Source organism: Pituophis catenifer, unplaced genomic scaffold (assembly GCF_029215685.1).
Source record: "Pituophis catenifer annectens isolate HBS135680 unplaced genomic scaffold, rPitCat1.0.hap2 SCAF_3, whole genome shotgun sequence".
Taxonomy (NCBI): Eukaryota; Metazoa; Chordata; class Lepidosauria; order Squamata; family Colubridae; genus Pituophis; species Pituophis catenifer.
This window is the reverse complement of record NW_027256883.1, coordinates 47,827,581-47,899,669: the sequence shown is the minus strand read 5'-3', so window position 1 is coordinate 47,899,669 and position 72,089 is coordinate 47,827,581. Positions and strand designations below refer to the sequence as shown.

The following is a 72,089-nucleotide window of genomic DNA, read 5'->3' as shown; positions in this document are numbered from 1 at the left end:
CCCCTTGGACATATTCTTGCTGTCGCTGATGTGACTCCTTTCTTATTAAACCCTCCTGGTGTAATCCTATATAACACTATTGATGAAAATGCTCGTGGCAATGGAGTCATGCATCAGAACAATAGAATTCAACATTTTGTGCTACATGAGCAGAAGTACGTTTAGGCATACTGTACGTGTACTTTGCATATTTATAAGATGCCTAGGAAATACAGCAATTGCAAGTTAGTGATTTCATTAGTTGTATAGGGATGTACAAGTCACTTCAGATAGTAAAATGGCAAATCAGAGTTTGCTAGAGTAGGCTCTAAACAAAGAACAACAATGAGAGCAGCAATGAGCTATACCTGCAAACTTGTATCTATTGCACAAAGGGTTCAGGTTTTTAGATGTGTGACTAAGCAGCCTTGCTTCTCACTTTTGGTCATACAGAGAAGCCATGTGTGTTTTATGAATGAAAACAGGATTTTTTTTCCTCAAATGTAAAGTTGACAAATAAGCTTTGAGGGAGAAAAAAAATTATATTGTGTCTTGTGGGTGAGGGGATTAATAATAGGTTTGCCAATCATTTCTCTGAAGATTCTTTTTAGAAACAAAAGTGGGGAGGGTGGATCAGTGGTATGATTTTCTATGGAATCCACTTTAGCTTCAGATCTAGAGGTCCTAAATAGCCAATGGCTTGTATCCTATGCAGTTGCCACCAATATTCATAAAAGTCCCTTGAAATGCTGGAAGTTTGTTTTATGTATTTTATACCACTCTTTCTCACCATAAGATACTGCAGTTTATAGCATTCATTGCTTGCCAGGAGTGTATTTGAACTGTTCCACAAAAGTATTCATATTCAGACATATTTAAAAGTGATGTTGGTATGTTGGAAATGAATATAAGGATAAGTACAGACAAGTGTAACTAAGAATATTTCATAATTATCAGGTAATTTGGAAATCTTGAAGCAGAATGCTTGCATTGCAGGCGTAACAAGGAAGACAAAACATCCTGATATGTAAACAATATTTGGTCTGTTCAGCAAAGAAAGGAGGGCCTTGAAGTAGAATATGGCTCGAGGGTCTATACGCACTAATTGGATATTTTCAGAAAAGTTGGCTAACTTAAATATGTAGAACTGAATAACTTGAATGCAAGGATGCATTTTCTAAAGCAGATAAATGTCAGGAATAAATTAGTTTCACACACATGTCCCAACTCTAGTTACTGATCTTATCAATAGAGAATAAGGCAGTGCTAATTTCCCCCAAATTATTCTTTGAATTTTAGCATATATAGTTCAGAGGCATCCCAGTGGGTCCATGCAGCAACTCTCTTAAATAGCTCATTGGACTTGAGTGGAAGATGTCATTTCTTCCTTAGCCAGTATACCTCAGACCTGTAAAAAGGTTTGGACGTGAGCCAAAAAAATAATAATCAAAAGATAAAAATGTTTCCTTCTCCAGCAGGACTGGTGTAAGGGTTCTTCAACTTCAAGGAAACATTAAGTTATATACTAAGAATGAAGAAACTCTGAAGCTTTATATAATAAATCACTAGCTTACTTTGACTAGCTTAAATGTAGCAGTTTATAGGGCTTTTGCACATTCCCAAACCCACTCATGCAAATTAGTGCAACTGAATTAATGCAAATTTGGGAATTCATGATTAGGACATTGTAAAAACTTGTGTTTTAAAGAAGCGTTATCCTTATTACATCTCCCATAAATGCCATTTCCTATACAAATGCAATGGTGTCCAATAAATTTTAAGTATTATTTTTGTTATTTAGTTTAAGATCTGTTGGCATTCTTGCTATGGAAGTTAAGGCACTCTTCCACTGTCTGGGAAATATAGGCACCTCTAATTTTGTATTCCACTTCTCAGCATCTGGATATCAAAATGATTTATTGATAACAAATATCTGTAAAAACAAATAGTAGATTTTTAATTTTAAAGGATTTAACCAGTTGTTCTAGTATCTCTGGCGTCTTAGAAGCTGAAAATACTGCTAATCCAAACAAGTATTGTACTGTAAATATTGCTATTGAATTACATCTGCTAGATGATATTTATCACTTAGCACAGCATATGTTAAAAATTCATCTAGATATTTCATGGATGTGTATGTATGTATGCATACATTTGATTATTTATTTTCAATTGGCCTGGGAATCAGATGGGGAAGTTCCATTCTGGAGATAACTGCTAGATTGATGGCAGACTCCATCTCACCCCCTCATGCTCTCTACTCTTCACCCATCCATCTTTTTGCTTATCATACCAATGTATTATTCTCATTGTTTTCCTTTATTGTTGTTTATTTATTGTTCTATTATCTTCTCTTTACACTTTTTTTCATTTTTCTTATTTTTCATTATTGTAAACTGCCTTCAGTAACATGGCAAGATAGATGGTAAATAAATTTAATAAATAAATTTAATTAGCCAAATCCCTGTATATATAGGTAGGTTGGTAATAATGTGGATATAAATTTTGTATTTCCAAAACCAGTGCAATCCTCCCTCAAGTTTTTTTTGAAACTTCAGGAGTTCTCATTTCAGGAGGCAACCTGAATCTTGCATCTTTTAATCTTTCCTTTTGTCTTTTCTCCTTGTCCAGCATACTGGAGAGTGCATATTTTTAGACTACTATAATGATCCTATTTCTGTATTTCTGAAAATGATTATAATGCATGAGAATTTGCCCTTTTAAAAGTAGTTTATCCTGTCACCTATTTTTCAAAAGTGATGAAATTTGGACTTTAGCATTGGTTTCCGTTAATAGTGCAGTTCATGGAAAATCATAAAACACCATGGTGGTTATTGGCATTTCATATTCAATGATCTCATTTGAGCCTCCAATAGCTGTCAAAATCAGCCTTGATCAGGAGTGCTTTATTGAAGGATGATAATACTGCAACATTCTGACATGCATATTTATTGACAAATTATATTGGTTAGTCCGGATGAAAATATGTCAGCATGATGAACTAGAAAGAAGTTTTTCTTTTTTGTGGCTCTGATTTTTTTATATAAAGTTGAGGAGGAAAGGATAGATCATCATCTACTGGCAGTTGTATTTGTTGATCTTGCACAAGGTGTTTGATTTCTAGTAGGTTAGCAAATTTCAGGTTTAAAAAGTTTCAGTTGACCTTATATTAATTGCTTTTCCCTCTTTTACTTTGTTTTTATTTTTTATCTGTAAAATAAGCCTACATGCCTTGGTGCCACTTTACTATTGGATTTTCATTTTTTTAAAAAAAACAACAACCCTGGTCTACCAATAACTCAGATGATAGCCCAACTCACCTCACAGGGTTATTGTTGTAGGGAAAATAGGACAAGGAAGAAACATTAGGTATGTTTGCCAACTTGCGTAATTTATAAAAAATAATAAAGTTGGTATAATGATAAATTAATTAACTAATTTTAAAAGTTATTTTGCATGACCCTTGTGGGAAACCTGGTCTTATTTTTTAAAAAACTAAAAACAAAAATAAATCTATAAAGCCTGAAATCTACTCAGTTATAGTCTAGTTATTCTGAAAGAATACACAGATTAGCTGTTGCAGAAAATCTGTTTCTCTGGGGAGCAAGAAGCATGTTAACATGCGAATCATTTCAATTAACTATGAAATTCCCCTTTGTGTTAGATGCATCTTGAGTCTCATACACATCATTCATGTCTAATTGAGATGCATTTCATTAAAGTTGCTAGAAAACAAATATAATAGTTAAATGTAATTGGAAGAACTAATGTAGTTTTTATTGGAGGCAAGTGGAATTCAGAAGGTGCTAAACTTTGCAGCAGTTTTGGGTTTAGGCTACCTTTGTTGACATAAAAGCTATGCCTGTGTAGTAAATAGATCTATTCCAGGCTGCAATTCATAGGTTTGAGCATTGTAACTCACTAGCAGAATATTCCTGCTATTCAGAAATGGAGCTTAATTATTTTGTGTGAAAGATCTCTGCAATTTAAATGACTAATTGTATTGTAGCTTTGGGCTAAACATATTGATAACATAAATGTTGATGGCATCTGCAAGGTCAAGAGACTGATAATTTTGATTATAGTGCTTAAATGATTTGGCAAAAAGTCAAAATACTTCAGTTTAATAATTGTCTATTAAGGCAACATGACATATTTTGTACAGTATTTGTTACCCCCAGGTACAGATTAAAGATCTGATGTAGCCACAGAAAGTGACGTGCATATATGAATCTTAGGCATAGTGGAGAATAAACTGTCATCATATTTGCAGTAATTTGTCTCAATATGTAAAACATTCTGCTGGTTACAGTTGAACCAATTTGTAGAAATGTCACAGAGGAAATGGGGCAGAATGTTGTACAGCTGAATATTAATACCACTTTTTTTCATTTAAATCTGAGAGTTTTAACTCAGTTCCAAATGGATTGAAGATAAAAGTTCCTTAATGTACACATTTATTCCTTAATTGTTTAATGTATTTCAGTATTCAAATACTTTTCAGATTGTAGCATGATTTGTCCCCCTAAATGTTATTCTTTTATTTTTAAATTTCACTGTCCTTTATTAGATATGCAAGCAACACTATAAAGAAAATAGTTTCTTATGAAGTTTAATGGTATAATATGTAGTAGCTATAGATTATTGTTGTAATGTTGTATGCACTCAAACTGAAAGCAAAGGATTTTCTTTTTTGTAATAATTTTATTAGAGTTTATAAGTACAAAGATAAATAACTTATAAAAAACTAAGGAAATAAAAATTAAAAAAGAAGAAAAGAAAACAGAAAAGAAATTCCATTTCAAGTGTCTTTAACATCAAAACGTCTTCCCAAAAGAAAAAGTTTCATTCTACTCTAGGATCCTGGATTCAGAAAATCATCCTGAACTCAGGCTTAAGTAAAGCAATAATTGAATGATGTTATGCATAGTTGCCAAATGAACAACTCAATATAGGAGTGCATGATGAAAATATCTAGATAGCATCCGTTCCCCCCACCTTATTTGGTATCTCTGTGATGTTGTAAAGAAGAACCTATCTACATGACATAGTCTTCAATTTGATTAATCTTTGATTGTTTATGTTACTTGAATTCATGGAATTTTTAGTTCAAGGAATTGTAGTGCTTTATATTCAAAATTTGATGTATGCACGTATTGAAGATCCACCAAACTTGATAACGTTTTTAATCTGAGCAATAAAAAAATTTAATCCAAAAAATATTACTCTGAAAAAAATAGGAGTAAATAGTTATCTATTATAGCAATAGTAATAAAATTTTGTGACAGTAAAGATACAGTGTACCAATTTTAATCAAATAAGTCTTGAACATGCTACCATTAGGATGTGTTTGATTACAGCTCCTATAAACCCTAGTTAGCTTGCTGGGAATAAAAGGAATAGGCTTCTATACCATCTGGCAGTCCCCAGATTGGGAAGAGCTGACAAAATATTTCAAGGATTGCAGTTATTTGAAAAATTCTTCCTCAAGAAAGAGATTTCTTCCTGGAATTGTAGTCCTTATATACTATTAATCACAATGAAATGGGTGAATTTCTGTATGAATGCTCAAAAAGACATCTCAGAGCAAACTAAATCTTTCTACTTCTTTATATGTCTTTGACTTCTGAAGGACATTACTTGGAGGGTTGAGAAACCTCAGGGATTCGTTTCTCTTTTTCTTTTTCTCACCCTATTCTTCTTTGAAATATTGCCTTATGTTGAGGTCCGACTCTATGGTATCATACAAAGAGGAGTGTCCCTCACCCAATGGCACTAATCTCCCTTCCATGCCTAGTCCAAATTCCTGAAGAAATAGGAAGTTTCAACCAAGAGTATTTTTATTTTAGATTAAATCAGTCAGTTGTGTTTCCTGATATTAGCAGGGAAAATATACTTTCCCAAAAAGTAGATTATATCAATTGTTCAGAGTGGCTCAATTAAATTGCTGACAGTACACTTTTTTATACCACTTTTATATTTTATTTAAATTGCTGCATGCTTTTTACATTACTTATCAAACTTCAAAGTGCTTGGACTTAAATTGTTTCAGCCATGCTTCTAAAGCAGAGGTTGAAGTTAATTTAAGTTCCATATCATTAAAACGTCTCAGATAAAAATGTTTTTTTACTCCACTTCCTATCCAAAACATTTTCCCTTGAAGCAATTTGCAGTATAATGTTAAAAGTGCTATGTTTACTTTTGACATGGGGTACAGACTATGTGAAGACTAGTATTATGTTCATTATATTCTTTAAAAAAAGAGCCGACAAACTCAGATTTTCTAGAACAGGGATAAGAACCGTGGTCAAGTAACCTTCCCAGGACAGAAGTGAAAAGCTAGCAACTACTAATATATTACTGAAACATAGACATTTGTAGATCATGTCCAGATCATCAGTATGATACTGTGAAAAGAATTCAAATCCAAGAGTTGGAAGGGGCCATTTAGGCACGGAGTTCAACTCCCTTACTCACTGCAGAAATCCAAACAAATACCTCAAAAGATAGCAGTCCATACTAAAGTATGGACACATTCAAAACACATTCAATGAAAGGGAGCCATCAACTCTCCTAGTTCAGGGGTCTCTAGAAGAGGGTCACAGTTGGAGCAGGCATCAAGAGATATTGTACAGAACAAATATTAGATAGTGATGCTTAAGTGGCCTCTTTCAACTCATTGAAGATCTGATTGCACTTGCCATCTATGGGCAGATTGCCTACAGATGTATGGACAAGAATAATGAAATATGGGTGTTTTTTTACAATGAATAGGTGAAAAAGTAGTGTATAACTCTATCCAAAATACACTGTATATGTCCTGAATATTGCATTAGACTAATATATATAGAATTGTAACTTCATGATTATAAAAGACACATATTACTTTTATTATTATTACTTGGGAGTTGTCAGATTTTTTCCACTTTTTTGTTATAGCACTTTTTATGCTTTTTTCTTTGATTATGTATCACTATCACTTTTTTGTGTGTTGTTCTCTTTTTTTTTTTTGTTATTAATTTAAAAAGCAATATATATAAATATAGTGATTCTTGGGTGTCAAACTTAGCAAATGTCTATTTTGGCTCAATAAAGCCCATTTATACATGCTTTTCTTCTTTTTCTCCCATCCAGGGCTTCAACAGAACGTCTAGTCTTACGAAACCATACCTTTGGTCAAGAATAACCCGAATTTGTCTCAGGGATTTGATTTTTTGTCTGGAACAAGAGAAAGAGACAAAGCATTCTCTAATCTTATATCAAGCTCTTCTGAAATAGTGGCTAATCTAATTCTGCATTTCAGCTTATCATACCTTGCCAAAGAACAATTTGTTTGCACTATCCTGAAGTCATATATTACACATATGTTTGTAAGGTCGTCGTTGAATGTAGGCAATGCTGCCTGGACATGTGGAAGGGAAAAGGCTTCAGGTGCCTGCTAAGATACTGTATTAGTATATAAATCCGCAATATTATTCCATGAAGCGTGTGCCTTCTAACATTGCAGTTAGTGAAGAATGACGTGATGAATGTATTTAATGACAAACTAGCAGTTTGCTAGTGCATAGCCTGCAGGATTCAGCCTTTCTGTGTGTCCTAGAGAAACCACCTGGGAGCCAACTAAAAAGTGTCAAAATGCAGGCTATAATTTCCTGTTCAAAAAAAAGATGGAGAAGAAAGAATCCCTACTGGCATTTTTTGTGTTACTAGTCCTACCAGACAGATCTGCAAGCAAACTACAGTTGTAAAAGTTGGAGAAAGCAATACTTGAAAAGTCAAAGTAATTTTGTGGGACAGTTCATAAGACAGTGGCCTATCCATTTTCAGCATAAAATGACTTCATTTGCATATGTATTTGCTTTTGTATGTGTTTTTAAAGTGTCCTACACAGTTCAAGATGCCCCATTGCTTTCATTGGAATACAAAGTGATTTCCTCTCCATTATGAGAAAGGAGAGAATATATGTATATATATATACTGACTATCAGGGATCTGCTCTATCTTGCACTGATAACTTCAAAATAATTCTAAAACCTGGAAAAACCAGAAGAAAAATTTTGCAAGGGCATTTGCAGAACAGCACAAAACTCTCCAGGGTGCCATAATGTTGAATATAACTATTAATCCCTCCTGAATAGGTGATGAAAATTATTGTGATGATAGAGCTACCTGCTATCATTTTTTGCACTTGCCTATGAACATTACTTTATTGTGGACAATAATGTCACAATACAATACCACATATGACATGGATGTATATAATGGAACCTGTGAGAAAGAAAGCAACTGAAAGCCTTTGAAATTGAAGTCTTTATTATAAATAAGAATAATCTTTATAGTTTCTCTACATATTACAAAATGGAGAATACATGGATGTGGGGAAACCCTTGATAAGAAGTACTACTGAAGTTATATTGAGTTTCAAGTCATGGTTTCCTTGTTAGAAAAATGGTGAACTGGGGTAGTTAAACCAATGTAGTAAATTATTTGTGTCTTTACGCATATTTATAAAGTGGGCAGTCTTGGATAAGAAAGAATAGCACTTTGATTGTTGAAGGCAAATATATTTTGTATTGTAAATGCTTAACTTTTTATTTAAAATGTAGCATATTTTTCCTATTTTGCGTATTTAGCTTAAGTGACAAATGTTTCAAATTTATTTTAAATACTCTATTAAAGTGAATATTTTATTAATTCTAAGAGTAATTTCTACACAAACTGTAAATATGGCATTGCTTCACAGAACAATCTAGTCATAAAATCCTAACAATTGGGACATTACAGCTAATATTCTCAGCAACACTTACAATTATGGCATAACTGAACATCATTTTGTACCTTAAAAATAGCCTTTTTGTCTTGGGGCAAATATCTGGGACAGCTACATACAACTTAAGCATATATTTGCTCTTCTCACATATCAAGTCAGGATGAGCAAAGGCTTAAGTCAGAGTGTTAAATTAGCCTTCCCTAATTAAATATACATTGGTGCCACACATTTAGTTCTCAAATTCTTGCTTTTCCAGACCTGGACAAGCACAGCTCTATAATTTATACCTGTCACTTCAATACTACCACATTCTCAGCTGACTTGCACTTAGGTGGAAGCTGACCTGATTGTATCATCTTATCATAAAAATAAGAAAATTCCCCAAACCTTATTCTAGGAAGAAGAAAAAGACAATTTCATGCAGTTGTCCCCCCAGGAGTCTAGAGATGCCTGTGGCTTCTGTTCTGACCTTTAAAATTAGCCCTGGAAGACACACATTTTTTATGCAGGAAATGGAAGAAGGGGAACATAAGCAAAGAAGAATGTACAGTATGGTAGTCTTCAGAAACTAAAGGACTCTTGTCAGAAAGACTAGAGCTCAAAATGATCTGAGGTTTGCAAGGAAAACTGAAAACAACCAAGAAAGTTATTTGGGTATGTCAGAACAAAAAAAAAAAAAAGGCCAAAGAGATTGGATTTGGAGATCTGCTGTAAAGAGAAAATGGCGAAGTGGTAATGAGTAATGCTGAGCAAGCAGAAATACTCTTGTTTTGTGCCTGTCTTTCCCTCAAGCAGGAAATGGAACCCTAGCTAGTGATCACTATGCCACTGGGGAAACAGGAGCTTAGGGTAGACAAGGATAGGCTAACCGAGAAATTAACTAAGATGAGTTCAGCTCTCCAGATCACAAAATGGGCCTTATAGGCTAATTGAGTTTCAGTCTATTACAGCAGCTTAGGTCAAAATCCAAAAGTTTCCACCCTAACTTAATGGCTATCTAGAAAACCTGTGCCCCGGTGGGGGTGTCATCATTTCAAGATCTATATCTAAACAAACAATGACTGCATGTGGCCAAAAGAGCAGTGGGAGCCAAAGCAACTTCCTACTGGCTTCCTCATTGAGTTTCCTTGTAGAAAATAATCTTTCTCTTCCTTCCTTTCTTCCATCCCTCCCTTGAATTCTTGCCAGGTTTCCCATTTTCTTTGCTTGTGGAAAGTTTGCAGAGAGAAACTGAGGATCCCAGCAGGAAATTGCAAGTCCAAAGCCTGCAGACAGACAAGTGACTGCTGCTGTGGGAGGGAGGGGGAGAATATACAGAGATGCAGGTCAGCAATGAGTGTAAGATGCTGTGTGGATTGGTGAGGAAGTGTGGGCCAGGAAGGATGCATGTAGATATGGTGAAGTGCCATGTGGGTTGTGTAAGGTGCATGCATGAAGAGCTGTGGTGGCTGTCAGAGTTTGATTCTCACCAGCTCAAGGTTGAACCAGCCTTCCATCCTGTGGTCAGTAAAATGAGGACCTAGATTGTTGGAGGCAATATGCTGACTACTTAGGGAAGGCTGTAAAGCACCATGAAGCAGTATACAAGTCTAAGTGCTATTGCTAAATGCTATGTGGGGGATGGCATGAGTTGAGAAAGGTGAGGGGGTTGGGTGTGTGAAGGTTGTGGGGTAAAGCATGCATGGGGTGGCATGAATCAAAAAGGGTGCCAGAGTATGCTTGGGAGTGCACAAGAGATGCCGCATGGGTCAGGAATGGTACATGGAAGGTGATGTGGGTTGGAAAGAATGTAGGAGTGCACAAAAGGTACCACAGGGCAGGGAATAGGGGGTGGCACTGGTTAGGGTTAGAAAGGGTGTGTGTGCGCGTGTGTGCATACGCCAAGAGAAGCCTTGGGAGTTGGGGAACGTGTCGAGGAGATTACAGGTTAGGGATGGTGTGGGCAGCATGGCCTGGGAAAAATATGCAAAAATTCCTTCTGCTTGTCCTCCTTCCTTTCCTCTCTTTCTTCTTTCTTTCTCTCTTCCCTCTTTCCTAGCAGGCAAGTAAATAGCTGCTGCTGGGTGGGTTAGGACCCAGGGATTGAGAGAGTGACTGGGAAACTGTCCTGGAATGTTGAATATGAGCACATCAGCAGAAGCATTGCACTGAGCAGCCACAATTTCCTCAAATTTCCTTCCCTCAGGAGTAACGAATCTTGGATTTTAGATATGTTCAAAATCCAAGATCTTGGATTTTAGATCAAATGGTTTAAATTAATCCATTTGAGCTACCTTGGTTCAAAAATGGTTGGCCATGCAGCACTGTTTTGCCCAGTTACAGGTTATGACAGTTTCAGTAGCATATAGTTAGCTTCCATTGGACCAGTGAATGCCTATTTTATTCTTAATATTGTCTTCAGATGAGAAAGAGTGAGTTTTAGATGATGATGAAGAAAATTATTCCAGTATGGATATTTCTGAGAGCAGATTACTGAATCTGCCCCTACAACCAGTATAACCATGACGCACTTCAATCAATGATGCTCTGATTTGCAGAACAATCCTAAATGAGCCTGTAAGGCATTACTGTGTTCTATTTGTTTATGCATCCCAAAGTGGTTTTTTAAACATAGCTTCCTAGCATAAAAGTTGCTGAGCCCCTGCCATTGCCACTGATCATTGGGAGCCGATGACAGATGATATGCCTATCCTAATCTCATGACATACAAATCTGAAATCCCATTTATCAGGTAGCATTTAACTCATAACATTCCAGGTTTTCTTAATCACCAGAGTAATTTTTTTTGTTACAAGGAAGACAGACTGGAGGCATTTTAACTCGTAATAGAAAAGAAATGCACACCTTTTTAGCCTGTAAGAGGTGCAGGTTGCTTGAAATGAGATGGTTGAGAAATGGTAAACTGGCTAGAATTAGAAGAGAGGATGTGGGCCATCTGATGCAGGCAACCGCTCATCTCTCGTGATTTTGTATCAAAAAGGGAAGATCCCTGGGTCTGGGAATTAGGCTTCCTCCAGGTTGCCTATTGCCAGAAGACGTTAGGATTTAAGTGCCTATAAAGTGACTAGTTGCAGCCATTAATACAAATAGGGCATCTGTGTGGGGCAGGATAGATTAAAGGGTTTAAAGCAGGGGTGTTTAACTTTGGCAACTTTTAATACCTGTGGATTTCAGCAAGTCTACAGCAAGTCCAACTCTTGAAGTTGGCAAGGTTAGACACCCCTGGTTTAAATGCATAGGTTAGTAAGGATTTGGAGGATGAAATGCTTGATTGACTATCTCAAGGGTCAGCAACCTGCAGCTCTGCAGCCACATGTGGCTCTTTTATCCCTCTGCTGCGGGTCCCTGTCGCTGGTCGGCATCACAATTTTGAGAGGAGCTTCAGGCTGGGGGGAAGTATGGCGTGCCAGGGGGAGACTCTATGGCAAGGGGTGGGTTTCCAGTCAGCTCCACAATTTTTTTTTTTAATTGAAAAAGTTTTCAAATACAAATTTTTTTCCCGCATCTTTCTCCCCCCCTCCTCCCCAACCCCCCCTCACCACCCATCCCCCCCGTGACTTCTTCACAACAAAAACCTAATTCATAACAGATTATATAATATTTTACCATCCCCTTACTCCCTCCTCTAAATACTGACCCTTACTTACTAATAATATTATTAATATTATTACTTCCCCCTTTTACCATACATTTCAAAATATCATTCTACTATAATATTGCATAACTTCTAATTTAGCATAATATTATTATAACTCCCAATTTAACAGTAATCTGCCCTTTTTCTCCTCCCCCGTACTTATATCTGTATATTAATACAACATTTCATAACAACCTTCCACTTTAAAACTATATAATAAGTCCTGCTTTAACATTTAATCTTTTGTGTATATTAATATAACATTTCAAAGCAGCCTTCCCCATAAATCCTAATTTAGCATTTATTCAGCTCCATCCATTTGCTCCACTCCCATAAATATATCACTTAAGCATCCCTTTTCTTAAACTAAACAAGCAGTAAACTAACCTATCTCCACCCACTTTCCTACAAAATTGCCATACACAACAATTCTTAATATCTTTAATCTACTACCCGCCCTACTAAAAAAAAAAATTCTATTATATAGAAAAAATCAATAACTTTAAATTTATAATCCATATATCTTCTTTGATGTCTTTCCACTAGATTGTTGGGTACATCATCCATATTAGGGTAACATAGCATCCTAGTTGCAACAGATTGTTCAAAATCCTCAGTTATCATCTGCCCCCATCAGTAATAAATCTCATATATATATAAAAAAGGAAAACAACCACCCGAGTGACATTATAATTATATTCCATATAATATTTGTAATTGTGGTTTTCTTCAGGATTATTAATTCCCATCATCATAATGGGTAACAACCAGATCTTCTGCGTGCCCCAGCGTAGCTCTCTTGCCTTATAGCTCAACATAAATATAATACATTTATCAATAAAAAGAAATCTAAAAGGGATAATTCCAATCCAACCAATTTAAGGCTCTTTTCACATCCCAAAATTACGGCATTGCAGAGGTCTGTCACTCTCCTCAGGATAATGTTAACCAATACTTCGCCTCAACTGTCTTTTCATATATTCATTCATTTTTTTTAAAAAAAAAAAAAAACCTGGCTTCACTGTTGCTTAATTTAGAAATTTTTATTTTTGTGAGACCTATTCCTTTTTTTTTTCCCTTTTGTGGGTTTGATCTCCATCCTAATTTCATTTCTACAAGTTGTATATCGACTGATCGATTTTCATTCTGCTTTATAACTTGATCTTGTTGGTTTTGCTTTTGTAACTCGTATTTCTTTTCTATCAATTGTATATCAGCTAATTGATTTCCATGCTTGTCTGTGACTTGATGAATCATCATCACGTTAGAATCCGATGCCACTTCTCTTTTATTTGTAAATAATCCAGCTGAGGTGTCTAAAGAATCCGAAGGCAATTTGTCTACAGAAGCCTCTATAATTCGATGTTTTCCCTTTATTTCCAATTCCTTCTGCTTATCCTGTATTGTGCATAAAGATGTTGAATTCATTTTCAAAATTTTTTGATAAAATTCTTCCGCTTTTTCAACAGTATTTAATTGATATCTTTCTCCTTGATATCTCAATATAATACCAACTGGAGCATCCCACCTGAATAGAATATTTCTTTTTTTAAGTTCAGTCACCAGAAAACCAAATTTCTTTCTTTCCAATAACATCTTGGGCGGGAGCTCTTTGTATATCCAAATCTTTCTTCCAAACCATTGCAAAGTAGAGTTGTAAGAATTTTGCACAATATTATTTCTTATATCCTTATCTGTAAAATAAATCACCACATCTCTAGGCAATTGCCTTTACTTTGCAGTCCAGGAATTTATTCTATAAACTCTATCGATCCTACAAAATACTTCCTCAGGTTGAACTTTTAAAATCCCAGCCAGAATTTCAGAAGATATTTTCCTTAAATCATCTCTGTTATTTTCCTGCAGTCTTCTCAGTCTAATCACATATTCAGTGAAATTATATTACATCATTAAAACTTCTCTTTCAATCCGTTGTTGTATATTTTCTGCATTACAAGTCTTTTGATCAGCCTCCATTTTAGGTTTTTCTTCTAAGCTATTATCTTGAGTATTTGTCAAGTCATTTTCAATTTTTTGTATTCTATTGTCCAAATTGTCCTCAATTTCTTCCATTTTAGACTCTAATAAATTAGTATTTGCATCCAACTGGATCATAAATTCTGTAAAACCATTAGCCATTTTTATAATCTTTCGTTCCAAAATATCAAACTTTAATTGCACCAATTCTTTAATTTCCTGCTTAAATTTTTCAAAGTTCTGATTCACAATCTCATCCCTTCTTACAATCTCCTCCAAGAGAAATTCAATTATGTTAAAATCAGGTTTCTGAGACTGGAAATTTAGAACTTGTTCATGTAGTTTGTTAATGGGGGAATCCCCCCCACTGCTTGTTTGTCCAGCTTTGTAAGTCTTAATGCCATGTTTCCGCCCAGACAAACTTTTTTAGAAAAGAAAAGAAAAGCAGAGAAAAAAAAAAAGCTTCTTTCCAACCAAGATCAATATCAAATCTCCAGGAGAAAGAAAACACAAAAGTGGAGTTTTCTCTTCAATTGTAGCCAGGAGTATTTATTCCGCTACTTTGTAGTAATAGAAAACGGAAGGACTTTCCCTTTCAGCCCCTTCTCAAGCCTCGGCAGTCGCCATTTTTAAAAATTCTTTTTTCCTTCTTCCCTTCTTGAATAACTTTTATAAAATAAATGAAATACTTGCAATTCAGGATCACAGGTCCAACTCATGTCCTCTTTAATTAATCTGTTAAATTTGTAGGCTTGTTCTTGTCGCCTAGCTCTGCATAGGCAGAGGTCTCCCAAAGCCTGGAGCGGCGGCTAGGGAAATGGGGAGTCTCATCTGCTTCGTCCCCAAAAGTAAAAAAAAAAACTTTTGGGGCTACACAGAGAGCTCTACCTGCCCTCGCTGGCTCTATCTCCATTTCCTCGTGGAAACTGAGTTTTTTCGAGCCGCCATTCCGTTGTGAAGGCGGCTCTTTACAGGCAATGGGGCTGGCGGTCCCGAGGGATCGTCTGGCGGCGACAAGCAGCAAACCAGAAGTCAGTCAGCTCCACAATTGATAGGGCTTTTGGCTAGGACAGGTAGAGGAAAAAGGACACCGCACTAGGAAAAGACTCTATGGTGGGGGAAAAGGACTTCTGGTCGGCTCCAAAATTGAATGGGGGGCTTACAGTTAAGACCTTTGTGGCTCTTTGAGGGTTTAAGGTTGCCGACCCCTGGACTACCTTATCCCTCAAGCATTCATGGTAAGCTTTGCTCTTGGCTTGCAATCTGATACATTAGGCCATCCTCTTTACCCCCAAAATGCTTGAAGTGCAACCAAAATTTCAGTACCATCCTGCATGCTATCATTCCTTCTGCTCTGATCATTAGTTTGTCTTTCCTTCCACTTCTCCAGTAAACATTATTTTTTATCCAATTAAATATAGATCTAGATAAAAGAGCAAATGTATTTTGTATATAATATAAAATATAATCAAAATTTAAAGCTACTGCTACCTTGACTTCGTATCACTTGTACACAAAATATGTGTGAGCTGGCCTGGAGCCTTCAAGATAAATGTAGTAAGTGAAGATCTTCTGATAAAAGGTACTATATATGCAAAGCACTTTTTACACATTCATTAACTACTGCTGGAAACTTCGCCCCTGGCCAATTTCTTTTTCTTTCTCCCTCAGGTCACCAACAACACTAAGTTAATGATTATTCTGTGAAAACATTTTCTAATTGGTGCATTGTGGGTTCTTTAGAAGCAAAGAAAGCTTTGAGGGGTTCTACCTCAAAAATTTAAATTTAACTGGAATTACATTGCTCAGCTGTTGTATCTGGATAGATAACTGACATTCATCAATAGTTTTGGAAGCCAGTGGTGAGTGTCATTTTACAGATCTACTCATTTGTAAAATGGGCTATACTCTGGCCTATGATAGTAAGCAATCAAGAAAAGGCTACCTGCTTATTTGGAGATGTAAAAGGCATACAGAAGTAAATACATGTACACACAAATATCCAGTTGCTGGTAAGCAAGTTGAAAAAAACTGAGTAAAATTTTACTCATAATAATTTCTTCCATAATTTCAGTGTACCACCTGGTATTCACGTCTAGATGTTCTGATGGGCTAGAAAGAGGTATGTGATGGAGAGAAACCAGGTATAAATTAGAGGCCACATATTACTCAATGAATCTGAATGAATTTGTGAATGAAATGGGATTCAGGTTTCTCAAAATTGTAATCACCTGCCAGAGTTATCTGGAGTTGGGTAGTCCATGCACTTATTATTTAATTATTCAATTAATTCAATTAATAAATTCAATTGTTTAATTTAAAATTTATGAATTTTAATTACTGTTAATGAATTAACTTAATATAAAAATAATCAACTTTAAATTTAGCTTTAAATTAACTTTAACATGATTTAATTATTTAATTTAAATTTAATTAATTTAAAATTAATTTTAAAATATTTCATTATTTAAAGTTTATTATTTTTCAACAGAGTGGGGTGAAATTTTCAAGTATGGTAGATTTTTTTCTAATTTGGTGGAAATGGCATTTGCCCTGTTTCAGAGAAGTAGATGAACCTGTTTGTGGGTATTTTTCAAAACCCAGAAAGGCAGAGGTATTTGCTAAGGGGGATCAAATGACTAAAGTGGTGTTGCACCATTACAACACATTGTTGTAATATACCAAAGTACCAAAGTACTACCAAATATACCAAAGTACTACAACTTGTTTCACAATGCCATACATTTTTTTTTAGTTTGACAAAAGTCTCTGATCCTGCAGATCTATGTAGGGAAGAATTGCAGTTTTGTCAATATTCATGTATAATTGGATTATATTTGTGACTTCTGTATCCTAGCTATAGTCAGGGAGGAATTTGTGATTTATGCTGGATATGAACTATGGTATGAGTTAACTTAATATACTATATTCAATTCAACTTCAGAAACTTCAGAAACATTCATTAATGCAGGGCCATAATATGGTGCCCGTGACATCATTATATAACAATGGTTGACTAAATCAGATTATTTTTGTAATTAAAAAGCCACTGAATTCTGCAAGCACTTTCTACAACCTGTAAAAGCCAAGATGATTGTTACTCTACTTATCAGTCATTTTTATTATTTTTTAAAAAATTAGTATTTCTCATAAGGAGAGACATTAAATATTTTACAAGTTTTATTTGTGTTTGGTGAGCTCATGCTGAGGAATTTGCTGAGGAAGACAATGCTATTCATATTATAAGTATGGTGTCTTGATAATAGACATATATAAGGACATATAAGGGATGTCATCCTAATAGGATGATTTGAGGCTTGGAGTGGAGTTTCATAAAACCAGTTCCAGCCACAGCTGTATTTAGCCTGTATATATATTATTTCCTCTGTTAAATAAAGATACCCTCAAGTTGATCTCAGTTTGTGGAAGCTCCAGTTTCCTGTGCATGTTAAAAAGCTGTTTGTTGTTATCTTCTGAAATGTTTTTTCAACCTTTCAGTCTAGCCTTCTAGCTAGCTTTGGAATTTTCAAACATTCAATAGTTGAAGTTTCCATTCAACTATTAACCAGGACTAGTCATGCTAGGTTCTGAGATAAACCAAGCTTGATTAGGTGCTGCCAACTGTTGATGATTAGGAGAGTGCTTCCCTTCTAAAATAGAGAGTACAGCTATGTGTCCCATTTGTGATGGAATGGAATTTGCTAAAGCACACCAACACTCAGTAATCCAAGCCATTGTAGTCAAACTGAAGGATGCTACATGGTCTTCCTCTCTTCCCCTCAACATAACATATATACATAACATAATGAAATACATTAGCATTAACCTAGTTTCTATGAAGAGGATAATGTCATTTCTAGAATTACAGCTACTAAACAAAGTTCAAAGATGTTTTCAAAAAGAATTCAGTCTTCTTCTGTAGAAGCCATCCATGTCTTCCCAGAAATATTTTACTATCTAAACTTCCTTCTTCTCCACTGTACAGAAAGGGTCCTGATGGATAATTGAATCATACTAATACTAGCAACAAGAGAGTATCCTCCACTTCATACTGCTATAAATTTTATTCATTCAATTATTACGGTGCATAGCAAATATTTTCACATGTGAAATGAATGATGTAAGGGCCCCACATAAGTAGGTTTATGGGTACAGTTCTCATTATCTGCAGTAAAGGATAGATTTACCAGTAAATGTAAAAGTAGATTTTTGTATATGGTTCTGTCTAAAGGACTTTTGATAAAAGGATATATTTAATTCATGCATGTGCAAAATAGTGGATGGACTTTTGTGTCAGTGTTTGTTTTTTGTAAAGGCTATGGTTTTATTTTTTTCACAGGAAGCAGTTCTGAGGCCTGGACAGCTCAGTTAAACTCCTAATAACATATGATATAATGCATAGGGCCAACATATGGCCAGAAAACATTAAGTTAGTAACTGTTAAAATCAACAAATATACACAAAAGTATGAAAAGTTTTAAAAATTTTAAAATATACTATCCCATCAGTCCAGGCTGGAGAACATAAATAGCCAGGTTTTCAATTCACAGCGGAAGGTGCAAAGGTCAGAGGCCCACCGGAGCCCCAAGGGAAGTTGATGCCAAAGGGTGGGGGCGCTCACAGAGAAAGCTCTACTCCTGGGGGTCGCCAGCTGACATTGTCTAGCCGACGGCACCCTGAGTAGGCCCTCTCTGTGAGTGCACCGGGCGATCGGAAGTTGACGCTGGTTGCAGGTGGTCCGACAAATAGCCTGGGCCTAAGCCACGAAGGGCTTTATAGGTTAACATCAGCACCTTGAATCTCACCCGGAGGGCAACCAGCAACCAATGCAAGCCGCACAGGAGAGGTGTAATATGGGAGTATCGGGTCCCTCCCACAACAACCTGCGCGGCCGCATTCTGTACCAACTGAAGCCTCTGGGTGGTCTTCACGGGCAGCCCCAGGTAGAGAGCATTGCAGTAGTCGATCCGGGAGGTGACTAGCGCATGAGTGACTGTGTGTAGGGCATCTCGGTCCAAGTATAGGCGCAATTGGCGCACCAGACGAACCTGGGCAAACGCCCCCCTGGTCATGTCCGTGATATTACTCTCCAAACTCAGCTGTGAATCCAAGAGGACACCCAAGTTGCATGCCCTGTCTATGGGGGGCAACACCTTGCCCCCAATAGACAGCGTTGGAACTTCTCGCTTGGCCCGAGATGCCGGTATCCACAGCCATTCAGTCTTGGCTGGGTTGAGTCGAAGCCTGTTACTCCCCATCCAGATCCGTACCGCTTCCAGGCACTGGGATATCACGTCGAGGGCATCACTGGGCTGATTCAGGGTGGATATCAAAAGCTGGGTATCATCAACGTACTGATGATACCCCACCCCAAAACCAGATGATTTTTCCCAGCGGCTTCATGTAAATGTTGAACAGAAGGGGCAAGAGGACCGACCCCTGGGGCACCCCACAAGCGAGGAGCCTCATGGCCGACCTCTCCCCCCCTCCCAACACCACTTGCATACGACCCGAAAGGTAGGAGGCAAACCACTGTAAAACGGTGCCACCCACTCCCAACCCCTCGAGGTGTCGCAGCATGATACCATGGTCAATGGTATCAAAAGCCGCTGAGAGATCTAATAGGACCAGGACCGAGGAATGACCCCTGTCCCGAGCCCTCCAGAGAGCATCCACCAGCGCGACCAATGCCATCTCCATGCTGTAACCGGGCCTGTAACCCAATTGGCACGGGTCTAGGTAATCTACTTCATCCAGGGCCACCGGAAACTGACGTGCCACCACGCTCTCAACAACCTTCGCCAAAAAGCGAAAGTTGGAGACCGGATGAAAGTTGCCCAGAATGGTTGGATCCAAGGCAGGTTTCTTAAGGAGGGGCCTAACCACCACCTCCTTCAAGGCGGCGGGAAAACTCCCTCCATCCAAAGATGCTGTTATCACTGCCTGGATCCAACTGGTGTCATCTCCCGAGCTGCATAACCCAGCTAGGAGGGACACGGGTCCAGTATGCAAGTGGTCACACTCAGTTTCCTCATGATCCTGTCCACTTCCTCCGGGGTAACAGGATCAAACTCTTCCCAGATAACAAGACCTGCCGCCTTCCCACTGTCCAACCCTGCCCAGTCAGAGTCCAAGCCGTCCCAAATCTGAGTGATCTTGTCCTGCAATGTTGACTAAACTTAAAAGTTTAGCTTTTTAAGGCTTTCTTTGCCTCCCTTTTAATAAAGAACAAGTGCATGGGGGATTATTTTGGCATTCCTCATTCAAACAAAAGTATACTCTGACTTCTTTATGGAACAGCCTAACATTTTTACCTCAGCCAAACCGGGTAAAGCAACAGTAGTATGCAACCTGCTTTGTGAGGTCTGGTTAATGAGACATGACTTTGAGGCCAGGTTAAAGGGTCCACATGGCTTGCTAACAGTTGAAAGAGTTAGCAAGGTTAGCCCAGAAATGCCCCTGCTACATTCACTGGGTGCCATCAATGTGGCTTTCCTGGCAGGTTTATGGAAATGTTTTGCCACTCTGGTGGTTTTGCCTCCCCGGTTTTGCCAACAGCCCTCTCCTTCCCAAGTGCTAACAGGGGCTGACCCTGCTGTTTCAGAGATCAGCCAAGCTGGGTGAGGTGCTGTAACCTGCTGAAGCAGGCAGTGCTTCTGAAAAATGCTGCAAATTAACTACAGCTTCTTTCAGTGCGTCTCTGAGCCAAGACATCAAATACCTTCATTTCTTTGTAATATTGTACAAAGAGAGGCACAAGGGGGTAAACAGCCTGAAAGCAGAGTGCTTTTCTCTCTTGCGCTGCCACGCTGCAGGCAAATGCCAACTTTTTGTCTCATAAAAAGCAATCTAAGGAGTGATGGAAAGAAAGCAAATTCCACCCTGTCCTCTGGCAAGTCAGGAAAACAAGACTTGGGCATTTTTAATTGAGGCTTGCAGAACACAAAGAACTGAAGCTGGCATAAAGTGCTCAGCATTATCTCCCTTCATAGCAAGCACCTTTTAAAAAATATCTGGCTTACTCAAGCATACCACCAAAGGGCATCTGAGAGTCAGCAGTCCTGTGGCGTTTGTCCTTGGGCAACTGCCAGCGAAACCGGTTTCAGCCGGCAGATGTGTGTGCAAGCAGCTGAAATTCAGCTTTTCTGCCCCAGATTCCTTATGTCTGGCTGATTCTTTCTTTCTTTTTCTTCTCCCAGATCCTCTTATTTTCAAGCTGCTGGTTTGCTTTAATTGTGACTGTCCTATTAGAGGAAGACAAAGTGGCATGCTGGACCTTTGAAACAAAATTGGGGTTCTGAATTATTTCAAATGTACTGTGAAGAATTTTAAAAGCTGAAACGGAAAGTTTCCGTCTCCTGCACCTTCAAGAAGAACAGATAGCATTTGAAATAGCTAAAGCTTGTTAAACAGCCTAGCCTGAAGCAGCTGCTGCAATAATTGGTGTGGAAACCAAATCCTGACCAATGGCACATCAAACAGCACCCAGACGTTTTTTTTTAAAGTCTGCCTTCTTAAAAAATCAGAAGTTGCTAATTTATCTTATATGGTTGTGCTGTTATACTGGTATATGCATCTATTCCTGAACAGTTCATCTATGTGCTCCAGAGTGGTTCCATATTTTTATCCTATTTTTAGTGGGTAAGGTAAAAATATGAAATTAAGGGGATGCATATATATGTATTGCTACATCCATTTTCATCCACCTTCCTTTAAGTTTCTGTGCTGCTTTGATCAGTTGTTTCTTCTATTTCAGGTTCTGTTAGGCATTTTATTAGGTACTTTATTTAAAGAAAAAATTGAAAGTAAAAATTTTTTAGTGATGTGGTAAATGATAAACTATTCTCAAAAGATTCATAGTACACAAAGAAAGAATACAAAGGGGCAGGTATATTCTTCTGCTCAACAAGAAAGCACAGATATGGAATCAAATAGAATTTGAATATTTTGGACTAGATCTGCTTGCATGAAATAATCTATAGCTAAACCACAAGAAAGCAAGCAAGAAAACCTAAAGTGAAATGTCAAAATATTTTTTCAGTAGATCTTCATTGTATAGAAACATTTAGGCAACCCTATAGATCAGTGGTTCCCAATGTGGACCCATGCCCCACAAGGGGAAAATTTTATTTTTAATGGGGGCATTAAACCTTGTTTAAACCAAGTTAATGGCCTTTTAGGTTTCCTCCTTGTGAGTAGGAGTTCACTTTTTGAATAGTAAGATATATATGTCGGGGGGGGGGGGGGGATTAGGATTTTAGAGATGCTTAGGTAGGGCATGGCCAAAAAAAGTTGGAAACCACTGCTATAGATCTTTCTTAACTTTGTGTTCCAGGTTGATAATTTGCCCAATCCTTGTATTACCATGTTTCCCCGAAAATAAGACCCTGTCTTATATTTTTTTGAACCCTGAAATAAGTGTTTGGCCTTATTGCCATGCGCTCAAAAGCCTGATTGGGCTTATTATCAGGGGATGTCTTATTTTGGGGAAAACAGGGTATTACCAAGGATAGTTTTGTTGAGACCATTGATTTTTCATCCATATTTCTCCCAAAAAGAGTGCCTACCCAACCAAGATAATTTTAGCAGAATATCTAAAGCCTGTCTCTTTCTATATCAATTTTCTTGTAATATATCTCATACATACAAAATACAATATTGGATTGTGATATTCTAAATATGCAAATCTTGTTGAAGATTCACTCCTTCTTGGCTCCCTTCAGTGGGCTGTAGATTGTTTTGTAAGTAATTTTAATACTGATCTGTTTCTACCTAATTGCTATGATGTTCTCAGTTATAAATAGTATGTTTTTTTTGTTTTTTGTGGAGAACCATAGAGATGGTCTTGAGGAAAATATTCAGAAGCCATTAGAAAAGAAAAGAAAAAGCCCAGAAGCACTCCTTAAGGTAGGATTAGGGACAGACTCGAGCTGCTCTTCTCTCATTCACTGAGGTATAAGAGCAAGGAGTGGGGGTGGAAGAAAAATACAACCGGATCTGCAAGATTCTTTTAATATAGCCATTCTCAATCAATCTTAGTTGTAGTATTCTTGTGGAGCCTGGTTTCTGATCTGGGAATCTGAAAGGACTGACAATTTTGGTCTTATAACACTGAAAACTTGGTCTGGTACCTGGTACCTGCATTGCCAAATGACTTACCTTTTTTAAAAGAAAATGTGTACTCTCCACTAATAACAATAATCGAGCCATAAGAAAAACTGAATGGCACAAATGAGTAGGGAGGAGAAGCACTGAGCATTTGCTGCTGCTGCTCCTCTTTCTCATTTCCTATGAGAAATGTGAAGAAAAAAAGATGGCCATCTTATTCTCAGGCCGAGATACTCCCATGTTAAAGATAAATGGCCTTGGGCTTCACTATTAATTATTGTTCACAGAGGGAAAAAAGCCAAGGCAGAGAAGTACATTATCTTTTGTCAGCTTTGTAAGTATGCAACTCTTAGAATAGGAAACTCAGAATGTATCTCAACTTCACTTATTTGAGCGATGGGTCAGTGGTAGAACAGCTGCCCATATACTCATGGTAATGGAAATCTTGCCTATACCAGTGCTTAATTTGTCTATAGCAGTGAAGACTAACCTTTTTGTCGTCATGTGCTGAAAGTGCACGCGCTTGCCTGCACCCATAATGCAATGGGTGTGACCCCCTATGTTCCCCCCATTCCCCCGCATGAATACGTGACCCCCCGCCTGTTTTGGGCCTAGCAGATCTCCCTGCAGCGTCCTGGGACCACCAGGAGGCTGCAGGGAGGCCTGCTAGGCCCAAAACGGGGCAGGGAGGAGTGCTGAGTCCCCCGTGCTCCCCCACGCCCCCCGTATGCACATGCGACTTCACGAGAGACCCAAAAATCAGATGGCCAGCGGGAAGCACATGCAGGCTAGAGCTGAGCTGGACGACGGCTCGCATACCCACAGAAAGGGCTCTGCGTGACACCTGTGGCACGCATGCCATAGGTTCGGCATCATGGGTCTATAGAGTGCCAAAGAATGGCTCAAAGAAATTAGTGAATCTATGATATCTTTTTGCTTCATTCCTGCCTATGAAGCAGGAATCTACAAACTCTTTTGAAGGGCTTCAGATGAAAAGTGAATTCAAGTATTCTGCCTTCTATTTTATATAATAAGCAAAAATTATTTAAACAAGGAAGTTGTTGTAAAATCTATGCTCCTCTACAGAAGCAAACCTAGGGAGAGAAAAAAAAAGGCTGGGAGAGATGCCTTAAGAGAGATTTAGGAAGGGAAGCTTTGTAGAGCAGAACAGCAGGTCCTTCCACGCACAGGGAGCGGTGTGGGAAAAAGAGCTGAAGGCAAGAGTGGGAAGGAAGCATTGCAGCAATGAAGGAGTGGGTGGAGCAGAGACTTATGGAGTGTCTTGGAGATGCGCATAAGGCAAAGATGAAAATGTGTCCAGAAGCATGTTGACTTTCCTATGGAAATCCAGAAACTTTGAAGGAAGGAAACATTTGGTGGAATGAATCATTTTAAACTTTACTATCCTCAAAGACTCTATATGGAACTTTCTTTAAGAATATACATATGCACATACAAACATACATCCTTTGATATATTTGCAAATGACAACGATGTTCTCCTTTTGGAAGATGAAGCTAACTGGCAAAAATTGGTTTTTTCCCACCTTTTTTATAACTTGGGATACTTGGGTGATGGAAATAACACAATTCACTGGGAGCACAGATACAAATTTTGATTCAAAAGGTTGAAGATTTGATCCCCAGCAGTTAATATAAACAATTTTTTCCTGAGATTCCAGAAAACCAGTCAGAGTTTTGTTTTTAAATTATATAGAGAAAACCTGATTCTGGTATAAAGTATCTTTTCATGTCAGTATTAGTCTTGAGAAAACTTGGAGAATTCTGCTGAAACAAGTGGAAGAAACATACAGTAATTCCACTCCAACAGGCATTTTAGTTAGCATTCCACTCCTGCTTTCTTCTCCAAGTTTCACGAATTAAAATGTTATTGAAACTTTTAGTTGATGCTAACATTAGACAGTTTCCATTTGGTTAATACTTCTATTAGAGCAAGAGACATAAAAAGACACACAATTTCTTGTCCCCCTTAAAACACAGCAAAGGGTATGGATTAGATCCTTTGGTAAAGACTGACAAAAAATTAGCAGCACATTTTGGCTTGATCTCTCATCTTTAGTTTAACATCTATTTGTTTACTGCCCTAAACCTGTATTCTCTCCTTAAAAAGAAAAAACAAACAAACCCCAGAATGGAAATCCATAGATGAGAGAAAGCACTGTCACTGTTTGCCTGGGGAAGGCTTCAAGAATGATGAACTAACTAATGGAAACTCATTAATGCTGTGTTGAGGCGGCCATTATTTTTAGAAAAATGGATTAATACTGAAATTGTAAATGACAGATGTTAATGGAAAGGGGAAAATGGAAATGAAATCTCTTTCCTTCGCCAAACGGAAACGGATGCTATACTTCCTATATTCCTCAGTTGAAAATACTATACACTAAAAAGTGTAAGTATAAAGAGCAGCATTCAGGAAAGTAAAATAATGGTTGCTTTTTATTTCTCCTAAATACACAACTACAAGCAAAGTAATAATGTTCCTTTTTCCCCCATCCCTCTTCATTTATCCCCAGTATCTCAACTTATTTAACAAGTTTAATCTTTGCTCTATTCTCCAATCAAAACCTTCTTAAGAAAATCTATACAGGTAATCCTCAACATACAACAGTTTGTTTAATGACCGTCCAAAGTTACAATGGCACTAGAAAGGGACTTATGACTATTTTCACATTTGAAAATAGTCATAAGTGCAGCATCCATGGTCATGTGATCAAAATTCAGACACTTGGCAACTGACTCGTATTTATGACAGTTGCAGTATCTCAGGGTCATGTAATCTTAACAACTGTCATAACTCAGGGTCACAACTTAACAACTATCTTGACAACTGCAATGATACACTTAATAACTGTGGCAAGAAAAGCCTCAAAATGGGACAAAATTCACTTAACAAATATCTCACAACAAAAATTTTGGGCTCAACTGAGGACTTTACAAATTTATAAAAGTATTTACTGAAACATATTCTCAATGGTACAGCACTCTTCCTTTAATAAAATTATAAAATTTCTTTAAGTTGAGCTTTATGTCCATATTATTTGGCAATAATATGGTAATGGCTTGTCACTGCATTCCTTTATTTAACTTTTAACCTACAGGATTCTAAAATGTTCATCCCTCTCTTTCTCTCAAACATATGGCCAATTTATTAATCAAGAGAAGACACAATCTAACCATATGCCTTTTAGTTGCTGAAGCAAATGGAGGTTGCTTGGGAATGTTATATAACACTAGTCATTCTACCCAAACGCACCACACAATCTATTGTTGTGGTGAGGGTGACATTCATTTACACACTAACACTAGAGTAAATCATCTCTAGGAAAGTATGCCTATTTAGCAGAAAGTTGAGCATGATGGGCACTATAGTTGAATACATCTAATTTATGACTGAGAAAACATTCTTCTTTATAGATCTAACCTAGAAAGTAAAGACAGATTCTGAGCATTAACAGATTTAGTGGAAAATTTTACTGAATTTATACTTCAGTATTTATACTAGAAAAGTATGAGTAGTTTCGATAATATTCTTGTATAATTACTTATACCAGATTCAGGCAACTTATTGTTCTTGTGTAAGAGAATAGTCTTGGTTAAATTGAGATAGTAAAGGCTGTGAAGTTTCCAATTAGGGCAACTTTCGGATTTGTTGATTTGTTGATTTATTATTAGGAAAATTATAATTAGATATAATTAGATATAAATAATTTTTAAAAATTAGAAAAGAGCTAAACAGCATGAAAAGAAAAACAAATGATGTGAAACAGTTATTCCAAAGGTGAATTGTTATAAACCAGAATACAATATCTTGTTAGACATCCACACTCTTTCAGACATAGCTACATATTTGGCAATTATTTTATATTAAAAAGAAATACGCAGAATCATAAAATCGGAAGCAGAGCAAACAGAGTCTAACAGTCTAAGGTCAAGAGCTTCCTGCTCCTACGCCCTATCAAGACTATATCAATGGAGCAAGTTCTGGTGGGAAATGGACTATTCTTCCCTCCCTCCCCTCACATTTTATGTTGTGGGATTTTTTTTAAAATAAACAGTTTCCACCTGATTGATCCAAGTAGAACCCAGCTCCAGAGGTGGAATAATTTTTTCTTTTGATTACATATTGGGAGAATAGGACAGCTTCGCACTTTATGGGTACATAACCGTTCCAAACACATTCCCAATGTGCAACATAATCTCCTTCCTCTCTAATATCACAAAAGCACCCATAATGTCTTTTTCTCACATTCTCAAGGAAAAGTTTTAGAAGTTGGAATTGTCTCACTAGCTGCCATTTGAAGGTACTGACAACTTCTAATGGTTGGTATTCTGTTATTCCACAATTTAATCAAGACTATTCTATAATTTCATTATGCAAAAACAGCAAACATTATTTTTAATAGTGAACACAATTTGAAAGGGCTGTTTTAGTAGTGGCCATACTAAGTTTACTCACAAATCTGTGATACAAAAATGATAGTGAAAAGATGGTGATTTTGATACCATATGTAATAATATTTCTGTCCCCTGTAACCATTCCTTAAGAGCAACAATGATATCCCAATACAAGCTTTTTTCTCTTCCTAAGCCTAAATTTCCATGATATAGTTATTGCATTTCCATCTACCGTATACATCATTTTGAAATATAATTTCAATTATGAAATCATGTAGAATAGATTAATATAAAATTAATCCAGATTACACAAAACATGTTGACCTTGTTCTTTATAGTGCACGAAAGGTATTCATCTTAAATACTTTTCTACCGATTTACCTACAAAATACTGAGAATCCACTATTCATGCATAGCTTCAGGCAAATACATGGCAGGAAAAATAGATGCTGAAGTCTTGAATCACAAGTACCCTCAACACCCATACTTTCCCAGTTGAAAGTATGTCAGCAATACAATCTGAATTATATGTTCACTTTCAACCCTCCCCTCTCATACTTACCTTAGGACAAAATTATACTCTTCCAATTACAGGGGCAGTTCAAATCGATACAAAGGTGGGAGAAAACAGATCATTTTTCTTATGGAACTGTTTTCATTAATTTTTCATTAGACCTGCTTCGGTTTTACTATCCATCACTAGCAGAGCTGCTGTGCAGTAGATTACATTTCAGTTATCTTCCATGCTTCCAGGATTTAGTAGATATTGCTTGATAATGCTGCAAGCATTGTGGCTTTAACTTTTAATGATCAATAATGTACCAGGAAAAGTTACAGTACTATTTTTCTAGTAGTACCAGTTGGAATTGTCTTACCTCTGTAAGTCGAAACGGTTTGTCATTTGAGTAGTTCTGGAATAGCCTTTGAACATGGATGATATACTGCATGAAAATTAACTGAGAACTACTGTTAGTTAAGCTTGTTGCTGTATAAACCAATGACAGAAGTAGGTTTCTTAAGTCAACAAAGCAAGAATGATTGTTTTAAAAAAGGATTAAGATAGTTATTAAACTATATGGATTCTATTACCACAACAAAAGCATTATGCTTTGAACATCTGTAGTACACATAACATTAAGTCAGATAGTTACTACATTGTAACTATGGGGCTTAATAGTTAAATTAGCCAAATTTAACAAGAAAGTTTAATGCAATTGTACATCACATAATTCCATTTAATAAAAAATAATTTCAACCATAACTAAGAATATGTGTATGAAATATATAGGATAAAAGAATTACTTGCTTCGTTTTTATCGATAATATCCAATGAAAATGCAAAATATTTATTGCAACTAATCTTTGCAAACTACTACCAGATGTCCATTCTCATCAAATAAACTAACTAGCCTCACAAACAAATCTTCCTAAAAGATATGGCTCACTCCTGAAGGTACCAATAAGTAGAATAGCTATATCAATAAACAAGGTGGGAAAAACTACCAGGTCAAGTTAGTTTAATGCTAATGCTAAAATACTAAACATATGTGAAGTGTGTTACAGAATTAAATTAACGAAGTGTATAGCTATAAATCATAGGCTACTGGAACCAACAACTAGGCCAAGCCAGGGATCTCATAATGAACATTTTCCCCCGGAAAGGCAACGCTGACAATATAAAACCTCATTATGTTTGCATTATGAAGGGATTCATTTGCTGTCATCAACTGCAGCTCAAACTAGAGACAGCAGTACCCTGACTCCCATTCCACTCTCCACCCATGATAAAATCTTAATTGTAGTTATTGATTGGTTGATATTTCCAGCCAATATGGTAATTGGCATTAATAAAACGTCAAGATTAAATTTTTATTATTCTACGATTCCCTCACTGGAAACAAATATTATCTCGGTAATTTAGTAATAATTCAGAGATCCTAAACCCACTGAGATTCTTTCGGGATCTGTTGATACAGTTTGTAATCAGACATTGATTTATGATTTTCCCTTTTGAGGGATGCGATGATGGTCAAATGTCATACAGGATAAATAACTGTATGGAAACCTCAGGAAAACATATAGTAGAATGCAAATTAAAATTATAATCTATATAGTTTTAGTTACTTGTTTCACATTTCTGAACTACCCATGTCTCTCAAGAGAGGGACTCTGTTGCTCTTACCCTTTGTACTTATTTATAACAAAAATTACTGCAGATATAATAATTTTTATATTGAATGTCCATTGTTAAATTGGAAAGTATGATATAAAAGAAAGGGATCAACAGATTTTTAGGGGGGGGAAATTCAATTTTTTTCTTGAAGAAATAAATTGGTAAATAAAACAAAAATATCCAACTTTGCAATATAATTTTGAATTAAAAATACAAGATTGCGAGTCTTGAAGGGAGCAATAGCCTCAGATGGAGAATATGTGATCTAACATGTCATTTTTTTCTTAGGTGTAGGTAATCAAATCAGTGAGGAAATAGCCAAAGATGACAAGAAACTTTAATGTAAAGTATTGATCTTACTCTTGGTGATCTCTTACTCTCACAAGAAATAATAAAGCACTCACATTGAAGTCTGAAATATTTAAGTGGCCCGAGGGGCTTGGAGCTTTCTTGGTTTCATTTCCACTGTAAATAAACCTCAGGCTGCAGGAATGTCTGTATTCAAATGCCACTTGTCCAATGGAAGTAATTCCTAATAGAGAATTTTGAAGGACAGGAATGACAGAATAATTGGTTTTTAGTTTCTAAAGAAATAATAAAAAAGAACAATGGTAAATATTATTGCAGAGTTTAAAAAAATCTATTTCCCTCCCAAATATCAGTTTAGTTTACCCTCTTTGGCAAGCTGGTGATCAAAGTAAGACAAACATGTTGATAAAAAAAAATACAGAATTTAGGTAAGCATGCGCCTTAATATTTAGTCTCCTTGCAAAGTTCAAAATCAGATTCCATAACTTAAAGAAGAGCTGTAATTAGAATCCCTTGAATAGACAGCCGCATTTGCTCTATTTGATACTTCAATCATGCTCAACAGGAAGTTGCAGTATGTATAAAACAAATACACTTACTCCTAATTGCCATTTGTCCTATCCACTGCACAAAGATCAGTGAGGTCTAGCTTACTTCTAGAGCTTTAAAATTAATATTAAAAATTACATCCTTCTCATCTGTCTACTTTCAACTTGAATTCTTTTCTGTTTCTGCATCAAGCACTTGGAGCATTTCTGTGACTGGTCTATGCTATAAGACCGTGATGGCGAACCGATGGCACACAGAGACCTCTCTGCTGGTATGTGCACTGTCGCCCCAGGTCAGATCTCAGTGGCGTTCCTTTCATGAGCTTCTGTTTCCCTGCAAACGACAAAACAGAAGCTCAAGAAAGAAAAAGATTTTACCTCTTGCCATGCTGCCTATGTTAGGATGCCCCGCCTCCTGCCAGCCAGCTGGTCTTCAGGTCTGTGCTGCGTATGTCCGCGTATGTGCACAGATCTTTCAGTTTGGGCATGCACGCACGCAGTTTGGCCACTCGGTGTCGAAAAGGTTCGCCATCACTACTATAAGAGCCCTGGTGGCGCAGCAGACTAAAGCACTGTTATTAACATCAGCTGCCTGCAATTATTGCAAGTTCAAATCTCACCAGGCTCAAGGTTGACTCAGCCTTCCATCTTTTTTAAGGTAGGTAAAATGAGGACCCAGATTGTGGGGGCAATAAGCTGACTTTGTATAAAGTATACAAAAGTATGAAGGCTATTGCTTAACGCATTGTAAGCCGCCCTGAGTCTTCGGAGAAGGGCGGCATATAAATAAATAAATAAAAAAAAAGCTGTTCTCCCTGGAGGCTGCAGCTATTTTGTATCTCTGATATCATGTGTTCTCTTGCTTTGTATACCAGTTTTAGAAACAGTCTGTTCACCATTGCAGTTATCAAATAAGCAAATCTCTACAAATTTTATTGATTGGACTCATTTTTGAGACATGTCAAAATGTCTATATTAGACAATGAGTGGTCTAAGTATGTTTTAAAGAAATAAGCAGATTAAACATCAGAAAACTAGAAAGATGCATTTGCACTGGTTAAAATGCATTCAAAACCAATATAAGCAACAACTATCAATTTGCCTTCAGAAATTTGTTTCATTCGCAACTCCAGCCACATTATTCTGAGGAAGTCATATTGTTTGCTCTTTCCAGTACGTGTACCCAGTAGACCGTTTGGTATCACTTAAATCATGTTGAAAGAATACATAATCTTGGCAGCTGATGTTCCATTTTTTATGAGTTACAGCAACATATAGCATCCATTGGTGAAATAAAATGTAGGGTTTTTTTTTTTTCCAAAAAAGCTGAATTATAATTACCATGTGTTTCAGAAATTATTACCTGGTAAAAAGAGAGCTGCTCATTTTTTTTATTTAATATATTTATTGCTCGTATCTACCAATCTGATTTAACAAATGACATTTAACAGACTGTTCAAGATTCTGCTCCCTTTGTATATAGCTAATCAGACTTACCAAGAAGTCTACATTTTGTTACCCCTGCATCATGTTTATTCAGCTCATAACCTCGGATTCTGTGACTGACCTAGAGTACAATGTCATTGACATTCCAGTCCTCCACAATCTGTAATTCAATTCATAACATTCAGTGAAGAAATGTTTATCTGATAAAAGAATTAGAAAGGAACGTGATACAATGTCTATTTCAGACAACTGAACAAGAACAAATTGCCATCATAGATTCCATATCGCATTGAACACAAAAATCACAGTAATTTGAGTTGCAGCATTTGTAAGTGGGAAGAACAACTTTCAACAACACATATGTGCTGTCTTTTTCTATCAAAATATCCTACCTAGAGTTTTAACCAGATAAAGCCTATTGGTTCTTATGAACAACAGTGTGCTACATATAGAACAAAATAACATTTCCCCATCATCTCATTCTTAAAATTCAGTGTCTAGACCATCTACTTTAAAAATGGAAGGAATGTGTATATTAAATGTACGGTAAGTAGAGATAGTTTTATTTTTCTATACATTTGTAGATTTTTCTGATTAAAAAGGAATATTTTTCCAACTTTTCTGTTCCTTCTGTTTTACCATAGTGCAAAATAAGATAAAAATGCACATCCATTAAAACTAATTCCCATTAAAAAATAAGTATATAACAATAATCCAAATACAGCAATGAAGTATTACTGCTATTGTCCAAATTCACAGATTTGGGAACACAAATTCAGTATACCTTCTCAAAGAAACTGTGTTAATATTATTGTCATCCGTCATTTTTACCTTAACTGCTAAGGATACATATGACATTGGATAAATGAGATTATATTAATTTTACAAACTTTCACTTCTGGAATATCACAAGATTACTCTTGTCCATCAACATATTTTAGGGATTTATTCTTTCAATTGTGGTATGTAATTAGATTATTTCACATTTTAAAAAAACCACTCACTGGTAATGCTTTTAGCTTTTATTGATTAGAGCTATCTTGAATGGATGTTAGATTGTATATAGAAAGATTTTTTGTGGGAAAGGACAATGTAATAGCGGGGAGTATGCAAGGAAAGCATCATTTTCTGAACAGTTTGGGGCTTCTGTAGTATAATTTGCAATCTTTTCCAAACCTACTTAGTTAATATTACTTGGACAAAAAAGGGGGAACTATGTTGGTCCTTGAGAAGAGGATCTTTAAAACATATAACATAAAAGTCTTATTAAGACCAACTTAAGCAATGCACTATTCTTTTATTTTTACAGATTTACTCATGCTCCTTTTTCATTTTTTTTTTAAAAAAAGACATTCAATTCTTTTTCCAAACTTCACATTAAAAAAAATAGGTAAAGAAAAAAAAGATAATAAAATAAGAGAAACCCCAACTGCAATATATTCCATTATATGGCAGTACATATTTGGCCTACTAATAAAAGTTTTCTCAGTAATTTTTCAATTCATATTGGGAAAAAAGAACCAACAGCCAATAATTATTCTTATGAGTCCTGACAATTTGGCATTTCTTATTTTAATAAAAATGTAGATTAAACATGGATGACTTCAGATATCGAAGTAACAAAGTAATGCATTTTTCCTTTGAGTTAACTCCCAGTAACTTCATGAATGTGTCCACATAATTTTCTTGGCAATAGTATGGAAGTGGTTTATTAATGGCTTCCTTTATTACTGAATTAGTACCAAATGAATGAAGTCCCAGTAACCTTGGGATCCCTGATGGTGGTGGTGGTAGGAACTATCTTTCCTGTTTTGAGAAAGGCAAAACAATGCAGAATGGAAGCATACTTTGTAAAAAAATTGATTATAAGATTTAAGAAGACAAATCTAGTAACACTGATGAAGCTATACCAAGCAGAGGTATTAGGTGTAATTGAAGTAATTCTGTAAATCTCCAATTAATTGCTGTACCAAGTCTTTAAAAAAATCTATAAAATTCTAGGACTAGGATTTTACCATACAGCCACCTTTTCAAACAATGCTTAAATCAATGAAGAAGAAAAAGTAGCACTATAAAGTGTAACCGATTTTCTTTTGCTACAATGGATTAGAGGATACCATTTTTTTTACTGACTTATTCATGCCTTCATATTTTTTCCAAATAGAATTCATCTTTGTTTACAGTGCAATTCTATACGTATCTCCTGAGACCAGTAAGACTGATTCTCAGATAAGCGTGTATGGCATTGCAGCCTGTAAATGCATAAAATGCATAATAGTTAGTTAAAAGCTGTTTTAAAAAAATTATCTTGTTGTTTAATGCTGATTTTAATAGTTCCTTTTAAATGAATTTATTGTACTTCATATATTATCAAGTTTAAAAAAACCACTTCTGAAATCATTAGATTTAAACCAGGGCCACTCTACTATATAATAATAAATTCTAGATCCTTTTTAGAAAGAAAGAAAAATGTTCACATCTGTCAAGTGGGCAGAAGTGTATGACTTCTGTACAAGCTACATGTTAAATCCTTGTTTATGACCTTTTCGTTTGCAATGGATGAAGAAAACTCTTCTGGAGTTCTGTTCAGTCACTTCCAAAGCAGGCATCTGTAAACTTGATTCAAGGTGTATACACTGAAAAGCAGACTGCCATTTAATAATGGAAAACAGAAAAGAGATGTTAGCTTCCAGTAATGGCAATGGCTTCTTCACAGTCAATCAGGCCTTACTAAGGCCTAAGAGACTTAATGGCCATCACAGCACCAACCTCACTTACCCATTTTTATTTTCTTTTGCAAACGTAATGTTTCACATATACATATTTTACACCTTGAAGTTATTATTACTATTTCAAATGCTCTCATCTGAATACAGGCATGGTCTCTATATTTGATATAAACATATCTTTATTCAACTTTTCATTCTAAAGCTGTTTGATGTCCCAACTGCACCTGAAAAAGGTTCCCCTTGTGTTGCATAAGAAAAAGTGTCCTTAGTCCAGAGGTTCTTGTTTTATTCGAATGACTGAAGAAGAACGAGATGTCCTTCTGAGTTCTCGCTTAAGTACGTATTCACTGAATTGGGAAGAGTCCACTCCTCCCCCACATGAGCCAACAATTTCAAATCCTCTTTGTTGCAATCTCTCAAGTACCTACAAAACATAAAAAGTACAAGCAGCTGCCTAAGTGCAAAAATGTCATTCAGAAATCATAAATTAATCCATTCCATTATTATTAAAATGTATCTCTGAAATGCTTCTCTGCAGCTGGTATTCAAAGCATGATACAATAATTATTCATGATTGCATGATAATTCTGAACGAGTCTTCTGAATTTTAACAGAAAATAAGAAACACAAAAGTGATTATGCCATAGCCTTATTTTTAATCAAAGTATCCACACATCCCTTTTAATTTTTTTAAAACTAAAAAATAGTTTTTTTATCAAAGTAACAGAACAAAGTAACAAAGTAACAGTAAAATTCTATTTTAGAGATAAATGCAATATACCTTAGAAGAAAGGCTACTCAAATGTACAATATTGAGAATACACGGGCTTGGTAACGTTTCTGTAAAAACATTTTGTTTGATCAGGCACTACCTTGTACAGTGCTCATTTCTGGGCAACTCACTTTAAGAAAATTCATGACTAAACCAAGTTAAGAGAAAGATGGTAAGGAAATTAGAAAGAAAGGCCTATGAAGAAAGGTTGAAGGTACAGGGTACTTATAGCCTTAAAAAAGGCAACTGGGTATGAATACTTGAAAGAATGCCACACAGCAATCCAGGACTTGTTTTCTCTTGTTCCCGAATGCAAGACATGAAATAATGTATTTAAGTTACATGATTCTGATTTATAGCTAAAAAAACAAGAAAGGCCCTTTAACATGAAATTACTCAGATGATAAGCTCTCCTTCATTGTGTATGTTTGAGAGGAACATATATATATCTATGTTTATATATATCTGTTTGCAGTTTTTCTATTCTAACTCCTGTATTGAGCAGGAGGTTGCATTTCATGGTATAAATGGCCCTTCACAACTTCATTAAATTGTTTCACCCATTTATTTATTTATAAACTAATGCATTTTAATTATACTGCATAAGATTAATGAGTGCAAAAGAATAAAAAATAAATAAAAAGACAAAAGACAAGATGAAAGTCAAAACTATATGAAGGGAAATTTTAGTAATACATCTGTACTTCTGATTATCTTTGTCTACCACTACCTATATATTTATGCTATGTTTTTAATATTTAATGTTAAACATAGAATATTTTGGCTTCTCTCTGTTCAAGTCTTTTCATCTACTGTCTTAAAGTCTCAACTCTTTTCATACAAATGGTATTCCAAATGTCTAAATTTGCCTTGCTCTGTAGCATGTGATATAGAAGGGAACTATTCCTGCTTCAATCTAGTTAAACATTATTATAAATATAGATTAAAAGGGAAAAAAGCAAAAAAGCAAATACACTGATTACATACCTGAACTGAATTGAGGTGACAATATCCATTTAATGGAAATCTGATGACATGCGTTGAGTCATGATTCCAACCTGCATTGACTGAATTGCACATCACGTCACCAATTTCTGGGAAAACCTCTTCTATTAAAGATTTATCTCCGCTCAAAGTAATTCTTTCTCCAAGATCCGGAGCAACACGTACAACCAAGCACTCACAAGATTTCGAAAACCGGCCTGTCTCTCGGTCCTGTTTCCATCTTTCCATTTCTCCTAGCATGGGCTGAAGCTGAAAATACTTTGCTTCTTCATATAACAAACTGTAATCCTGAAAGATACATGATGTTTAGAACCACACTTAAAAAAAAATCTCATTATATAGTATCTGAGTAGTTATTACTTCAGTATAGTACGTTAAAGGCTAATAGCAACTTATGGAGAACTCTACATTAACAGAAATCTCCCTTTTTTTCAACTAAGAGCTTACGGATATTTTCACATTAAAAGGGACAGGTAGGCTGCTGTACTGTTTTGCATTTTTATTCTCTTCTGTGTGTAAGACACTTACTATGTTATTACTCACAATATTGTGTTACATTATACACACATACACATATATATATATATACATATTTTATTGTGATTTATCACATGGAGATATATTTTAGCTTTACATTTTATGATATGAAGAGAAAGAAAATATTGGCGATATTAAGATTGAAGGGTCCAACAGTAGGATGATGCCATTAATTACTATTGGGTTATTTTTACATGACTTCCATACAGTTCTGTTCATAATGCATACATGCAAAAGAGAATCAAGTGTGAGAAAATACATATAATAAATACTATTAAAAATATTAATAAATGTTGACATACAATTATTCTCCAGTTTATATCATTAAGAAATATGTGAAACCTTAGAAATAGATTGTGAGACTTATTTTGAAAGTATTAAAATGAAGTATATTAATTGCTAATAGCTGCCATAAATTGTTTAAAAATAAGACTATGGTTGGAGAGAATTCCCTTGATGGGGTTTTTTTTTTTGGGGGGGGGGGGGCGGGGGCGCTTGGTAAATATTTTTCTGTAACGGGTACATAATGTGATGTGAAATTCTAAGCAAGCTAATCACAAACAAACTTATTCAAGCCTACCTGGAAATAAAGTTCAGTGAGTTCAATGAAACCCACAAATAAAAATAAATAGGACTGCATTATCAAATAATTACAAAATATTTTCACACATTTAATGTATCTTTAAAAAAAGGCTCCCAATACTAATCATTCAACTTGTTTAATGTTTATGGAGGTTCTCAGTCATCCAGGTCTTGGTTGTCCCAAAGGTACTTTTTCAAAAGGCAACTAGACTTTGTTTTTCCTTGAAGACGTTTCGCTTCTTATCCAAGCTGAACACGTTCAACTTGTTCTATTTCTACTATTAGACTTTTATTATAATAAATCTTTATTTTTGTAATAAAGAAAAATTTACACATTTATGGTTTCAAATTTTAAGTTTTAATTTTAAGTTTTAGTTTGGCAATAGTCCTGTATTGGTGTGCATATAAATATGCACATTAAACTTTATACATTTAATATGATGAGCTTTTGTATGTCACATCTGGAAAACTAAAAACTTAAGTACAATAGGAAGTGCTCTTCTGAGGCAGACTCATAGTGTGATCTGAGCAATAATTATTGCTCAAGAAAGGTATGCATTGTCTCTATTTAACCAATATACTATCTATTATCTCTTTTTAACAACATATCTCTACATTTCTGATTTCTAAGAATCTGTCAGTATTATTCATAGTAGATACTTAAATTCACAAAAAGATTAAGAATTGACAAATTTCACTAAGCCATATTTTGTAAATGCAAAATCACTTTTTTCACCACAGTCCAAGAATCTAAAATTCTACACACAAAGATTCTAGATACTTGGAATAAAATTTAACTGAAATCATTTCTTAGAAATGAATTAAACTTATTCCCACTTAAATATCATTGTTTTTAAATAATATAAATTATGATTCAATCAAGTAATTTTTATTTTACTTATCAAAATTTGAGATACTTAAAAGTCCTAACTAGAAATAAAGCTGTTATTTTTTTAAAAAAATATGATAAATGGAGATTAACAGTAAATTACTAATTGAGTAGAACCAGTTTGGTGTAGCAGTTAAGGCACCAGGCTAGAAAACAGGAGAATTTGAGTTGTAGTTCCATCCTAGACCCAAAGCCACCTGGGTGATCTTCAGCCAATCATGCTCTCTGAATCCTAGGAAGGGAATTATCTACTTCTGAAAATCTTGCCAAGAAAACTGCAGGGACTAGTCCAGGCTAAAGCCAGGAATCATTTTTTTCCACCTCTGTGTTTAAGAAGATGCTGGATAGTTCAATTTAATTTAAATTAATTAAATGAAATATTGAGTTTAGAATTGGATTTGATAGCCTAAACAGTCCCTTTTACCACTAGTATTTTTTAAGTCTAAATTTGTGATTTGGACAGTAACAATTTTTTTCTATCTTTGGAAGGACTTGAATTTAGTATGCACTCCGTCATGTAGTACCTTCAGATTACATTCAAAATCAGAAGAGCCTTCAGATCAGATCATAAGATGGTTGTGACAATAAACTATGGAAGGGAAATGAATCTCATATGCCAATTTCATTATCTGAAGAAAAGTTGGGTAAAAATACATACATTTATGATTTCCTGAATATATTATAATATTAATTCAAATACAATAAGTCACATTAATAAACAAGCCACATATATGGTTTAAATAAAGCATATCTATTAAAATTGGATTACATGAAATATAAATTGCATAAAAGGTCCACTGATTCATATCAAGGATTCGTTTTACTCTGCATTTTGTTTCCAATAATAACCCCAAGAAGATTGCAAGGTGATAAATATAAAAAACAGCAGGGTTTTTTCCATTATTGTCCACCAGAAGTTGGTTTTCAGAAGCAAGCTGGTGATAAAATGGTGACTAAGCTTCCAAAGCAAACATGGTTTAGCAAAAGATAATCCAGGCTGCATCTTCTTCAGCCTTTCCTCCTCCGCTGTCAATGTTCCAGTGCTGCAGCACCCGTGCCCCTCAATGCTGTTAGCACCTTGCCTTCCTTTGCTTTTCCTTTCCTCCCCTTAGGTGCCAATATCCTGGATTTTTCTCTACCACCTTCAAGTCAATTTGCCCCCAAAAAACCAATCCCATCTTGTTCTACGTATAAAGAAAAACAGCCCTGTTTCATTAAGGACAGACCAAGATGTCTGAAACAGTGTGGGTTGAGACACAGCTACCCAAAGGCATTATACATTTGGCACAACTATACTTTTAAAATTAGAAGTTGAATATTGCTTTGCTAATTTCAAATATCCATTTTAATTAACTATATTTTGCCAAAACCAATCAAAGCAATTATTCCCCAAGTGTTTTACAATTGTTAACTAGTGTTACTCAAACAATTGTTTCATAATCCTTCTGTTATTATGAAGATGACAATAAATACAATTCACCTTGAAATCATCCGGTATGAGTAGTTTTGAAGTTCGTAGAAAATTCAAAATATATCTGAACATTTGGCCATCTCTGTCAATGAAATAGTGCTGCTTCAGACTATCCAAAACAATGGGCTCTGTGCCATCAAATAGCCTCCCAATTCTGAAAATAAAAGAGAAATCAAGACCAGCATAAATTTGCCATCAGCTCACATAGCCATTAGTAAGAAATAGTAAATCCTAACGGCTTGATTTCATAGTGTTTCAATGTCTAATCAGCTAGTTACAATGAAAACAGAGCAACAAGGGTATTTATCTCTTTCTATAGTTTCTTAAAGCTGATCTGGGAATAAACCAATTCAGCTAAGTGAAGGTTTTGTTTGGGGAAATATACATAGGATTGTACAATAAAACATTTGCTATTACTCGATGAAGACCTATCAATTTTAAGGACCTTTAATCATTTCCTTTAGTTAAAGTATCTTACAACACAAATATCCAGGACAGAGATTACAATAGTCTTCTCTGCATCTAAATAATCCAAGAATTTAACACCTGATTTTTGTTACACTCAAAATATTTACTTGTTCACTCATAAAATTTGACAGAAAACTTCAAGTTAATCAAAGGCTCTTAAGTAAACATAAGATGCCATATGACATAAGTTGCCATAACATAAGAAGATGGTTCCTTTTATGGGTCACTAACCTCTAACAAAGAACAGGAATAAATAAGGAGAAAATCTACCTATAAGGTTGCTAGGAGCAGCCATGAGCTGTGGTGGTGCAGTGGTCAGAATGCAATACTACAGGCTAACTCTGCTCACATTGCTAGGAATTTGATTCCTTCGATTCTGATCAGCTCAAGGTTGATTCAGCCTTCCATCCTTCCGAGGTGGGTAAAATGAGGACCCAGATTGTTGGGGGCAAGAGGCTGACTCTGTAAACCGCTTAAGAGAGGGCTGTAAAGCACTGTGAAGCGGTATATAAGTTAAGTGCTATTGCTATGAAGCGTGGCATATAATCAAGCAATCAAATCTCAGTGGAAAGAAATAAAAAGTTGAGTCCCCCAATTTATAGCAAATTTAACTTGTTATAAATGTCCTTGACTTGGGGATTAGTCAATTTGGTCAACTTTGTGTGATCTGACACTAATATTCGGGATGCTAAAATACAAAAGCAATTATGAAGGACATCAATATACTGGTGAACGATTTAGCAAATGATAAATATAGTTCAATTTAAGTAAATATAAAGTGATATATCCTGAGGCGAAAGAACTTAATTTCACATATAAACTGCCAAGCTCTGATGTAACTGTAATTAACAAATAGATATTTTGGCTTAGTTTATGATAGCTGGGAAAAAGGCAAAATATCATAATTAGGAAAATTAAATATTTTAATATTTTAAATATAATAAATTAAATATTAAATTTTTTTTTAAAAAAAAATCAGCATTAGGAAAGGGTTTAAAATTTAAATGTCCTCATAGATAGCTATGGCACGTCTGCAATCTTAATACTGTGTACCCTTCTGATTGCCAGATTTGAGAAAGCATGTAACAGAACTGGTAAAAGTAAAGGCTTTCTGGGTTCCATTTTCTATTATGTCTAGCTAATCAGGTATAAAAACATAACTAGTAACTTATAAAGGGGACACATTTTCCTGCACTAAAGGGTTTTTATCCTCCCATGCCCAGAACCACCAATGACATCTGCTTCATAAGAAAATATTTAAAAATACACTAGAACAATTTAGTCTAATATATAATTTTAAGTTTCATTTAAACTTAAATGAAACTTTTTAGTCAGCAAATTTGCTATTTAAAAGAATGTGATATTATTCAAAGAAACTGGCTGCCATGAATTATTGCTTATTTACAAAATTAATCAAAAACCCAAACTGTTGATGTATAAACACAAACAATCCTCCATCATTTTTCCCCTCCAATAATGGCTAGGATGCCTATGTGAAACCTAGGAGAATTCTTGGAAATAAAGATGATTCTCAATCTGTTTTTTTGCAGCATGTCATTGTCACATTTTATTTTTTTAATTAAATATTTGAAAAAAGAGTGAAATGTGAAAATGTACAGGCATCTCAAAAAGTATCAGTTCAGTAGCATCCTTTTTTGAAGTCAGAATATAACATTTTGGGGAAAGTAAAATGTATGACTCTATTTGTTTTCCATAAATATAGAACAGTTTTTTGGTTTTTTTTAAAAAAGGATCATAAACCATGCCTCTGTTGCTGCTGCTTCTCTTATTAACCAGTGCCCCACCTTCAGAATATAACATGATCCAATGTTCTGACCCGTGTATGTGCTTCTTCAGGCAATTTCTATGTATACTTTTCATTTAGGTCATTTTCAGTAGTAATCAACTAAAGTAAGGAGAAGTAGCGGAAAATGTAAAGTGAGTGACTGTATTTTCAAACCATCTGTCTTTACTTTGTGGAATCACTGACCTTCTATTGAACTTCCTCGACATCTATTTTGATTTTCATGCTAGAAAGGGTGCAACCAGAAAGTACTAAATGGTAAGTAGAATGGATTTTATTTAAAAGGTTCAATTTAATTATTTAAAATACAATATAAAAATTTAGGAACATTTTAATAACCACCGTACTACTAATCTTAGTAAAAGTGCTTTTTTGGTTTGATTATCAAAAATCAATTTTATTTCATTTTGTTTCATTTTAGAAGGCAGTTTACTATACACATAAGAACTCTATGACCATGATAAAGTAATTTTTTATATAATATAGGAAAATGTATTATAGTTTTTAAAATGAATTTGAAGTCAACATTTGATTGATATTGCTGCGTCATCTGCAAAAGATAAAAGAGAGATGTGTCTTTCAGCAAGTTTTGGGGGATAAAAGTTTGTGTTGAGGAAAAACCAACTGTACTCACTTCTGGATTGGGAGGCCCTAATCGCAGTCAATTTTCTGGCTTACCTCTGCTTCAATTTTAACAATGTACTCAATGTGGACTGTCCTTGAAGATATTCAACAACTGCAGTTGGTCCACAAAGTGTCAGGATGAGTAGCTACATATGGATATACCTTGTTAAGCCCTTGAAACACTACTGCATAAACTACAGAGGCTTCTAATAATTTTTGAGGTAGAATTCAAAGTTTTGGTTGTCTCCTCTAAATTTGTCTTTCATATTACAAAATTAGTAGTAACAACCTTGGGGTTGTTGGGGCTGCCCTTGAGGACCACTCGGTGGCTTCAGCTGGTACAAAATGCAGCCGCACGGGTTGTGATGGGAGAATCCCGATACTCCCATGTAACACCTCTCCTGCGTGACTTGCATTGGTTGCTGGTTGCCCTCCGGGTGAAATTCAAGGTGCTGGTGATGATCTATAAAGCCCTACATGGCTTAGGCCCAGGATATTTGGCGGACCACACGCAGTCAGCAACAACTTCCCATCACCCGGTTCACACCCATAGGGAGGGCCTGCTCAGGGTGCCATCGGCTAGACAATGTCGGCTAGGGCCCCAGGGGTAGAGCCTTCTCTGTGGGCGCGCCCACCTTCTGGAATCAACTCCCCTTGGGGCTCCGGCTGGCCCCTGACCTTCACACTTTCCGTCGCGAATTAAAAACTTGGTTATTCAAGTCCCCCGGCCTGGACTGATAGGGTTTTATATGGGTTTTTAACTTTTATCTGGTTTAATTAGGTATTTTAACTTTGTACTGTGGTTATTTTGGGTTTTATTGTTGTGAGCCGCCCTGAGTCCATTGGAGATAGGGCAGTATATAAATTAAATAAAATAAATAAAAAAATAAAACCTTACAATTTTTAAAATAATGCAATTTCACTGGAAATAAAACACCAAATTCCAATGTTGTTTAAATTCAAATTTTAAAAGGGGAGATATGAATTTGCTCAATTTTATATGGGTTTCAGCTTGAAAATAGCCATTACTATTAGAGCTCATCTTCTTATTTCTTTCCACTTTGGTGATTGTAATCAATTCAATCCCAAATTCTTAAAATGTTTTTTTTTTTCAAATCCTTCTTCCTAGCCATTTTACAATTCCCACTACAGAATGTCAGATGAAAATAGAGCTGCGCCTTTAGACTTCCTTTAGATTGCCTTATGCAAATGTAGTGTAAAAAAAATAAAAAGAACATACAGGTTTCATACAATGCTCTGGAACCATCATGCTGGTATGTATCTAGCATACTTTTATTTACTTTTATTAGTAAAAGTAAATAAAAAAATCCTGCTAAAAAATCCTGCTTTGATTCAACAGGATCCCGGGACTATCCCAGAGTCTCTCCCACCACTGACGAACCTGTGATCCTTATGTGGATCGCTTAACATCCCATGCAATTGCTTAATGACCACAATCAGGTGTGCCAGGATTGTGATAATTGAATGAAGATATAGTGATGTTAAGCCCTGATCAATTTTCTTATATATTTTCAGTGCAAGAAGAGGCAGTCCAAATCTATTGTTTTGATAACGTCTGCTTACCAAGTTATTCTCACATTAATATTCTTTTATTTTTGTAATGAATTATTTAGCATTTCCCAATAAAGCAACACTCTGCCCTCTTTCTATAGAGCACAACTTTTGATGTAAGGGCCTTACATTTGGATTTTCATCTACCATTCACAGAATTCAGTTTAAAGTCCTCATGATCAAGCTTACCATGCTTTAGCCAAATCCATTTTTCTTAGTCCTGAAGAAGTACAACCAACCTGATGCTGGTAATTGATCACTTAGATAATTCACACCATAATTTCAAAAACTAATCTCCCACTGACACCATTTGCACAATCAGCAATTCATTTGTGCCCCCCCTCACTTTGGAGTATTGAAGAATAATAGTTTTCACTATCCATCAGCTTCTTAAGACTTGTTCCTAAACATTGGGAGTCTAAGATGATTTGTCCTCATATATACAGTATTAGCAGGAAGAAATAATTCTTAGTGGGCTTGCTAAATATTGGAGGTTTTGTCACATCCACAATACCTGCTCTGGCAGAGAACATAGTACTGACAGAAGAGAACATTTGTCACTCAGGGTTGAACTTGGTTGTGCTTTCCGAGCTTGGTTGTTTTGTTGCAGACATTTCATTACCGGTCAAGGTAATATCATCAGAACTACTAAGGAGTGGGATTTGCTGTCCTTTTATATAGTGGTGGTTTGCCCTGTCAGTGTTGGTGGGAATGGTCTTGGAAGTTCTTTGACTGGGCTATTGTTTCAGTCTCAGTCACGTTCTATGATCTGCTGGTACGACAGGCTTTCTACAACTTTCCCAAGATTTCAAATGAACGGAACATGAATTTAAAATTCTATTCCTCAGGTCTGTAAGAAAATTCTTTACTTACCTCTCTCCCTCCACCAACTTTTTCTTTGTTCCCCTTATGCTAATGCCTGTTCCCTATTCAGATCGATTCTATTTCTCATCAGTAACCATTAGAGGAGATCCTCAACTTACAACCACAATTGGGACCAGAATTTCCACTGCTAAGCAAGGTAGTGGTTAAGTGAGCCAGGTCTAATGGCTGGTCTAACTGGTCTAACTGTAGCAAATCGCTACAGTTGCAAATCTGGTTTCCCCAATTGGCTTTGCTTATTGAGTGTTGGCCGGAAAGGTTGTTAATGCAATCATGTGGCCTCAAGAGACTGCAATTGTTGTAAATATATGCCAGTTGGCAAGCAAACAAATTTTGATCATGTTACTTTGGGGATGCTGCAATAGCCATTAGGTGAAAGGATTATTTGTAAGTCACTTTTTTCAGTGCCACAATAACTTTGAATGGTTACTGAACAAATGGTTGTAAGCCAAGGACTACCTGAATTCACCACATTAAGATAAAGGCTCAACTATGAGCTCACACATCTAGCAAAATGAACTTCTAAGAGCAGACTCTCATTATTCACAGGGTGTCCAATCCATCCAAACTGCATCAGGAAACAGGACTGTGAAAAACATACTGCCATTCTATTTTAACACAACACACACACACTTTAGCATGTGGAAACATGCAACATTTTACCGCACATTATAATGTCCAGCCTGCATTATTTATCCAAGTCTACGCTAAACAGTAGAGAATAAAACTATCTGTACTAATGATAGCATTTGTTGATAACAAAGATATTTTATTCAATATTTTCACATATAGAAAACTGTTATCGTTAGTTCAATTATGTTGTCCAACTTTTTTCTACATTCCAGGACCAAGTGAAAGTAGTTCTTTCATTATAAAGTCTCTTCATACTTAAATTATGCTTTAATGCTTCTTCCCCTCTTTGTACCTCATCCTCTTTTCTCAAAAGGTCACTTTCTCACACATGCCTGCATTTGTTTAACATTTGTTTCTGAACTTCTAAGCAGATGCATGATGAAATTGATAATTTCTGTCAGCTTCACTGTGGCTCAAGGCAGAAAATAGCTATACAGTTATAGGAAAATAAACTATTCACAAAATTTACAAGATTGAAGATTAGAAAAGTTGTTTTTATAGCAAGCACATAAACAAATAATGAATTTAAAAATGAAATAAATGAATTGGTCCCCTTGACATTCTTTTGCATCCTAGATGTTTCAAATAAGGACACATTTTGTCCCAAATAATGATTTATATAAAACATGACTGAAAATATGAGTAATAATAGAAAAAATGTTCAATTCCATTATGAATTTCACTCTGAGCACACTAAATGACTGTTTCTACTGAAACTATTCTTACAACTATCAACAAGTCATGGAGAAAGGTTATTAGATCAGCCTAATAGGACCCAGGAATAGGAACTAAAGAGATTATCATGCCTCTTAACCCAGTTTTTTAAAGAAAGGCCTAGGGATAGAACATTTGAGCACTTTCTTCTACTTTTTTAGTATCCTATATCAATATAATGGTTTTCTCTATTTTTCTTTTGGTCTACTGAAGTCATTCCAAAAACTTGAAACACACCTTGGAATCATATTTTAATCAATCAGTTTTGTTACACTGAATGAAAAACACTCCACACTTCACTATTAAATAATCTGCAAATCTCAGTAGGTCTAACATTCAGAATAATGCAGATCAGACAAGCATATTTCAGTTTTGTATTTAAACATAGTTTTCTGAGTCTTCTTATTATTATTATTATTCTTATTCTTATTATTCTTATTATTATATTATTATTATTATTATTATTATTATTATTCTAAAAGTATAATGAAAAATTGGTTCTGTCATTCATTAAGAAGTCTAGTGACAGTTCAAAATCACAATGTGGTGAAAGGAACAACAGCAGCATGATTATCTGCAGATTTTGTGACTGCTGTGCATTAAGATTGGTTCGATGAAAAAGCAGGTGAATGTTTGAAAAAGAAGTTTGAGAGAGATAACGAATATGAGAGAACAACAACAAAACTACAGAGAAAGCACCTGTTATATTACTGTTATCAGGCCTGCAGAAACAATGTTCTCCCACCATTCTATGCTGCCTGGTCCAATTACCCAAGTAGAGAAAAGGGTTGGTTTTAAGAATTTAAGAACTTAGGTTCTTAAGATTCTTAAGAACTTAAAGATTCTTAAGAACTTAAGAATCCTGATGTCTGTGTTTCATTTTATAAAGCAAATGGACATGAAAATAGAATGCTCATGATTAATGAAAGACTATATCACTAAAACTAAAAAAGCCAATATGATGTAGTGGTTATAACTCTGGATTAAATCTGGAGATACTAGACCTACTATAAATCATGAAACCTGGAGACACAGTTCTTGTGAAGCTATAATAAGCCATTATATACATTTCCCTGAACTTTGAAAGAAAGATGGCATGTGTCATAAATGAACTAAATAAATAGCAAAGAAAAATAGTTAATACTAATATAATCATGTTAAAATTAAAACCAAAAAATACTATTTTTTTTTCAAATGTCGTCCTTGGAATATCAAGACATTCCTAATAAAAGGCAAACAATTTAGGAACAGAAAGCATGCCTGCAATTACATATTCCTTCACTTCCTTTTCAGAAAACATCTGCTATATAGCCTTCTTTAACAAAAACCTACTCCTGAAAGAAATAGTTGAAGTTTTCCTTCAAATAACATTTTTGTAAAATGTTTTATATTTTACTCATGAACACTTTATAAGGTTGTAACATAAAACCTTGTTTCTTTCTATTTTAAAATATGATCAATGCTATCACAGTGAGGGCAAAAATGAATGCAATCCCAAACATTTTAGTTTAGCACATACAGTACTCTGGCTAATACTAGTTTACTCCAATGTTTGTAATTTTTTCTTATAAAGCTAAGAATTAGGTGGAAAGTTATCCAATTTTCCCCTTGTTTCTTTCTTCTGAAATGAATCATTAAGATAGTGATACTTTTGATGAATTATCTCCCACCAGGGCCTGAAAAAAATAGATTCAATAGATATACTTAAAGGATCATTTGTCAATTTAGTATTGACTATTTGGGGTGCTCTAAGACAGGAAGAGAATTCATTTTTTTAATATAAGTTGTGAAGCCTGAAGCATCATCTTAAGCTATTTAAAAAGAAATCAATTTTCAGATGGGTAAAAAAGCCTAGAAGTCTTGACGAACCTGAGTAAATCTGGATCTCATTCTAACAATATGGCCAGGCATGTTTAGAATCTACTTCTCAAGAGACTTTGTAGGCGGGAAATGTTTGTTGCTACTGTTTAGAATTTGTGGTTATAGCTCCTTAACTGAAGCCATGAATTACTGTCACCCAAAACATGTCTACTTCCACAAGAATATAAATTAATTACTATCTCTAACAAGAATAAAAAGAAAAGCAGTAGTGCAAGCTAGCTTGTTATGTTTATGTATGAGGGAGGAAAATATTGTATCTTGTGACCATGTATATATTGCCTATATTCGGATAACTTCACAAAACAGCCATAACATTGTTCAGGCTTTTTTCTTTTCAAATAATATTAGAGCTTCTTTTAAATTATACCAGATGTGTACTTTGTGGAAAGGGAAATTTTCCACTGACAGGAAAATCTGCCCAATATAAATGTTTTGAGGAAAACTGTAGCAGAGGAACACAAATAGCTTAACTGCACTCATGGCTCAACTCATATGGTGGATATAAAAGAAGTTGAGGACTTCTGCATCTGGGTTCCTAAATATATTTAAAAGAAGCAACGCTTGGGCCACTTCTGAAGAAATCAAATCTGAACCCACATCATTAGTTATGTTAATTTGCTATTGTTGAGTTTGTTCTTTTACCCTGGGTGTTGTCTTTGTTTTTTTATGTGACTTTTCAAAGTCACATTTGTTAGCCACTTTGAATCATGAATGTGAGACAATAGCCGGATAAATTGAATGAATAAACTAAATAAATAAGCAAACATTCCCTTCTTTGGCAAGGTGCTTCAGTGGGTAATGGTCATTCAAGTCCATTCTCTGTTGATAAAACTGATTTTTTTTTTTTTTTTTTTTTTTTAAGATACATCTCGGCACAATTTCAGGTTGGCTGTGGAACAGGAACTGCCTTGGTCACGCTGTGAAATGACCAAACATGACCCTGTTTGTCTATCTGGATTTCTTAATGGCTTTCAATATGATCAATCACAGTTTTCATCCTGGACAGGCTGTCAGGAGGGGCACTGTATTACAGAGGTTCATTTCTATTTAGAAGAATAGCCATTTCCAAAAACTGGTGCTAAGGTTTAAATTTTTCCTTAGGACAGTTAGGTTATGGACTGGTTCAGGGCTCTGTTTATCCTCCATTCTTATATAAAATTACTGGGAGAAGTTATCCAGCAAATATGGACTGAGGTGCCATTAATATGCAGATTACACTCAGCTTTACCCTTTTGTTCATCTAACACATTTGAGGCATTTGGTGTTCTGAACTAGTGCCTGGACAGGGAATGGACTAGATCAGGGATGACTAACCTTTTTGCCATCGCGTGCCAGGAGACGGGGGGCCGGGGGAGGGTCACGCGTGCACGTGCCCACACGCATGTGTGCGCAACCCCCTCCCCCCTCCTGGCACATGATGGCCTGGTAGGCCCGTTTTTCTCTTACCTGGTTCCAGATCCTCTCTGTGTATGTGGGAACGGCGAAAACAGCCTTTCCCACTCCCTTGGAGGCCCTACGGAGGCTGAAAAGGCCCATTTCCCAATTCCCGGTGGGACAGGAAGTGACATTTTTTGCTGTCCCCAGCCTCCAGAACCTCTCTAGGAGTCTCTAGGAGCCTCTCTAGGAGTCTCTGGAGGCTGGGGACAGGAAAAAACGTCACTTCCTGTCCCACTGGGAGTGGGGAAATGGGCCCTTTGAGCCTCCATAGGGCCTCCAAGGGAGTGGGAAAGCTGTTTTCGCCGTTCCCAGATACACAGAGAGGATCTGGAGCCAGGTAAGAAAGAAAAATGGGCCTTCCCCACCCCCCCAGGCCCTCCAGAGGCAGGAAACAGCCTGTTTCCCTACTTCTGGTAGGCCCAGAAGGCCCGAAAATCAGCTGGCCAGCGCCCGCATGCGCCCCAGAGCTGAACTGGTGTGCCCACTAATATGGCTCTGTGTGCCATCACGGGACTAGATGATGGCCAATAAACTGAGACACAATCCAGGCAAGATGAAGTTACTATTTATGAGTGATGCATCTGTACACTTGAGTCAATCCTGAAGTGGTCCACTTTCATCCTAAAGAAGCAGGTTTGCAGTTTGGCAATGTTCCTAGATCTATCACTTGTAACTAGAGATCCAGGTGGCCATAGTGGCATGTACATCCTTTTACTAACTATGGTCAACTTACCAACTACAAGAAAATAGTTTATAGCATAAGCTATTTCTTCACTATTTATAGTGGTTGCTCAAGCCATTCCAGTTTACTATTAATAAACTACAGCCCATACTGGACAACGATGCTGCACATTCTCAGGGACTGGGTGCCAGGTCTTGCATATAGGCAACCACTCAATCTGAAGCAAATTTTAACAAGTAAAAAAAGAATGATATGCTAATATAGGAACCAGACCCTGCCACAAACCCAAATTCCACATCTAATTCAACAACATAATCACATAATCAACAGTACATACAGTACAAATGCTTTTTCTCAAATATGATGCATACAATTATCAACAAGCAATGTCCTTCTAGAGTCTACATAGGACAAAGGGAGCAAATTTTGCCCACAATGGAGAATAAAAGGACACCATTTCAAACTTCCAGGATACTCTATTACAAATCTCAAAGTGTCAATTTTTTTAAAAAATGAGATTTCAACAGCACCATTAAGCAAAGCATTGCTACAGTTACAAACATCAAAAGGTTTGGGACTATTTCAAAATGTCTCAAGAAGCACAATGTTTTCTTAAGATGTTACAATTATTATAGATATTTATAATCTTTCTCACATGTAATCTGCATATGGTCTTCCCTTACCTTTCCCCCCCCAAAGTCATCCCGATTTAAATTCTATGTCTATTATGCCACTCTATGCACTTGATGAAGTAAACGGCAATTCATCAAAGCTTATTCTTTCCAATAAAATTACCTTACACCATAGAGTGGTGACCATGACTTAAAATTTATTGCCTGCTTCTCAATTGACTTTGCTTGTCAGAAGCCAGCTGTGAACCTCACAAATACCAATCTTAACAGATTAACAGAGTTGGAAGGGACTTTATAGGTCATCTAGTCCAACCCTCCGCTCAAGCAGCAGACCCTATACCATTTCTAATAAATGGCAGTCCAATCTTTTCTTGAAAGTCTCAAGTGATGAAGCTCCCACAACTTCCAAAGGCAAGCTCTTCCATTGGTTGATTGTTCTCATTGTCAGAAAGTTCCTCCTCATTTCTAGGTTGAATTTCTCCTTGGTCAGTTTCCATCCGTTGTTCCTTGTCTGGCCTTCAGGTACTTTGGAAAACAGCTTGACCCCCTCCTCACTGTGGCAGCCGGTCAAATATTGGAACACTGCTATCATGTCTCCCGCAGTCCTCCTTTTCACTAGACTAGCCATGCCCAGTTCATGTAACTGTTCTTCATATGTTTTAGTCTCCAGTCCCCTAATCATCCTAGTTGCTCTCTGCACTTTTTCTAGAGTCTCAACATCTTTTTTATAGTGTGAGTGCAATCTTGTGAGGGCAAGGTTGCTACAATCATAAGTTTGATAACTACTTTTTGAGAGCCATTATAAGTTTGAATGGTTACTAAAATAGGCAGTCAATAACGAAGAACTAGCTACAATGCCTCCTCAGAAACTAATGGCTGGCTAATGATTCAAATAGCAAGTTCTGCTTGCTGATGGAAACTGCAGTGACTGATTATTTTCAGATATTAATGAGATGTAAAAGTTCGGAATTGTAACAGGCATATGCTCTTGTTTCTGAATATAGGCATAGTGAGATCTTCCTGGCTACATATTGCATTAGCTTTTATATTCCTAAACCTAGTATCTTGTGTTATCATGTTTCTATCCTGTTCCTGTTCCAAATATGATTTTACTTTATTTTTGCAATGAATTATTTATTCATTCATTATATTTCTTTGTCTTTTATCTAGAAAAGCTCAGACCAATTTATATAATAATTTTATCTCATTTTGTCCCCACAATTCTTCTACCTCAGATGCTAGTAGAGCTTTTTAAAACTGAAGGAAAGGCAACTCTCGCTTCTTCATGACTTTTCATTCATTATTCTGCTCCACCCCTCCCTTCGCCATTGATTGTGAGGAAGTCAGCACATATGGCTTTTACTGTATCTCAGACTTTCAATCCCAATATTTTAGAAGATATACCGCATTTTCCGGCATATAAGACGACTGGGCGTATAAGATGACTCCCGACTTTTCCTGTTAAAATATAGGGTTTGGGCTATACTCACCGTATAAGACTACTCCTCTTCCAATGCACACCAAATAAAAATTAAAAAACATCAGACTTGATTTCAATATGGTAATTTTAATTCAAATGCTTATGACATGCAGGTACTTAGTAGGAAAACTGTCACTTATAAACATAAGGCTGTTTGTCATCAAACATGTAAACATAAAACAGTGCAATTGGATTAAAATTTTCCTAATTCACTCTAAAGCTGAAAGGAAGGATAACACAATAAACCCATGGGAGCTGCCATGCTGTTTGTTTTCTAAGCTGTCAACCAAACTGGAACTGATGATGATAGGAGGAAGATAACAAACAATAGAGAGAGAGCAAGTGCCGGGCAAGTCCCTGGCACTTTACACACAACACAACACAACTGGCTCACCCACAATGTAAAAGCAGCTATGCTAGACCCAAAATGGCCCCTGCAACAAGCAGGAACCTCACACAGCCACAAAAAGCCCAAAAACCCAACTTTCACACTTTACACACACAAAATGCCACATACAGCTTTGTGAGATTTTGTGTGTTTGTGTAATTAGAGTGAAACACTACAGAAACACACTAAATTTCAGAAAGCTGCACAAATATTATTTTAATTTAATTTATTTTTATTTTTATATGAAAGCAGCTAAATTTAAAACTTCCTAAACTTTAAATGGCTAGGTCTAAAAAAAGAACAACTAAAAAAAAACCCCAATTAACTATTTTTTTAAAGCTCCCAAAGGGGGAAAAAACTTACCCAATAGAACAGGGGTCTCCAACCTTGGCAACTTTAAGACTTGTAGATTTCAACTCCCAGAATTCCTCAGCCAGCTTTGCTTTGCTGGCTGAGGAATTCTGGGAGTTCAAGTCCACAATTCCCTGCCTGCTTGATTGCAGGCAGGGCGATTCAGTTGCTTGCTGATGCAATGGATTGCAGGCAAGCGAAGCAAGGCAAACGTTGCAACTAGCAGCTAAGGTAAGCAAGCTGGAGGTGGGGGGATTTTAAATGGCTTTTTTTTTTTTAAATGATTTTTAAATGGCTCTGACGATCCAAGCTGAGTTGCCTGATTAGCAGGCAACTCAGCTGGGATGATCAGAGCTTGGCTCGTCAGAGCCATTTAAGGCTTGTCCGAGCCTTTCGGGCTGGTCTGCCTGGTTACAGGAGAATGACACCCAGAGTATAAGACGACCCCCGACTTTTGAGAAGATTTTCATGTGTTAAAAAGTCATTTTATATGCCAGAAAATATGGTAAGTAAAAGAATTTAAATGTCTGTGGAGATTCTGTGTCATCCAGGTCATTCAGCTTTCTTTGAAGACGTCTCGCTTCTTCAGAAGCTTCTTGGATGAGAAGTGAAACATCTTCAAAGAAAAACCAGAAATTCCAGTTGCCTCTTGAAAACGCACCTTTGGGACAAGTAAAAGAATTGTTATACTTTTTCTCTTTTCCTGCTTCTTTTAAAATGCAGTTTCTATAAAATATATGACCTCTATAGATACATTGAGTAGCAGATATTTATAGGGCTACTGTCAATAAGCAGGATATCTTCTACTTACAGATTTTGGCCATAATTCTTTAGTATTTTGAAGGATAATAATTAAATATTTGATTCTGAAAAATATTTCTAAACTGCATCGAGTACATTTCCAAATGAAAAATCTTATGCACAGGTATTTCCTAAATTGCTATATAGATGCTAAGTAATTTAATGTACAATGTATATATAATTGCAGTACTAAACAGACTTGGTAGCTTTGCAGCCAACACCCATGGCCACCCACAGGGCATGTTTGAAGCTTCAGGATATAGCTGCCAAGTTCCAGAATGTTTCTGGCTGGCTCTAGTCCACCTTTTTGTTGGCTTTGTGTTTGGAAAGGTTTATCTTTTGGGAGATTTGTTTACAAGTGCTTAGTTAAAGTGGATTGTGAAAAGATGAAGATCTTTTGGGTTGGATGCCATTTTCTTCAAACAGATATTTTAACAATCAAAACTTTATTTAATCATATGTAGCGCTGATTATTACATATCAGTCACCTCATCTTTTTAGTTTTTTAAAAATTGTTATTGTTACTGTTTACTGGCCTACATGGTTTTTATATGCTTGCTGCTGCAGGCTCATATATGTCAGGGGTGGGTTCTACTTACCTTTACTACCGGTTTGCAAAATGTTAAATTTCTCTGAAAAGGGCAGAGTCCAATTTGTGGAAACAGTGTAATACTTTTATTCCCAATTATAATAGTGATATTAAATTTAACAAGACAAATATAGATATTTCAAATATCAAACAAGAAATTTAAAACAAAATCATATTATATAGTTTTTTATAAAATGAAAGCATGTTAAATTGAATAATGCAACTAATGCTAGAAATTAAAATGTATGCTAACTGCCAGAAGACATATTTGATGTATCCAGCTGGACTGTGACGGTAAGGCTAAATGTAAACAGCTTATATTGTGAAAAACCCTTCTAAGATTTGGGTTGTAATAGTGAGTCAAATCATCACACTTACCTTAACATTTATGCATATTTATTAGTTAGAAAAGAGTCAAGTCATGACTTTTACATGTATTATTACATAAGCATTATATATTATGTTATGTAATTATATAATATAAAATATATTATGATTTTTGGTCAGATTGGATCACTCAAGAGGAACAAAATAATTCAGCTTGGTAAAATTTGTGTTTTTTTAAATAGAGTATTCCACTCTGCTGTTACTTTATTATGTCAAATATTTCAGGGACTTTTACTATTTTTTGTTTCTCAATTATATTATGCTCTCCCTAAAAATCCTACAATTTTAACATTTTATAAAAGAAGTGGAAATAGTAAATTCCAATTCCAAATCCTAGAAATCTACAATGCTTCTCCAATGTATCATCAACAGATTTTAGTAATGTTTTCTGAAAATAAAAAATGCAATATTTCTGCAGAAAAGAAAACTGATGCAAGAGAATATATTAATATATTTGGTTACTTTACAATTTGCTTTTATCTATCAAAGCTAAATAAACACTTCGTAAATTAACTACTATCCAAATTAAATCAGCAAAAATATGTAATAAGAAGAACCAGTCATTTCTATACAACAGGTACAGTTGATTGTGATTTGAGCAGAAGTAACATTACGAGCAATCCTTTAAAGATTGCCTCATTTAGTGACTGCTTACAGTTATGAAAGTGATGAACATTACAACCAATCCTTGGATTTATGACCTTTGCAGGTCTGTAAAACAAAGGACAGCTGAAGTAAGTTTGTAATGGTTTCATTTAGCTATCAATTTGTGAACTATTTGAGAATCTGATGAAATAAGCACTATTTAATTAATAATCTCTTTTGAATTATTATCCTTTGATTATCGGAGACTATGAAAGTTTGTGCTGTTACTCTAGAATAAGAGAACTGTTCTTCTTTCTTTTTGCTTTTTTTTTCTTTTGCTGCTTGGTTGAATAGTTTAAACACTGTGTGCTGCTGGTATTACAAACTTGCTGCTTCCCAGATGCTTTTGTTTATTAGTTTTATGGAGCCACACAGATAAGTCTAGCAACTATCATAATTATTTTGAGGCAGCTTAGTCTAAGGAGCTTCTGGAATAAAATATAGTAACTTCAAGAAAGTAGCAGCATCTCTTTCTTGTTATAACTAACTCAGTGGTGGGTTTCAAATTTTTTTACTACCGGTTCTGTGGGCGTGGCTTGGTGGGCATGGCATGGCATGGCTTGGTGGGCATGGTTTGGTGGGCATGGCAAGGGAAGGATACTGTAAAATCTCCATTTCCACCCCACTCTGGGAGGCGGATACTGCAAAATCCCCATTTCTTCCTAATCAGCTGGGACTTGGGAGGCAGAGAATAGATGGGGGCGGGGCCAGTCAGAATTTTTACTACTGGTTCTCCAAACTACTCAAAATTTCCACTACCAGTTCTCCAGAACTGGTCAGAACCTGCTGAAATCCACCTCTGAACTGACTGGATACTTTGATTTAGAGAGCAAGAGAATGTATTAGGGCAGACCTTTTTTAATACATCTGTTGTCTGAAAAATCCAGACATCCATATGAAAAGAAAAACAAAAGCCACTTTATTGTAAAGTAGAATAATACAATTATGGCATTGGAAATGACCAGAGGTCATTTAGTCCAACCCATTGTTCAATTAAGGATCCACTAGCGTATCTATAACAGATGATCATCAGCCTTTGTCTGAAAACCTACTGTAAAAGAGAATTCACTATATCATGTGGCAGTCTGTTCCACTGGCTGATAGCTTGTACAGTTACAAAGTTCCTCCCAATGCCTAGTTGAGCTTATGTCCTTATAATTTTAATCCACTGGTTCTGGCACTGTCCTTTGAGCAATGGAAAGTATGTTCACTCCCTCTTCTGTCACAATCCTTATAGATATCTCAGCTTTTTTCAATACCCTAAAATACCATTTTGTTTTTTTAACAGTTGCATCATTAGTTATGATAAATATTAAGTAGTTCCTGAAGAAAACATAAAGGTGTAGAAATAACAAAAGTTGTCAGGAGAAATGTAATATATCAACATGGAGTGATATAATTTAGGCAGATGATGCAAATTAAGTGGCTCTTGAGCAAAAAAAACATTGATTGATTTCCTTTAGTAAAATGTTTTCCAACAACCAGTTTAAGGTGCCCAGAAACTTGGGGCACACTTTTACGTGAAAAGATTTAATACCAAATAAAGATTTAGCATAAAAATTGAAAGAAAAGAGAGCAATTTAAGAAAACTTCTGGAAAAATGCAACATAGTCCTCAGAATTACCTTGATTCAGGATATTTAGTTAGTGTGGCCAAGCTGCTGGTATACATGTGCCCACCCACGTCAATATGAACCGGTGCATTGGATTTTGTGAGTTGTGCTGGTGTGGGGATGCCTTGATTGTTCAAAGGAGATGCAGGGGACCTAGTGATCAGAGGTCTTGACATATTGGGCCGACTGTCCTGTAAAAAGACACAAAGCATGTTAGGGATCTGAGCTATTTTAGGAAACCTAACAGTAAAATAACAGTAATAATAATAACAGCAGCAGCAATGAATAAAAAATAACAGTAATAAAACACTAAACACTCACATTTAGGAGTGAATAAAACAAAAAGATACTATCAATTTTTATATTTAAATGTAATTTTAAGAATCATTTAGTTTTAAAAGTTGAAATTTAGGTGCACTACAATTGTAACGTCCAATAGATATTTGTGGCATTTAAATCTACATGATGGTAAGGCAGTATTTTCAGGCTTTTGGCTAAAAACAGAAACCGATCAATGCTTTATTGCAGAGGCTGGTTAAATCATTAAAGTCTACTGATTTAACACCCCAGTTCAAAAATATAATTTCCAGGAAGGGGGAGAGGAAGCTGTTTGTTCTGCCCCAAACCCTTCTATCTCCTAAGCAGTTAGAATAGGTAAATACAAACCCTCAGCTCTTCCATTCTGCCAACTCTTCTCTTGAATTTCCAAGTCACATATCACGCAAAGAGTAGAGGAAACACCTGGACTAGCCAACTGTTCATGTACTGTAAAACATGGGGCACCGAAAGCCTTTGAGAAAGACATTTTCTATGTAAATATTAAACAAGTTGTGACAGATGCCCCTCTCTGCCCAAGTAAGCCACTATTCCCAGCAGCTTCCCCAAGAAATCTCCAAAAAGGAGCACCACAAGCAAAATGCAAATGAAACAAACACCTCAGTCAAACTGGAAATGCAATGTCAGTAAAAAGCAAGCAGTAGACCTGTGCAGTTAGGGTGGGGCAGAGCAAAAGGAAGCATTCTGCTGAAGCCAGCAAGGCGGACCAGTTTCAAAATTATGGAATGTAAACAGATCTAAATCTGGTCACATTTGTAAGACAGTCTTATTAACTCTTAACATATATACTCAGTGATGAACTTGGGATATACTGACTGAGGATATCAGCTATACCCTAGAATTTTCAGGAAGGAAAAAGCACCATTTTACAGAAAGCATGCTGAAGTACAATATATTTTGTTCATGTTCCGATCCATTCAGTTGTACAAGCACGTTAATAATTTAGTAACATGAGGATTATTCCTGAAAACAACTGAACATTTGTGTTCATTCAGAGATCGGGATTGAAGACTATCTCAAAAGATTTACAGGGATTACAGAATAAGAATTATGAAGCAGGACTTCTAGTTCTGAAAAGTGGAATGCTTAAAATAATTCAAAATCCTTTTAATTTTAATTAAAAAAAATTATTTCTCCCTCACAGCTGCAAATATCTTTTTGCTAGAATTATGATGTATTATCTAAGTGTATGATGTAGACCTGCATATCAGCTGAATCATTTTGATAATTTCTTGTTAAAATAGGCAAATTCTTCTATTGAACAAGCCATTTATTATAACTGATCACACTATTAAGATATTGCAAATAAGTAAATGCATAAATAGAAAAAATACTTAATTATAACATTTTATATCAAGTTCTTTCAAGACAAAGAAAGAATAACAATTTTATTCCATAATTGAAGGTATGTTTAAGGATCCCAGATAAACAGCAATGTAACACTAGATCCAAGTAATGAATTCCAAAGAGAACAAACAAGCAAATCTGTGTAAACAAAAATATATTCTGTTATTTCTACTTATCTCTATTGGCAGACTACTATGAACATAGGATCTGGAAATGCTGGAAAGACCTATCTGGAAATAAACCAGTTTATTTATCAAGCAATCATTAGTGTGTGGGAAGACTGTTACCAGCATGTAACATATGATTATATGCTTAGTATTAAGTATAGGCGATGACACTGATAAAGTGTAAAGTTTGACAATGTCACAAAGTAAAATTAAATGTATCTGGAGATGAGAGATGACTTCATACAAATGATCACGAGCAAAGAAAAAATTGCCCTATAGAATAAAAACATGATTTCCTTTATAAAACTCTTTTTCTTCTAATAAACAGATCACAATTAAGCTTTGGATAACTACCCTGTTTCCCCAAAAATAAGACCTCCCCAGATAATAAGCCCAGTCAGGCTTTTGAGGGCATGCGCTAAAATAAACCCTCCCCAAAAATAAGCCTTCCCCCAAAATATTTAAGTGCATGCGCAGCCGGTTCCCGCCATTTCCTCTGGTTAGGGAGACAGAGCTGGAAATCTCTGCAAGAGGAGTCCCATCTTGCTCCACACGCCCCAAAATAATAAGACCTCCCACAAAATAAGGCCAAGCGCTTATTTTGGGGTTTTAAAAAAAATATTAGACAGGGTCGGTACATCACAAAGTCTTCACTGTCATATTCCGCCATAACATATTTTAAATTTATCAGTAGTATATAAACCATGATATGAATATCAGAGTTAAACTTATTCAGTTAGACAAAACTACCTAATTGTAGTACATTTATGACTTTTAAATAGTCATAAAATATATCATTTTTTATACACCTTTATAAGAACTGAAAGCAAATTATCACGTGACCTGACCAGAGTTTATGACAATTTTTAGCAGTCTTTAAGATAATCATGTGGTTAAGTGAATCTTTATTGACAAAGTTGTTAAGCAAATCACTGTTGTTAAGCGAATCATGTGATCATTAAGTAAATCTGACTTTCCCCATTGACTTTGCCTATCAAAGGTTTTCTGAGGTTACAAATGGTGATCACATGACCTCAGGATGGTGTGACTATTATAAATACATGCCAGTTGCCAAGTGCTTGAATTCTGATAATGTGGGGATGCTTCCGTAGCCTTTGAACTGTCACTAAATGAATGGTTTAAGTCAAGGACTACCTGAACTCCAGTTCTAAATTTCTTAAGACATTGTTCAGGTTTATTTCTGTGATATTTTTAAAGAAATGGTGAAATAAACTGTTTAGTCTTGGTAAAAGACTTTGCCAATACATTCAAAACCTCTGGAATTTCAGAGGCCTCAAGAACATTGGTGCCAAGCAACAAGCATAACAAATGTTTAGTGGCATTTGTTCAGCCATTTAGGTAAACTGAATTGAAAATTTACAGAAGTGAACCAACTCCTAAATATTTTGGAGATTTTTCAATGGATGTGACTGGTGTTCCTGCTGAAGCCTTAATTTTACTGTGCAATACAGGTAGTCTTTGACATACTTTCAATGACTATTCAAACTTGTGACAGTGCTAGAACAAATGAACTCAGTGCCTGATATTATGGCCCTTTAGTGCCCCCGTGGTCAGGTGATCAAAACTTGGGGGGGCATACTTAAAATCTCAGGGGCACTTCCCCCCACCTATCTTCCCCCCACGTCTTCCCTTTTGGATGCCCTGCAGTCCATGACATATCCCTGCTACCCCTTGCTACCCTTCACCATCTTTTTCCTTCTGCTGCTGGTCCAGGATTCAGGCCCTAGGTGAAAAGTGCAGTGCTGGGATTCATGCGGTGAGCATCGTAGGGCAGCGGCCCTGTTTATCGCCAGGTGATGCAACCCCAGCAGCAGTGACTACTAGGATGAAGGTGAAGGCTGTGTGGGAGTTGCTGTTTGGGGAGAGGCTTTGCAGGAGATGCTTTCAGTGGCGAAGCTTTGCAAGAGAAAGCATTCCAGGACTGCACCTTTACCAAGCACCTGATGACCTCCAGCCCAGCAGTAGAAGGAAGATGGTGGCAAAAGTCAACTGCAGTTGCAAAGTTGTGGAATTACAGTGCATCAGGGACCTCTAAGTGCAGGGTGGCAAGGGCAACTGTGCCTGGGTTTGGGCTGGGGTTTCCTAGTGTATAGCAGCTTTACAGAAATCCCTTGTTAGGCTGTGCTGGGGCTAAGCTTTGCACTGTAGCTCAGAGACTTTTTGAATTTCCAGAACCACAGTGGGCCAGGAAACATGTGAGCCGCAACATATTCTTTTTCTGGCTTTGCTAGTTTGCGCTGCACTGCAGCATCTCCCTTCCCCAAGTCATATGTGACATGCGGTGGCCTCCCAGGACTCCCTCGCCTTCCCATAGCATCCCTTGGACTCCTGCTTTATCTAAGCAACTCACCTGTCTTTGGTTACAAAGGCAATGGGGAACGGACGTTGTCTTACCTGAACATCCATTTTCTGGGCACGGTGGCTGTGGAAATTTATGTAGGGAACTCCCTCTCTCCATGCTCCAGACACGCCCATCTGTCCCACAATCCTCAGTCTTGAACGAAGATGCAACAACAACTGTACGTCGGAGCCCCAAACCATGGCAGACAGCCCAAACAAGGAGAAAAAAACAAGGGAGGGAATGGGGTGCAGCCGCCGCGCCCAGAAAATGGACGTTCAGGTAAGACAAGGCACTCCATAGCTGGGACATACCCAAGCTTAAACCCCCGGGGTGGGAGGCTGACTGCCCCCCAATGCTGGGTCCGACAGGACTCCTTGCAAAACTCGTCACCCAAAGGAGGCTTCTGCTGAGTCGAAAGCATCTATCCGATAATGTGTAATAAAGGGGGACAAAGATGTCCAGGCGGCAGCTCGACAGATGTCCGACACCGACGCCTGTGTCGCCCAGGCCGCAGATGTCGCTGCACTGCGGGTTGAGTGCGGTAGAATCCTGCCTGGAAGTGGCCTAGCGTGTTGTTCATATGCCGAAGCAATACAGGCCTTGATCCATCGGCCCACCGTGGTAGACAACACCTTTTGTCCCATGGACGCCGGATGAAACGAGACCAAAAGGGCCTCCATCTTCCTAAATGATGAGGTACGCCGTATATAACGGCGCAGGGCACAGTGAACATCCAGGGTGTGCCAAAGAACTTCGCGGTCATGGCGAGGTGATGGGCAGAAGTCCGGCAGGACGATTTCTTGGGTCGATGAAAGGCCGAGTTCACCTTTGGGATGAATGCCGGGTCCAGCCTGAGCACCACTGTATGAGCCCGAAACAGGCACAAATCTTTCCGCACCAATAAAGTTGAGAGTTCCGAAACCCTCCTCGCCGACGTAATGGCTAAGAGGAAAGTCAGTTTGAAAGAGAGAAATTTGAGATAAACGGATCCTAAGGGCTCAAAGGGTGGCTTGGTAAGTGATTGAAGTACCAGGGGGAGATCCCAAGAGGGATACCAATGGACCGTGGGAGGTCATAGATTGGTCGCTCCGTGTAGAAGCCCCCGCACCCAGGGATGATGAGACAATGACTGGTACGGAGGACAGGAGACCACTGTAGCGAGCACCGCAACCTGCCGTTTCAAGGTAGCGGGGGCCAGGCCCCTGTCAAAGCCCGCCTGAAGAAAGTCAAGAATATCTTGAACGACCGCGGAAGTGGGATCCACATGGTGGGCCGCACACCAAACGCAGAACGCCCTCCAGGTAGCCTCATAGATTCGCGTCATCGAAGGCCGTCTCGACGCCTGGATGAGCCCAATGACCTTGTCCGACAGCCGACTCCTCTTCAAGATCATCCGCTCAAATGCCAGACGGCCAACTGGAGCCACTGGGGCTCGGGATGACAGATGGCTCCCTGGCACAGAGCAATTCGATGAGGAGGGATCACCCAAGGGCTCTCAACGGAGAACTCGACGAGATCGGTGAACCACTGACGTCTCGGCCAGTTTGGGGCAACAGTAACAGGTCCGCCTGGACAGCGATCATCTTGTGAATCACCTGCTGTATGAGTGGGATCGGTGGAAACACGTACAACAGGCTGGGCGGCCAGCGATATCTCAATGCGTCCGTGCCTTCCGCGAGGGGACTCAGATACCGGGTGACGTACCGGGGAAGCTGAGCGTTTGCGGGACTTGCGAAAAGATCGATGACCAGGGTCCCGAATCTGGTCGATATTTCTCAAAACAGCTGGGGATGAAGTTGCCACTCGGCCCGGTCGATCATCTTGCGGCTGAGCCAGTCCGCCCGGACATTGGCCTTCCCGGAGATATGGTAGGCACGTATCGAAAGATGACGCTCCGCCCAGCTGAACAGCCTCTCCGATTCCAGCATCAGTGAGCGGGATCTCGTGCCCCCTTCACGATTCACATGCGCCTTGGCCATCGTGTTGTCCGTAGGGACCAGAACGTGGCCCCCCTGAACCGAGTGATGGAAGTGGAGAAGATCTAGTTGAATTGCCTGAAGCTCCAGGAAGTTGATACTCTTGAGCTTCTCAGACGACGACCATCGGCCCTGAGCCACCTGGTCTGCCAAGTGAGCCCCCCATCCATGAAGACTTGCGTCAGTGGTCAAGATCAGACGGTTGACCTCCAGAAACTGGCAACCCTTCATAATTGCCTCGGAGCGCCACCACCGAAGGGAGAGATGAACCTGTGGGGGTATCATGACCTTCTTTGTCGAGCTGGCGGAGCCCCGCCACTGAAAGGGAAGGAGGAGCCACTGCAACGGCCGTGAGTGCCTCCGTGCCCAAGGAATGACTCCATAACAAGAAACAAGCTTCCTGAGGAGCTGAGATAGAGTCAGGAGGGAAGACGATCTCCAACTCAGAACCTGGTCTACGCAGTCCCTGATGCTTTGGATCCTGTCCGGGGACAAGAAGACCTGACCCTTGGCGGAATCTATCACTGTCCCCAAATGCAGTATGGACGTGGAAGGAACGAGGTGACTCTTGTCCCAATTTATCGAGAAGCCGTGGTGTTGGAAGGCCGAGACCACCTGTTCCATGTCCTGCAGGGCCAGATCCTGGGACGATGACAGCACCAGGATATCGTCCAGGTAGCACAACACCCTCACCGGTGCTGACCTGAGGGTGGCTGCAACCACTGCCATCAATTTCGTGAAGGTTCGGGGAGCTGAAGAAAGCCCAAAGGGCATCGCACAGTACTGGTAATGCTTCCCACCATACTCGAACCTCAGGAAACGGCGATGAGAGGGCTGCACCGACACGTGGAGGTACGCTTCCCATAAGTCCACCGACTGCATGAGGTCCCCCCGCTGAACAGCAGCAAGGATCGATCTCAGCGAGTGCATTTTGAACCGGCGGTAGCGGACAGTCCGATTCAAATTTTTTAAGTTGGGGATTCCTCTGTAGCCCCCCCGAGCTCTTGGGCACCAAAACAGCACCGAGTAAAACCCCGACCCCAGTTGGTCCTTGGGAATAGGCTCTATCGCGTTAATGCTCAGCAGATGGGCGATCTCGGCTGACATTAGACGACGTAGTTCCGAAGAGAGGGGCACTGGGCACCGAATGAAGCAGCTTGGGGGGGGACTGTAAACTCTATGGATAGCCCCTGGGAGACCGTGCGGCGCACCCATGCGTCTGTTGTCAACACCTCCCAGTGGTTGTGAAACGCCTGCAGCCTCCCGCTGATCGGCCCCGACGCCGGTAAGTCATTTGCCCCAGCAAAACGGCTTGGATCCGATGCCACGGAAGGGGCGCTTCTCAGAGTGTTGAGGTCTCCCTCTGTCACGGAATTGCTGTCTTTCTGAATAGCGGTCAGTCGACTGGTAAGAGTGGCGGTAAGTGGAGGCCCCCCCGGGCCCGGAATATGCCCGAAAGGGCTGCCGCTGAGTATAAGGTGCAAAACCGTCTATCCTGTTTACGGTAAGTAGAAGGAACTTCCATTTGGTCTTGACGTCTGCATTCCAGTGTTTAAGACAGAAGAGATGCCGGAACGTAATCGATGAGGCGAGAGCCCGGGACACAAATTTGACCGAATTTAAGGATGCACCGGCAGAATATTTGGTGGCAGCGATAATTTTATTAACGTCCTGATGCAACCTTGTCTCCTCCAGGGGAAGCCTTTCTTGCAGCTGCCGGAGCCAAATCAGCGATGCCCGGTTGAAAAACGACGTGGCTGACGCCGTGCAAATCGCCCAGGCCACGGCTTGATGTGATTTGTGGAATGCCAGTTCGACCCGTCTGTCCTCAGATTTCAGACAGTCCAAAGGATCAGGCGAAAGGACCGACGAAGAAGCTAGAGACGCCACAGGCTGGTCCACAGTCGGCAAGTCAAGGAGAGCCTCCAATTCGGGGGCCGAGCAGTAGAGCTTCCTGTCCAGATTGCTGGGGGAGGTTAATGACCCGGGCTGCCCCCATGGTGATTGCAGAACGTCCGCAAACAACTGCAGACACGGAATGAAGTCTTTCTCTTGCTTAGTCTGCTTAAATAAAGCATCATGTGGTCCGACTTCAGTCTGTTCAACGGAGGTCTGAGCTCCAACCATCCCCAGATTTGTAGTCAAGCATGCTTTATGAAGAAGCGATTTAAACAAGGCTGGGCGAAACAGCCCCGTAAACGCCAGAGAATCAGGAGCCAATCCCTCGTCCTCCGAAAACTCGAGGTCCTCGGGACCCTCCTCCGCAGGTTCAGATTCCGCCGAGGAGTCAGACTCCTGTCGACGCGGAGAACGAGGCACCTGGGAGCGGAGTCCATGAACCACACCGTGAGCCAGCGCTGGCTGAGGAGCCAAAGATGCTTGTTGAAAGCCAGCCGCCAGGAGGGACGACAGGGCTGAAGACAAGATGGACTGAAAATCCAACAGTATATACGCGGCTGGTGGGGCCACTGCCCAGAGCCCCGCAGCAGTGGGGGTGAATGTGGCCTCTGGTGGTCGCTGCCTTGGGGGTGGGGCCAGGCTCAGACCCGCAGCCAAGATGTCTGGCATGGATTGCGAGACTCCCTTGACCAACTGCAATGGGACCGGAGAGGAACCCCATGAAGAGGACGGGCCCGCCTCAGAAGTAGCTGGATGGCGCGGGGCAGATCCCAAGTTCGAACCCCTGGAAGCCACTTGTCTGGCCTTGTCAAAATGTTTCTCAAGAGCCTTGTGGCGCCGCAAGGCATCCTTGTCAGCAGCCGTAGAGGACTTGGTCTGATAGGAAGTGCGGCTGCTATGCCCAGACCACTTACTGTCCCCCTTTTTATGCGCCTTGACCCTCGGAGGGCTGGCCTCCTGCTCGAGGTCAGATGAGAGAGGAGAGTCTGCCATGATGGTGCAAACCAATGGATGCCTTTTTTTTTAAACAAGTAAATAGCCAAGGCTCAACAATAGGTGCAAGAGTCCAACGGCCAGCCACCCTCACGACAAAGGAAACGAAGTGAGGGGGGTGAGAGCCGTGATACAGACGAGGCACCTCACACATGCAGTTATCATACAGCCACGGGCCCTGTAATAGCCTGCACCAGCGAATCAGAGAGTCCACAAAATGGCGGTGTTCAAACAGGCGACCCAAAATGGCGGCCGCAACTGACAAGAAAGGGTCGCCTCACGTTGTCGCCCAGCACGTAGGCAGGCCCGTGGAATGAGGGCTGCGGCGCCGACTGTATGACAGTTGGTATTCAAACGGCGCCGCCCGCAGCAACTCTGACGGGACAGCCACCGCACGCCAGAACCGCTTGGGAGTAATTTCCAGGAGCACGCACAGCAATAGCGCTAACGCTCTGCTGAGCCACCAACCTACCACGGAGAGCCCAAGCGATTTAGAAGTGGTGGAGGGGGCAGAAGGCAGAGAACCGCTTCGCCCATACTCTAACCAGCGGCAAATCTCCAAGCCGGATCTGCCCCTGAGGGTAGGAATCCGGCGGCTGCTTCAGCGCAAAGCGCAGCAGCACGGGACGGCCCGAAATGCCTGGACACGTCGCCGCACCTCACAGCTGACTGGCGGTAGCAGATAAGGACGAGATCTACAGCTCTCCACTGCGGAAGGAAAAATATACTCAAAAATAAATAAAAACGCCTAACGCAGCCTTCAAATTAGTCAATTACTCAGAGCGCTTAGAAAAAACCACCTCAGTCTGACAGCAACTGAGTGAAAGACAGAGGACTGTGGGACAGATGGGCGTGTCTGGAGCATGGAGAGACGGAGTTTCCTGCATAAATTTCCACTCAGTTGTTGACAGACTCTGAAGGAAGAACCCAGCTATGGAGTGCAGCCACTGCGCACTGGAAAATGCAGGAATTGCGGTCATTAAGTAACTTAGTAACTAAGATTGCTTTATGACTGCATCCATTTAGTGATGGAAATTCCAGTCCTAATTATGGTTGTAAGTCAAGGACTATCTGTAAGAAGGCTCAAATGAACTACAGACTACCCCTTCATAATCCCAAAGGTGCTTTTTTCAAGAGGCAATTGGTCTTTCTAGGTTTTTTTTCCTTTTTACTTAAATTTTTAAAAAAGGGGGGAGGAGAAAAAATGAATGAAAGAAAGAAAGAAAGAAAGAAAGAAAGAAAGAAAGAAAGAAAGAAAGAAAGAAAGAAAGAAAGAAAGAAAGAAAAAAACATGGTAGGTATAGGGTTTGGGGATATTTTGGATGACAAATTATCACTTAAGACACTTGTAACCTCAGTGACCAGAAGCAGTTCTATACTTCTACTTAGTATAGGTCAGTAGTGTATAAAGTAAGGTCAATTATCAAAGGATTACTATATTTATATTGTCAAGACAAATTTAATAGAATTTAATTGTTATAAGCATTTTTCTAATGGTTAGTTATGCCTAAAAATGTTGCCTAATAGCATGACAAATTTCTTTACCTGCATTAAGAAAAAAACCTCTGAATTACTGCAAATTGGTGTAAAAAAATCAGTAGTAAGAAATCTATGGGAAAGCAGGAAAATTTTGCAATAATCCTTTTTTATTTTGCAAGTTGATTTTTCTTTATAGTCATGCAGGTGAAAAATGACTTAGCAAGTTTATCATTGTCCAGATCATGTAATCAGCTTCCAATCAACAAGTTCATACCATTCACACCAGTATTGGTTACTAAAGATTAACATCACTGAGGTTTAAAAGTTGATTTAATAAGTCTTCCATTGAGAAAGAATGAAAAACCTATTCTAAGGTCACCTAAAATTGATAAAAAGAGGTTATCATATAACAGGTTTGTGCAGCAATTTGGATTTGATGACAAAGATGCTTCTGAGAGCACATTGGTTCCTCTTTTCTCTGAGAAGCAATCCTGAGAAAGAAGAGTTTAGTTCAAAAGTTGCAGACAGGTAATGTGTAACAGTAATTTTATTAGTAGAAAAGTCACAATTTGACACTTTGACTTAAGTTTATCCTTGGCTTAGTTCCAGATTTACTGAACTAATTTATATTTTATTTGATAATTTACCTTAAAAATAACATATATGAATCATGTTTTTATCTAAAGATATTAAGAAAAATTCTTTTCGAGTAATATAAAACCCATGCCTCTGTAATATTGTCACTTTTTTACACTTTTTTTCCTCCCCAGTATCATATTTTAGCATGATTAATAATTTTAAAAGAAAATAAATTGACTTTTTCATTATTTAATTCAACCAATCAATGGCCAGTTGTAATGTTTTAGTTAGCCAAAATCTAAAATCAAATTATGTCACTGACAATGAGGTTTATATTTTTCTTTTTTATATATAAAAGCAAATCCAACAGGCATCAAGACAGGTTGATATCAAATTTTACTGACATAAACTGATTTCACTGCCACAATGCAGGAAAGAGTGTTTGAGCCCAGGTACTTGTATACTGTCTTGAATTGCATTTCCAAAATATTTTAGAGAAGATAAAAATAGTCATGAAAATTAATTCCAGAATATGGCACAGCTCTCTAAGAAGGTAGAAAAAGAGAGTGTTTTGGTTATTATCCTAGATCAAACAGTTAATCCTGAGAGAGAATCTGGGTGATCAAGCTAAAAGACTTCAACCCAAATACACTTTTCCGGGGCAAGTAAGCTCAGTCATAAAACATTTAGAAGGCTAAGGAATGCTGATAAGCTGAAAAAAAAATAAGAAGGCTACCTCCCTAGAAATAAAGTATTATGTTCATGAAATATTGCCTCTTTGTTCTTTCAAAAATCTCATTATCTTTGCAGTGTTGCTCCATTACCTCACAATTATATCTTAATTGCCTCTTTGACCTCACTAGACAATCTATTGTATCCAAATACTTGTCTATATCCAGTCAAATACCTTGCTGCTGTATAAAATTGCATGCATATTCTAATTTATGTACTTCTATAAAGGGATTGTAGATCCTCTTCAGACTTTGTTATCAATAAAACCAATTTATATTTCAATGTGATGTATCCTTTCAGTTTCCAGATACATTGCCATATATTGTGCTTTAAAATTAAAGGTAAAATTTAATATCACATTTCACAATGTCTTCAAAGATTTATAAATGATGTGTTCTAGTCACTTGCTCTGTGTATATATTAGAAAGTACTGTAAAAGCTAAAAAAATGGGCTAGGTTACTAAATTTGGGGGATTTTATACTTTAGCAATTAGCTTTCCATTTTTCTGTTTTGAGTAATATTAAGCAGAAAATAATCTGTGACTGTATAGAAATAATGAATGATGTTGGCCAGGCAAAGGAGGTTTGTGTAAATGAAAAAATATTGTAACTACCAGAATGAAAAGTTGGTCAAGTGAACTCTATGGTACCTAATAGCAATCAGCAGCTCTATTCTTTAGCTTGGATTGTAACAGCAGTGGATCTGCTACTGCAAACAAGTGAACACTATAAGAAACGCATCTGAAAAAAGATTTTTATTACAGAAGAAAACTTCATTTGGAAACTTCATCATGCTGTTTATCGTAAACTATTATGGTTAAAAAATAGTGAAATACTATTCTTAGCACTGAAGTAATATTGCTTCATTCTCAAGGCCATTACAAAGAGCATAAAATTATTGCTGCTTTGTATTTTGCGTCCTGGAAACTATTAGGTTTATACAAGACAGCACAAAATCTGCTATCACTGAGGCTAGGTTTACAATATTTAATTAAATCCAGAATAAACACATTATATTTTAAACAAGTATGTTGCCTAATCTCAGCTATGGTCATTTATAAACTCTGTTTTACAGTTTAGTACCTCTGAACTCTGCCTTATATTAATCATTTTACCAACCATGGTTAAATAAACCATGGATATGTAATATATATTTCTGGGTTTACCTAGCCTCACTGCCAAATACACAATTTGTAATATTACATTGCCTGCTGTATACATTTCAATTTGCCTGAGGAGAAAGAAATTGCTGATGAACCTTACTGTTTTGGAAGGCGAAGTAGTCTGTCTTAGGTAGCAGATAGGAATCCTTCCCTCAAGCCAAAACCAACTATCAATGCACCTTTTAACCCAAAAGCAATAGTCCTGGTTGTACCTAATCTATTAAACACAATTAAAAAATAATTCTAAACTACCCCAACTCACCAATCTCCCACCATTTATACTCTTTTGGCCTCCTGCATTCGTCCATCTATATCACCCTTACTGACCTTTGACATTTTCGTGCGCCTTCTACTGACCAAGAATGCTTGGCTTGCCCCTTTGTGAAGCGGCTGCTGACCACACAAGGCTTTCTTTGCAAGGCTGTACATGGGAGTTTTCTTCATGAAGAAAATGAAGGGCCAGGGCAGAGCAGGGCAGGCACATCTCACCAGCAGTGGGACCAAGAAGATAGTGAAGGTCAGATAGCATTTGCAGCACAGGCTAGCATGGACTGTGGAGTGCACGATGGAGAAAGTAACTGTGGCTGGGACTGGACTGGGGTGCCTGGAGCTTCCTGGGCATTACTGAGATAGTTGGGTCTTCCTGAGGTGCACAAAAACAACCTGAGCCACAAGCTGCCAACAACTATTGACTGCATTCAGCTCTTAGCTGTCTCTCTCTCCTTCTTAACCTGATCTGATCTCTCAGCAGACTAGCTGATTCCAAACTCTAAACCAATCACTGGGCTCCTCAGACCTTTCTAGTGTTATGGAAAAGCAATAGGATTGCTCATTACAACACATCAAGTATTTAAAATAAGTATATACGTTTATGTTCACTAAATGTGTAAAATAAAGTTATATCTCAAGACCATTTATGTTTCCTGGGAAACTTTCCTGAGTCAGGCAGCCAACATATACATGAACTTCTATTTTGTAACACACCAAACTGAAACTATCTAGTAGCCTTTGAATTATGGCCTATCAAGTACCTGACAACTTCTCTATTTTTTCCAGTCCTACACAAGTAGCAAGAGCATATGATTGCTCCATAATGGCATCCTACATAGCTCATAGATTATGCT

The 72,089-nt window shown here is 37.5% G+C and overlaps 2 protein-coding genes across 2 annotated transcripts in view; one reads left to right on the top strand and one right to left on the bottom strand.

Moving 5' to 3' along the window:
- Nucleotides 1-7,349, top strand: part of TAF4B (TATA-box binding protein associated factor 4b) — a 63,497-nt gene extending 56,148 nt beyond the window's left edge. Inside the window, exon 15 of the mRNA XM_070942335.1 lies at nt 7,114-7,349. Within this exon, the coding sequence (XP_070798436.1) occupies nt 7,114-7,257 (144 nt within the window). The 3' untranslated portion in view covers nt 7,258-7,349. The remainder of the gene's footprint in view (nt 1-7,113) is intronic.
- Nucleotides 7,350-35,311: 27,962 nt separating this feature from the next.
- On the bottom strand, nt 35,312-58,626 carry KCTD1 (potassium channel tetramerization domain containing 1). Its single transcript, XM_070942334.1, has 5 exons — nt 58,599-58,626; nt 57,945-58,123; nt 40,360-40,504; nt 36,854-37,159; nt 35,312-35,518 (listed from the first exon to the last, which is right to left on the bottom strand). The coding sequence occupies exons 1-5, from the start codon at nt 58,611-58,613 to the stop codon at nt 35,360-35,362; spliced, it is 804 nt and encodes a 267-aa protein (XP_070798435.1). The 5' UTR covers nt 58,614-58,626; the 3' UTR covers nt 35,312-35,359.
- Between the last annotated feature and the right edge of the window lie 13,463 nt (nt 58,627-72,089).

What these genes read in the sequence shown, in the direction of transcription:
- KCTD1 (XM_070942334.1), bottom strand. An exon ending in ACTAAATATCCTGAATCAAG is followed by an intron (nt 40,505 to 57,944) that starts GTAATTCTGAGG and finishes TTTTATTTTCAG; the next exon opens with AATTGGGAGGCTATTTGATG. An exon ending in TCATACCGGATGATTTCAAG is followed by an intron (nt 37,160 to 40,359) that starts GTGAATTGTATT and finishes TGTATCTTTCAG; the next exon opens with GATTACAGTTTGTTATATGA.